This window comes from Cervus elaphus, chromosome 8, assembly GCF_910594005.1.
Source record: "Cervus elaphus chromosome 8, mCerEla1.1, whole genome shotgun sequence".
NCBI classification, from domain to species: Eukaryota; Metazoa; Chordata; class Mammalia; order Artiodactyla; family Cervidae; genus Cervus; species Cervus elaphus.
The window spans coordinates 14,967,944-15,026,506 of NC_057822.1; the positions used below are offsets into that span (position 1 = coordinate 14,967,944).

General features: G+C 46.2%; 1 protein-coding gene and 1 long non-coding RNA gene across 4 annotated transcripts; one reads left to right on the plus strand and one right to left on the minus strand.

Annotated features, from left to right (window-relative positions):
* The first annotated feature begins 1,981 nt into the window (after positions 1-1,981).
* On the plus strand, positions 1,982-39,158 carry AZIN2 (antizyme inhibitor 2). 3 transcript variants are annotated; one of them, XM_043909656.1, is made up of 11 exons: positions 1,982-2,114; positions 2,207-2,327; positions 2,936-3,113; positions 4,788-4,961; positions 15,774-15,946; positions 16,937-17,071; positions 17,864-18,029; positions 20,273-20,435; positions 21,880-21,992; positions 35,394-35,608; positions 38,674-39,158. In XM_043909656.1, exons 3-11 carry the CDS (start codon positions 3,009-3,011, stop codon positions 38,810-38,812), a joined length of 1,383 nt encoding a protein of 460 aa, XP_043765591.1. In that variant the 5' UTR covers positions 1,982-2,114; positions 2,207-2,327; positions 2,936-3,008; the 3' UTR covers positions 38,813-39,158. The 3 variants fall into 3 exon arrangements, with proteins under 3 accessions (XP_043765591.1, XP_043765592.1, XP_043765593.1); XM_043909657.1 differs by lacking the exon at positions 1,982-2,114 and having other exon boundaries at positions 2,127-2,327; positions 2,956-3,113; XM_043909658.1 differs by lacking the exons at positions 1,982-2,114; positions 2,207-2,327; positions 2,936-3,113 and having other exon boundaries at positions 4,836-4,961; positions 15,734-15,946.
* Positions 39,159-49,063: 9,905 nt separating this feature from the next.
* Positions 49,064-56,543, minus strand: LOC122698522. The gene is made up of 4 exons (XR_006342357.1): positions 56,163-56,543; positions 53,085-53,208; positions 51,560-51,708; positions 49,064-50,115 (listed from the first exon to the last, which is right to left on the minus strand). It is a non-coding gene; the product is annotated as an uncharacterized LOC122698522 (long non-coding RNA).
* Positions 56,544-58,563: the final 2,020 nt, after the last annotated feature.

Consider the following 58,563-nt stretch of genomic DNA (forward strand, 5'->3'; position numbering starts at 1 on the left):
TTGGGAGCAGAAAATGGTTCTTCCAGACTTCAAGGTTCTATACCATCTGTGTGCTAAGGATGCTTTGATTAGGTTGTGCAGGGTGCCCTAGGGAGATACTGATGTAGAACAAGAAGTGCCTCTGGATTTCAGACATGCAAGCAACCTAAAAATCCACTGATGGAGGAATAGATAAAGAAGATATATACAATAGAGTATTACTCAACCATTAAAAAGAATGAAACAATACCATTTGCAGCAACATGTATGGACTGAGAGATTGTTATAGTGAGTGAAGTAAATCAGAGAAGGAGAAATGTCAAATGACATTCCTTATATGTGGAATCTAAAAAGAAATGATATGTGCACTTAGTTATAAAACAGAAAGAGACTCACAGACTTCGAGTATGAACTTATGGTTGCCAGGGTAAAAAAAACGGGGAAGGGGTAGTTAGAGTGTTTGGGACAGACATGTACAAACTGCTATATTTAAAATGCATAACCATCAAGGACCTCCTGTGTAGCACATGGAACCCTTGCTCAATGCTATGTGGCAGCCTGGATGGGAAGGGAGTTTGGGGGAGAATGGATACATGTATAGGTAAGCCTGAGCCCCTGTACTGTTCACCTAAAATCATCACAACATTGTTTGTTAATTGAAAATATCCCAATACAAAAAAAAAGTTCATGTATATAAAAAAGGAAGTGCCTCTGACTTTCAAGAAGCCTATAGCCTAAAAACGGGATGTGAGCACATATGTTAGGCCAAAAGCTCTTTGGCCACACTGATTTGACATGCTGCCTTCACTGTGTACCAAATTCTCCAACATGCACAAGACTGTTCTAAACTCTATTCTGTTCCATCACTCCCTTTTCCTGCACCAGCACCACGCTGTTTTAAAGACCATAGCTTTATAAAATATTTCGCTATCTTGTAGAAGACATCCTCTTCTTTTTTCAAGAATGTCTTGGCTGTTCTAGTACAATTACAGCTTCAGATGAATGTTTCAGTTCGATTTTGAGCAGCACAGATATTGAATCTTCCTCAGCACTCTTGTTTATATGCCAGGTGCTGGGCACGCTAAGGAGGCAGGCACTCAGTTCCCGCCCTTGGGAGCTCTCAAACCAACAGGGAAGTGTAACCAAATAAGCAGTGTAAAACAACAGGAATCTCATGCTATGGATAACAAAAGCAGTAAAAGCAAGGAGTCCACCCAGATGTAAGTGCTGTGAGTTCCATTGCTTCTCCAAGCTAGGAAAGTCTTGGTAGGCTCAACGGGGGAGATGACATACTGGACTTTGATGGATGTGCAGGAGCAGGAGTTCATTAGATATAAAAGAAGAAACTCTTTTGAGAAAGTCAGAGAATGCTTCTTGGAGAGGGGGACACATTTTAGTTGAGAAGTGAGTAGGAGTTTGCCCGATTCAGAAGATGGGATGAAGGGAGGGATTGCCCTGAGCTGGGAAAATGACAAGAAGCATCACTGAAGACATTTTATCTGGGTTTTGAGTTGGAGGATGCTGGAAGAGACAAATGAAAACGACTTGATGAGAAAAGTAATACAAGGAGATGACATTTGACCTGGGCTTCCAGGGACGAGTGGGCAATTCACCAGATCAGAGAGGAGAGGCACAGTCAGAAAAGGCTTCTCAGAGGGAATAGTAAATCTCCTGGCTTTCTGCCCATTCTCTAAGACCCAAGATCCAGGAGTTAACGGTCCCACTGAGTAGACGCTCAGGATTCTGAGCTGGCGGTCCTGCAGTGCCGATTTACCAGCATAGGGGAGTCGCGGTGGGGTCTCCGCGGGACTGAGGCTCAGGTTTGCGGAGCTGGCTAGCCGAGTTGAAGGCTTTATGTCGGAATCGACCAATGGGATGGCGGCACCCAGTTGCCAGGGCTACGGAGGGGGCCGCCGAGTGGAGGCGGGGCTTGTGTGCCAGGGGCGGGGTCTGGGCGGGGCTTATATAAGTGGGTGGCGGGTGGAAGGCGGGGCGTGGGGGGTCGGTGGCTGCTAGGCGGGCGGGGCGCAGGCCGCGGGGCCCGAGCCGGGGGGAGCGAGCGAGCGGAGGCGCCGAGGATCCGATTCACTCGCTGGGGAGACCTATGGGCCGAAGCCGTGTAAATGCGTTTTAAGGCGAGTGCGGGGAGACCCTCGGGGAGCCTCGGGAGCTGGCGCTCTCGGCTCCGATGCTGACCTGCTCCCTGGCTACTCTTACCTCCTCTCAGCAGGGGCCTCGGCTCCGCAACTGCCACTCCTTCTCGGGGTGTTGCACAAGTTTCGAGGTCACCGGCGACCCCCCCTAGCAGCGCGCCTGGCTCTGGCCCCCGCGAAGGAGCACGGGGCTTGGTAAGGGGGTTTTGTGGGGGCGGGACCTCGGCTCTGCACTCAGGAAGGCTCACCAGGACAGAACCTCAGCCCGCGGCCCCCACCCACCATGTGGAGCTCCCATGCACGCTTAGAATCCTAGCACGTCAGGACCAGTCTGCCCCCCGATTTTACAAACGGTGAAACTAGGCTCTGAGAGGGGGTCGGGCGTATCCAGGGTCAGAGAACTGAGACTCCTTAGTGGGGCCACCTGCAGCCACTTTAAGTGGGCGTGGTCACGATGGGAGGAGGGGACGTCCCTGGAAACTTTTCCCCTCGGTTGCCCTGCCCTTTCCCTCTCATTCTTTTCCTTTTAACCAAAACCCTAATTTCAGAACTGGAAAGGATCGCCAAAGCAATTCATCCATTTTACAGATGGGGAAACCGAGGCTCGGAGAGGCAATGACATCTAGGCATATAATACCTTGTCCCAGGCCAGAAGTCCTGATCGTCCTCCCGTGCCCAGTGAGCCTAAGCTCTCCAGGCTTGTGCTGGGGGCAGGGTGTGACAGGACTGGGTGCCCTGGCTTGGGGAGGTGAGGGGCGCAGCTGAGGCCAGTCCCCCAGCCTCCCCTCACTCTCCTCCTGCAGTGTGTTGCATACTTTCTAAGGCGCCCGGAGGCAGCGGCAACTCCATCCAGCCCATCGGGTCCTCCTCCTCGGCATGGCTGGCTACCTGAGAGAAACGGACTTTGTGATGGTGGAGGAGGGTTTCAGCGCCGGAGACCTGCTGGAGGAGCTCACTCTGGGGGCCTCACAGGCCGCCACGGTGAGGGTCTGGGGGTGGGGGCGGGACCTCTATCTCACAGCTGCCCCCTAGGGCCCTCGTCTGGTTCTTTCACTCATTTGGTACTCAATCCTTGCTGTTTGCAAGAGAGGAGCTCATTTTATCTGCAAATTCCTGGTCCTTGCCCCAATCCTGCCCCTCGTATGTCTTCCACTTTCATGAACAACACTACCCAGCCCTCTAAGTCAGAAACCTGGGAATCCTCACTTCCTCTCTCACACCTGGGCACCACCAAGTTCTGTAAATTCAGCCTCCTTAAACTACCCTTCAGTGTGCAGGAGACATAAGAGAGGAGGGTTAAATCCCTGGGTCAGGAAGATCCCCTGGAGGAGGGCATGGCAACCCATTCCAGTATTCTTGCCTGGAGAATCCCCATGGACAGAGGAGTCTGGCAGGCTACAGTCCGTGGGGTCGCCGAGTCAGATACAACTGAAGGGACTTGGCACGCACACACGTGCTCTTCTGGAACCTCACTTTGTAGTTTAGCCCTCTTCTCTCCATAACCCCCCTAATCTTTTCCCTGCCTCGTCCCACCCTCTCCAACGTTATCACAGCCCTGCTCAAAATCTAAATTTTTTGGCAGTTTCCCACTGCCTACAGGATCCAAGTGAGAACCCCTCTGCCTTCATAGCCCCATTTCTGTTTTTTCCCAGGGTATGTATTGTGCTCCGTCTGAACTGAACTACTCTGCTCATATTCCCCGATGATTCCATGTGCTTCATTATCACTGTTGTCCAGGCTGTTCCTTCTGCCTGGAACACCCTTCTCCCAGCCTCTCTGCCTCTTACCCATTTCTGCTCTTTACTTATCACTCATCTGTATCACCTCTTCCTGATTGCCCCAGGCAGGTTTTGTACTTCTCCTTCTGCATTTTGGAGAAACTCCTGCTTAGCATTTCCTGAATGGGCTTGTAATTGCTTGCAGGGTTAGTTCTTGTCCAGACCCAAGCCCTTTCACAGCTGGAGCCCTGTCTGTTCATCTTTGTACCTTTTTAGCATATTTGCATAAATATGCTTGATCAGATGCCAAGTGGGCATCAGTAAAAAGGTGTTTCGTAAAAGGGAAACTGAGGCGCAGGAGAGGTTTAAATAATGTGGTCTCACCCATGGCCTCATACACATCCAGCCCTCAGCAGACAGTTATCCACAGGCTTGGGCTGCAGTGACAGTGGAACTACCTCAAGGCTTCACTGAATGCCTAAACGGGAAATCCAGTGGCTGGAGGCCATAGCTTTGGTCTTCAAGGAATTGATCTGGAGGAGACAGATGTATATATATACCTAGTTCTGATACTTTGGCAACATGTGCAAAATGCAGTGCTAGCGTCAAAGGCAGAGTTGCCTTATTGGTTTCGGGGCAGGTGGCATTTCAGCTGAAACTTGAAGGTAGATCAAGAATTTGCCAGACTCCTATGGGGGAAGGGTATTCTACCTGGAGGCGTGGTGACAATAAAGGCTGGGAGGTGGAAAACGATGGAAGACAGAGATGGAGTTTGAGCTGCTGTGAGGGGAGGGACTGGAGCTGGATCACAGAACCTCGAATATCCTGTAGGCTTGGGGAGACCCAGAAAATTTTAGAGCGGGGTACTTGGGGGGAACGTGGCATGCACTAGCAGGGAGCTGAGTGGGGTCTCATCTTCACCCCTCTTCTTGTACAGGAAGAGGTCGCTGCCTTCTTCGTGGCCGACCTGGGTGCCGTGGTGAGGAAGCACTTCTGCTTTCTGAAGTGCCTGCCTCGAGTCCGATCCTTTTACGCTGTCAAGTGCAACAGCAGCCCGGGCGTGCTGAAGGTCCTGGCCGAGCTGGGGCTGGGCTTCAGCTGTGCCAACAAGGTGAGCCTCCCATCCCTGACCTGCACACTGACTTACTGAATGTGCACACCTGGCCTGATTGCAGCTGATGCAGTCAGGTGGACCAGGGGAAGCAGGGGTACCTGTGATTGGCCCCTGTCCTCTGGATAGGGCCACCCACTTGGGAGGAGTTTAAGGGATGAGGGAAGAATTGCCAGCCTTGAAGTTCTGCATTGGAACTACATGTGTCCCTGGGCAGGTGGGTCACCTTTTTAATGGAGATTTTCAAACTTCTTGGCATAGAGCTGTATGTGATATTCTTCTAATTAAGACATAACAAAACAAAAACACTTTCTATCATTGGTTTTATTTTTTTCTTTTATAATATTAAGGTGTGACTGTATTTTTTTTTTTAACTAATCCTCTTAGAGTTTTGTTATTGTTGCCAGTTCTGCTGCCTTTCTGATTTGATTAATGCTATCCTTTTGCTCTCTTTAGATTTGTTTATTTACTGTTTTTTGTTTATTTACTGTTTATTTACTATTCATTTCACTCCTGCAATGCGCTAGACACTCTGCTAGGTAGGGCTGGCAATACAGTTCAGTTCAGTTCAGTCATTCAGTTGTGTCCGACTCTTTGCGACCCCATGGACTGCAGCATGCCAGGCCTCCCTGTCTATCACCAACTCCCGGAGTTTACTCAAATGCATGTTCATTGAGTCGGTGATGCCATTCAACCATCTCATCCTCTGTCATCCCCTTCTCCTCCTGCCCGCAATCTTTCCCAGCATCAGGGTCTTTTCAAATGAGTCAGCTCTTCCCATCAGGTGGCCAAAGTATTGGAGATTCAGCTTCAACATCAGTCCTTCCAATGAACACCCAGGAATGATCTCCTTTAGGATGGACTGGTTGGATCTTGTTACAGTCCAAGGGACTCTCAACAGTCTTCTCCAACACCACAGTTCAAAAGCATCAATTCTTCGGTGCTCAGCTTTCTTTATAGTCCAACTCTCACATCCATACATGACCACTGGAAAAACTGTAGCCTTGACTAGATGGATCTTTGTTGACAAAATAATTTTGTTTTTTAATATGCTGTCTAGGTTGGTCATAATTTTCCTTCCAAGGAGTAAGTGTCTTTTAATTTCATGGCTGCAATCACCATCTGCAGTGATTTTGGAGCCCCAAAAAATAAAGTCAGCCACTGTTTCCACTGTTTCCTCATCTATTTGCCATGAATTGATGGGACCAGATGCCATGATCTTAGTTTTTTGAATGTTGAGTTTTAAGCCAACTTTTCACTCTCCTCTTTCACTTTCATCAAGAGGCTCTTTAGTTCTTCACTTTCTGCCATAAGGGTGGTGGTATCTGCATATCTGAGGTTATTGATATTTCTCCTGGCAATCTTGATTCCAACTTGTGATTCATCCAGCTCAGTGTTTCTCCTGATGTACTCTGCATATAAGTTAAATAAATAGGGCGACAATATACAGCCTTGACGTACTCCTTTCCCTATTTAGAACCAGTCTGTTGTTCCCATGTCCAGTTCTATCTGTTGCTTCCTGACCTCATTACACGTTTCTTAAGAGGCAGGTCAGGTGGTCTGGTATTCCCATCTCTTGAAGAATTTTCCACAATTTGTTGTGATCCACACAGTCAAAGGCTTTGGCATAGTCAATAAAGCAGAAATAGATATTTTTCTGGAACTCTCTTGCTTTTTCGATGATCCAGTGGATGTTGGCAATTTGATATCTTGTTCCTCTGCCTTTTCTAAAACCAGCTTGAACACCTGGAAGTTCACGGTTCACGTATTGCTAAAGCATGGCTTAGAGAATTTTGAGCCTTACTTTACTAGTGTGTGAGATAAGTGCAATTGTGCAGTAGTTTGAGCATTCTTTGGCATTGCCTTTCTTTGGGATTGAAATGAAACTGACCTTTTCCAGTCCTGTGGCCACTGTTGACTTTTTCAAATTTGCTGACATATTGAGTGCAACACTTTCACAGCATCATCTTTTAGGATTTGAAATAGCTCAACTGGAGTTCCATCACCTCCACTGGCTTTGTTCATAGTGATGCTTCCTAAGACCCACTTGACTTCACATTCCAGGATGTCTGGCTCTAGGTGAGTGATCACACCATCATGATTATCTGGGTCGTGAAGATCTTTTTTGTATAGTTCTTCTGTGTATTCTTGCCACCTCTTCTTAACATCTTCTGCTTCTGTTAGGTCCATACCTTTTCTGTCCTTTATTGAGCATAGAAGCAAGGTCCGATAGAAGCAAGGTCTGATGCTGTAAAGAGCAATATTGCATAGGAACCTGGAATGTTAGGTCCATGAATCAAGGCAAATTGGAAGTGGTCAAACAGGAGATGGCAAGAGTGAATGTTGACATTCTAGGAATCGGTGAACTAAAACGGACTAGAATGGGTGAATTTAACTCAGATGACCATTTTATCTACTATTGTGGACAGGAATCCCTTAGAAGAAATGAAGTGGCCATCATAGTCAACAAAAGAGTCTGAAATTCACTACTTGGATGCAATCTCAAAAACGACCAGATCTCTGTTCATTTCCAAGGCAAACCATTCAATATCACGGTAATCCAAGTCTATGCCCCAAGCAGTAACGCTGAAGAAGTTGAAGTTGAACATTTCTATGAAGACCTACAAGACCTTCTAGAACTAACACCCAAAAAAGATGTCCTTTTCATTATAGGGGACTGGAATGCAAAAGTAGGAAGTCAAAGAAACACCTGGAGTAACAGGCAAATTTGGCCTTGGAGTACAGAATGAAGCAGGGCAAAGGCTAAGAGAGTTTTGCCAAGAGAACGCACTGATCATAGCAAACACCATCTTCCAACAACACAAGAGAAGACTGTACACATGGATATCACCAGATGGCCAGCACCGAAATCAGATTGATTATATTCTTTGCAGCTAAAGATGGAGAAGCTCTACACAGTCAGCAAAAACAAGACTGGGAGCTGACTGTGGCTCAGATCATGAATTCCTTATTGCCTAATTCAGACTTAAATTGAAGAAAGTGGGGAAAACCACTAGGCCATTCAGGTATGACCTAAATCAAATCCCTTAAGATTATACAGTGGAAGTGAGAAATAGATTTAAGGGACTAGATCTGATAGACAGAGTGCCTGATGAACTATGGACAGAGGTTCATGACATTGTACAGGAGACAGGGATCAAGGCCATCCCCAAGAAAAAGAAATGCAAAAAAGCAAAATGGCTGTCTGAGGAGGCCTTACAAATAGCTGTGAAAGGAAGAGAAGTGAAAAGCAAAGGAGAAAAGGAAAGATATACCAATTTGAATGTGGAGTTCCAAAGAATAGCAAGGAGAGATAAGAAAGCCTTCCTCAGCTGGCAATACAGTATTGAGTAAAACAGACTCTGTTGTCATTGAGTAGAATGCACAGCTTATCCATCTTCATTCTGTTCTCACTTGATAAAGTCTTTTAGCTATTGTTTCCTATGAGAAATAGTTTCCTCCGAGACATAGACAGTTTGACATAGTTATGCATTCAGCAAGTGTTTACTGAGCACCTACTGTGGGGTCAAGTACTTTTCTCAGTGGGACTTAGCAAGTGACCAAAACAAAAAAAGATTCTTCCTTCATGGGACTTGCTTTCTAAAGAACAAGCAAACAATGAAAATCTGTGGTACTTTAGGTAGTAAATGCTATGGAGAAAATTAAGGTGGAAAAGGGAAGTAGGGAAGAGACATGGTTGTTGGGAGACAGGGTTGTACGTTCAGAAACTTTGGCCAAGGAAGGCTTCACTGAGATCTGAACACTGTTCTGAAGAAAGCAAAGGGGCAATCCAGGTGAATAACTAGGGGAAGAGCATTCCAGGCAAAATGACCAGCAAGTGCAAAGGCCCTGAGGTGAGAGCAAGCCTGGTGGGCGTTGGTTTGTGATATTGTTATTACTGTTATTTTTTTTTTAATGGTTAGTAATGATTGTTTTGAGAGGGAACCCCTTTTAAATCCTGATCAGCAGTATGGCTGGGTGTTGTAAGGATTCTAGAAAGGAATCCTGGAGGAGACAGAGAGTTTGCCTGGGCGGTGTGCAGGGATTGAGGGATTCCAAGTGGAAGAAAGGTGCGCACCAATGGTGGGGGTTGGAATGAGCATGTCACCTTTATCAGAGATACACATTAGTGTCCTTAGTGGTCGATGAGTCTCTCTTTTGTCACCCATGAAGCCCCTTTGCATCAGCTCTTATTTTGCACACCTAGTTTCAGGCATGCCCTACATAAGACCCGGTGAGGTATCTGAGGGGGAGATTGACATTTTGCAGTTGAGGAAATTGGGGCCAGCTGCACCGAACTTGCTGATGGCAGAGCCAGGACTTGCCCTTTGCAGCTCTCGGAGTCTCTGCTCTGACCGAGGCGGAAGGGGACCCTTTTCCAGCCTGCTTGGTCTAGAGGTGAAGAACAAGACCAAACCTCACTGACTAGACTCCTCTGCTTCTGGAAACCTAGAGGTGGGCCCTGTGCTGGCCTTCAAAGAGCAGAACTGTGGGGTATTAGGGCTTAGAAGTCAATGGGGAACGTTAAAAGCATCTACTGTTTGCTGAGGGCATCTGTTGTGCCAGGCTCTTTGCCAAGCACTTTCTGTACATGATCTCATTTGATTCTCGAAACAACTCTGTAAAGTAATTATTATCACGGCGATTCTGACAACAGTCCCATGAGGAAGCAGTTAGCATATAAGGAAAGGAGGCCCAGAGGTTTGAGGGATGCACAGGGAAGGGCCACTTGAGAATGGCCAGGGACTCTCTGACTTTATGTCTGCTGTCTTCATGAAGGTTCTTGGGGAGGCGATGGCAGAGAGGGGACCCCTCCTGGGTAGGTGGGATCACCTAGCCCTTGGGTGCTTTTACTCGGAGATGGTACAGCTTTTCTTGGAAGGCTGAGGCTGCCCTCTTCTGGTAGGCTAGAGCTGGTGGCCACCCTCACAGCGTCATGCTTTGGTGCTTCACAAGTGGCTCAGTGGTAAGGAATCCACCTGCAAATGCAGGAGACGTAGGAGACATGAGTTCAGTCTCTGGGTTGGGAAGACTGTTTGGAGAAGGAAATGGCAACCTACTCCAGTATTCCTGTCTGGGAAATCCCACAGACACAGGAGCCTGGCGGGCTACAGTCCTTGGGGTCGCAAAGAATTGCATGTGACTAAGCACCCACGCACATGCATGGCCAAGGGACAGGCGTGTGCTGGGGCTTTGTGTACAGATATGCCCCAGACAGGCTCCAGGGTCAAGGGCACCAACCATTCCTTATGTGGGGCTTTGGTCCACCCACCCACCTTCCCAAGGACCTTATGTCATCTCTCCTGCCCCATTCCTTGCCCTCTCTTATTGTCTTCCTCAGCATCCTCCCATCTTAAAAAGCCTTCTCTGGACACCACATTTCCCCCCCAGTCCAACCCCTTGCTCTCTCCTAGAAACCAAACTGAGTTCTCTACACTCATCTGTACTCACTTTTCTCTTTCCCTTAGCACCCACTCCTTAAGCCACTGCTTTCTGACCTCCACTCATCTTTCCAAGGAATTTCCTCTTACCAATGTCCCCAGTGATCTGCAGGATCCAATGAGCCCTTTATACTAAACACTAACTTTGAATTATTCAAAGAATCTTGATTTATCTGCAAAAGAAAAGTAGAACATTGGCTTTATATCTCCGGAGATAATCAACATTCTGAGTTTGAGTTTGGTGGCTATATTCTAAAAATACTTACAAATATGATCCATAGAAAATATACAAAGTATGCTGTGATTTTGTAACAAAATATAAAATATTCATCTGGTAGGCACTGTGCCTCCGTGGCTTTAAAACTCAGCAGATTTTGGAGATCTGTGTTGATGCATTGAGACCTTGTAGGGGACATTCCTTGATCCTCCTGTTTTTGTTTTTTTTGCTCTCACCATGAAAAAAGGTTTTGTTTGTTTTGTATTGTTTTTTGGAGTGTGTGTATGTGTGTGTGTGAGGAGAAAACTTTTAACGTGAGATCTATCCTCACAAATCTTTACGTGTATAAGTAACTCAGATGGTGAAGGACAGGGAAACCTGGCGTGCTGCAGTCCATGGGATCGCAAAGAGGTGGACACAACTGAGCGACTGAACAACAGGAAATTGTTAACTGTAGTCACTCTGTTGTGCAGTGGATCTCTAGATCTTAGTCACCTTGCAGAACTGACACTATACCCATTGAATAGTAACTCCCCATTTGAAACACATTCTTTTTTTTTTTAGTTTTTAGAATTTATTTATAATTGAAGTATACTTAAATTGAAATATTGTATTAATTACTGCTATACAATAAAGTAACTCAGTTATACGTATATATATGTTCTTTTTCATATTTTTTCCCATTATGATTTATCACAGGATATTGAATATAGTTCCCTGTGCTGTACAGTAGGACTTTGTTGTTTATCTGTTTTCTATATACCAGTTTGCATCTGCTAATCCCAAACTCCCAATTCAACCCTCTCCCACACCCCATCCCCTTGGCAACCACCAGTTTCCTCTCTATGTCCCTGATTCTATTTCTGTTTCTTAGATAGGTTCATTTGTGTCATATTTTAGATTCCACATATAAGCGACATAGTATTTGTCTTTCTCTTTCTGACTTACTTCACTTAGTATAATTTCTAGTTGTGTCTATTGAAATATAGTCTTTTTAAAAACACAGGCCTAACTAGAGATATTGTGGGTTGGGTTCCAGACAACTACAGTAAAGATCACAATATAATGAGTCACATAAATATTTTGGTTTCCCAGTGCATATGAAAGCTATGGTTATAGAATATTGTAGTCTATTAAATGTGCAGTAGCATTATGTCTTAAAAAAACATACCTTAAGTAAAATGCACATACCTTAAGTCAAAAATATTTTATTTCTAAAAAATGCTAACTATCATCTAAACTTCAGTGAGTTGTAGCTCAAGCTCCCTTCTCTTATAAACTCTCCATCTTCCTAGGGGATTTCATCTCCTTCCATGGCTTCAAATATCCCCAAGATGCTACCACCTCCCCAGTTTTTTTTTTTTAAATTAACTTTTTGGCTGCCCTGGGTCTTCGTTGCTTTTGCAGGCTTCTTCTAGTTATGGGGAGCAGGGGCTACTCTTCGTTGTGGTGCTTCTCTGCGGTGACTTCTCGTTGTAGAGCATGGACTCAATAGCTGTGGCACATGGGCCCAGTTGCGCTGTAGTATGTGGGATCCTCCCGGACCAGGGATCAAACCCTTGTTCCCTGCCTTGGCAGGCGGACTCCTAGTTGATACTACAGGATGCCTGGAGCCCAGCGTGTTCGAAGATTGTGCACTCACAATCTTCCCTTCAAGAGGGGCCCCTAGGTCTGCTGGGTGCGAAGTCCCCCTCAGACATCTTACCCCACGTCCCCACGTGCCATCCATCAGCAAGCTTGCCAGCCCTGCCTCCAGACCACACCCTCCCCCCTTTTCTAGCGCAGCCTGTCATGTCTCCTGGGGAGGTCCTTCCAGGCCCTCCCTTGGTCTGTTTTCACATAGTGGCTAGAGTGACATGCACTTAGGCCTTGCCTTCAAGATGCACATCTGACCATGTCCTTTTCCCTCTTGAGACCCCCTCAAACTGTCTCCCACAACCCAACCTGCAGTGTCAAATATAAATCCACATCAGCCTTCTTGGTCTCCCCGTTGGCTCTGCCTGCCTCCCTCCAACCTCATCCTCCCGCACTGGTCACCCTGCCCAGACCACACCAACATTCTCTGTTCCTCCATCAGGCTGAGCACAGTCTTACCTCAGCCTCCGCACAGGCCGCTTCCTGTACCAGAAATATTCTTTCCTTCTCTTCCATCGTGGCCGACTCCTCCTGCAGGGCTCAGCTTAAATCTTTTTTTTACTTCATTGAAGTACAGTTAATTTACAATATTGTGTGTGTTTGGGGTGTACCGCAAAGTGGTTCAGTTATATATATATGTGTATATGTATATATATTTTAAAAATTCTTTTCCATTATAGTTTATTACAACATATTGAATATAGTTCCCTGTGCTCTATGGTAAATACTTGTTTACCTATTTTGTATATGGACGTGTGCATCTGTCAATCACATACTTCCAATTTATTCCTCCCCTACCTTCCCCTTTGATAGCCATGTGTTTATTTTCTATGTCTGAGTCTGTTTTGTAAATAAGTTCACTTGTGTCATATTTTAGATTCCACATATAAGTGATATCATATGGTATTTTTCTTTCTCTAACTTATTCACTTACTGTGATAATCTGTAGGTCCATCCACATTACTGCAAATGGCAGGATTTCATTTCTTATAGCTGAGTAATATTCCATTGTGTATATCTACCACATCTTCCTTATCTCTTCATCTGTTATGGGACACTTCGGTTGCTTCCATGCCTTGACTGTTATAAACAGGGCTGCAATGAACATTGTGGTGCACACATCTTTTTGAATTACCGCTTTCATCTTTTCTGGATGTATGCCCAGGAGTGGGGTTACTGGATCATATATATGGCAGCTCTATTTTTAGTCTTTTTAAGGAACCTCCATACTATTTTCCATAGTGACTATTACCAATTTACATTCCCACCAGCAGGGTAGGAGGGTTCCCTTTTCCCCACACTTTCTTCTCAGCTTAAATTTCTGACCCTCTGAAAGCGTCCTGTCACACCTCTCACCCAGGTCTCTGCATCCCACATTCTCTAGTACCCCATACTTTTTCTCCATGGCTCCTGTCTATTTGTAATCCTATCATTATTCAGTGTTCATTCGTTCCTCCCCTTCTCTCCCATCTGTCCGAAAGCTCCACAATCAGAGACCCTGTCTGCTTTACTCAGAGCTTTGCTTTTGTTAGCACCTGTCACAGAGCCTGGTGACTCGATGCTCAAGAATCACTTGAGGGCAGCATCGGGGTGTCTTCTCTGCTGAAGCGCTGTGGTTGAGAGCTGGTGTGCTAAAGTCACACAGTCCTGGGTTAGAATTCTACCTGTGCCACTTGCAAGCCGTGTGACTTTGAATAAGTCACTTGCGGCCTCTCAGAGCCTCTGTTCCCTGTCTCATAAGATTATTATGAGGATGCCATGAGAATGTCTATAAAATATTTAATGCAATGAATGGCATATGGTAATCCGTCAGTGAGTGACAATGGTTATTATTTAAATAACTATAATCAAAGCTCAACCACAGGTCCCCAAAAGTGCTACCCTTGCTGCTTCCTCTCACTTCATGGGTGGAGCCAGGAGCAGAACCACATTTTCATATCTGCGGAGATGCAAGGTCTTTGGAAGCAAGCTCTGATGATAGCAGTTTCAGCTCTGGAGGGGGACCTTTGTTTCTCCCTCTGCTACTCGCTGGCTGTGGCACCCAGACAAGTGGGCTCCTTTGAACTCAATTTCGTCCTCTGTAAGATGTGGCCATAAATATTTCATAGGATACTTACAGACATCACATGAGATAATGCACATAAATACCTCATGCTGAAAAGTTGCTACATTAAAATTACACACAGTCTTATTACAAACTCAGGATGGCTAAAGAGGGCCTTGTGTCTCTACCATGTTTCAAAACTGCTTCCTTGTTAATCATGGAGAGTCAGGTTTGAGTTTGAAAGTTGGTTCTGCCTCCTACTTGCTGTGTGGCCTCTCTGAGCATATTTTTTTCTCTGTAGAATGGCAGGGTATTGTAAGGAGGAAATAAGAGTGAATCTAAAACAAGTGTTGACAAATTATGGATGGTGGGTTTTACAGAGTTTACCTGGCCCACGGCCACGTTCATTCACTTATACTTTATCTGTGGCTGCTTGGTGTTACAAAGGCAGTTTAGCTTTACAGAAACTACTGGCTCAGAAAACATAAAATATTTACTCTCTGGCCTTTTATGGGAAAAGTTTGCCAAGGCCTACGTAAAGCCTGTCATTTGGTGCCTCCTTGTGGTGGGTGCTCCATACCCATGGTTACTTTCATCGCCAACACCGTCATCGTTGTCTGTATCATTAATGCAGCACTAATCAGCTGAAGCACTGTTCTGGAAAGGTGAGGAGGAAGAGGCCTTGCTGGAGCACCCAGCACAGTGCCACACACAGGGCCGGCCTTTGGATGTGGGATGACCTGTGCCAAGAAGACTCTTGAGCTGGGAGACTTTCTAATACATCAAATGATATTCTCTATCCATTTAAATCTGCCAGGAAAATATGTCAGAAGTCTGTTTTCAGGGCCACCACAAATCTGTACATTGCCTTTGTGGGAATTAAAAAATATTTCTTGAAGACACTTATAAATAAATATACTAATTTTGTCAGAGTAAGACGCTTCACCATTAGGAGTTGTAATAAACATACCAATATACTGTGCAGTCTCTGAATGGAGCTTCCTGGCTGGTGCAGTGGTTAAGAATCTGCCTACTAATGCAGGAGATTCAGGAGACATGGGTTCGATCCCTGGCTTGGGAAGATCCCCTGGAATAGGAAATGGCAACCCACTCCAGTATTCTTGCTGGGAAAATTCCATGGATAGCAGAGCCTGGTGAGACAGTCCATGGGGTTGCAAACAGTTGGATACAACAGAGCGACTGAATACGCATGCACGATTCTCTGAATGTTGGGCCCCACCCTCCCTAGGATTGTGCAGTTCATCCCCTGCACAGCTGTATGTGGCAGCCCTTCTTGTCAATGGGGAGTCAGTGTGAGTTTTGATTGTTGTATATCTGTTGTCTAAAAGTGAGGCCCACTTCTTATGGACCTCCTTAGGCATAGCTATGACTTTGCCCCTCATCTGTGCTTCCTTGGCCTCCATGGGCCCAGCAGGCTCTGGCGCTTCCTCACCACCACCTTTGGGACCCCACAGGCAGAGATGGAGTTGGTCCAGCATATTGGTGTCCCTGCCAGTAAGATCATCTATGCCAATCCCTGTAAGCAAATTGCACACATCAAGTATGCTGCCAAGCACGGGGTCCGGCTGCTGAGCTTTGACAACGAGATGGAGCTGGCAAAGGTGGTAAAAAGCCACCCCAGGGCCAGGTAAGCTGAAAACCACTCAGGTGGGAGGCTGGGCTGCAGGTGAGGGTGGGGGGAGTAGGCGAAATAGGGCTGGGGCTGAGGACCCTGCCCTGGAGCCGGCCATAGCCACAGGAGGTTGGGGCGGGCACTCCTGGGCTGGACCCAGGATGCCAGAGCCTGACTAGGGTGGAGGTAGAAATGATGGGTTACTGCAGTCCAGGCAAAGCCCCTGGTACGGGGGAGGTCAGAGCCCTGGCAGAGGGAGCAGTGGTCAGGAAAGTTACATGGAGGAGGCGGCATTTGAGGTGAGCCTTGAGGGGTGACTGGCATCTGGAGTGAGCCTAAACAGTGCATCAGAGGGAGCTGCAGGAGCAAGCACAAGGAGGCCGGAAGCAGCACAGGGCGTTCGCAGGATAAGCAGAAATTGACGTGGCAGGATCATACCATGTGCGGCCAGGGGTAAAGGAGAAGTCTGTGATGCTGGTCACAGGGCAGGGACCCCAGTGCATGTGGGCTTTGGAAGGGGTCAGGGCTGGACATCTTTTTCAGGTTGTGCCCCTCACCTGGTCACTGGACACACGGGGGGGGCAAGAGGGGTGCCACTCGGGTTCACCCAAAGCAGCTTCGTTTTGACTATTTCACATATTGAGGATGCAGGTGTTCTCAATAAGACTGTTTAAAAAAAAAATGATCCCCTCCACCCCACCATACAAGAGAAGTTGGAAAAGCCTGGCTGATTGGGAGGAAGTAGGGCTGCCCAGGGGGAAACTGGTGAGGTTGGGACCAGGGCAGGGGTCCCATGGAAGGGTCGGGGGACATTGAGGGAGTGGACTGGACAGGACTCAGAGGTTGACTGGCTGTGCAGGGGGAGGAAGGGGGCTGGGGGCCTATGGGATTGGATAGCTCTGAGCCATGAGGGTTCATCCCCCTTGACTAGAGAAGACATGGTTGGGGTGGGGGAAGCGGGCTCCCGCCCCCCGCCGAGGTGCCGCACCATATCTCCCTCCTCAGGATGGTTCTCTGCGTTGCCACTGAGGACTCCCACTCTCTGAGCCGCCTGAGCCTCAGGTTCGGAGCGTCGCTGAAGTCCTGCCGACATCTGCTTGAGAATGCCAAGAGGGACCATGTGGAGGTGGTAGGTGTGAGGTGAGTGCCGGAACCCCGCCATCCCCCACCATGCCCACTGCCTCCTGCTGCTTTCCCAGGACTTACTCAATTCTGTGTGAGGCCTCCCCCAGGGCCCCCAAGGCAGGCCTGTCCCTGGGTTCTGGAATTCTGCCATTTGAGAGTTTCCTCCCTTTGGAAAGAAGGTTTGGAGTGTCCCACCGCCCCAACCCCATAGTCTGCAGAAGGTCCTGTCCCAGCAGGTTCCAGGAGGGACCTGGCTTTGCAGGAAGTGTCCCCAGCCTGAAGCCAAAGGTCATCCTGGCACACCTTGGCTCTGCCGCTTTTCTGGTGGGGATGTGGAAGAAGCCAGAACTATGACCTGATGATATAGTTTTCCCAAGCTCTGGATTTAGGATGGCCAGGCGCTGTGCTAAATGCTCCATAGACATTGTCCCACAATTGTGGGACCTTATCCCCACTTTATAGATGGGGAAACTGAAGCATGGCCGGCCACATTGCTGAGTGAAATGTACATTAGTTCTGGCTGACTCTGGGGCCCTAGCCCTCCTCCCAGGAAGGCTCAGCCCCCAGAGGCAGCGTGGAGGGACGGAAGGGGCACCAAGTGCCAAAGGTCCTTGGATTTAGTCTCTTGTCCACTCTTCACTTGCCACATGGCCCTTGGCACCCACTCAACCTTTTAGGCCCACAGTCACTGCATCTGGAAAATGGGCACAGCATCCGGTATGCTTGGGCAAGGCTGCTGCTGGCTGAGGCTGAAGTGGTGGTACCTGGGGTCCTGTGTGTAAGCAGAGACTCTTCCTCCCTCCCCAGTTTTCACATTGGCAGCGGCTGTACTGACCCTCAGGCCTATGCTCAGTCCATTGCGGACGCCCGGCTTGTGTTCGAAATGGGCGCTGAGCTGGGCCACAGGATGCACATCCTGGACCTCGGTGGCGGCTTCCCTGGAGTGGAGGGCGCCAAAGTGAGATTCGAAGAGGTCAGTGGGGTCACAAGGGCTGCGCTGGGCTGGGTGGGGCTTGGGGGAGGGTTACAGTGGTCTTAGGAAGCCCACTGTGAGTGGGTCCCCTGTACTATGCGCTGTGTTTGGTGCTTTGCCTGGATTATCTCATTATTCACCCTGTGTTACAGCTGAGCAAACTGAGGCTCATAGAAGCTCCTTCTCTTCCTGAGTCCACGGCAGGGCCGGCTGCACACCCAGCTCTGCCCGGACTCTGAACATGCACATATTTGAGGCTTAACCAGGCCACGTCTGCATAAGTCATAAGGCTCTCTGAGGGTCTGGGTGTGCCCTATTTACCCTCCTATGGGATGATGAGAAATCAAGTCGGGCAAGGGAAGGAAAAGACAACATTCTGTCCACTTCTAGTCCATCTGTCTCCTTCCCATCTGCAAGATTCAGTTCAGTTCAGTCGCTCAGTCGTGTCCGACTCTTTGCAACCCCATGGACTGCAGCATGCCAGGCTTCCCTGTCCATCACCAACTCCCAGAGCTTAATCAAACTCAGGTCCATTGGGTCGGTGATGCCATCCAACCATCTCATCCTCTGTCATCCCCTTCTTCTGCCTTCAGTCTTTCCCAGCATCAGGGTCTTTTCAAATGAGTCAGTTCTTTGCATCAGGTGGCCAAAGTATTGGAGTTTCAGCTTCAGCATCAGTCCTTCCAATGAATATTCACGACTGATTTCGTTTAGGATGGACTGGTTGGATCTCCTTGCAGTCCAAGGGATTCTTACGAGTCTTCTCCAACACCACAGTTCAAAAGCATCAATTCTTCAGCGCTCAGCTTTCTTTATAGTCCAACTCTCACATCCATACATGGCTACTGGAAAAACCATAGCCTTGACTAAACAGACCTTTGTTGGCAAAGTAATGTCTCTGCTCTTTAACATGCTGTCTAGGTTGGTCATAACTTTCCTTCCAAGGAGTAAGCGTCTTTTAATTTCATGGCTGCAGTCATCGTCTGCAGTGATTTGGGGGCCCAAAAAAACAAAGTCTGTCACTGTTTCCACTGTTTCCCCATCTATTTGCCATGAAGTGATGGGACTGGATGCCAAGATTAAATCAGGAAAAATGTGTCATTGCAACCCCCACTGAAACCACTAGGGGTCGCTTTTCCTTAGTAAGTGCCTGGTTCTGGAATATTCACATCTCGGAACTGAATTTAAGAAAATAATCTGTGATGGACACTAAGAATTAGCTTCAAAGATGAGCATTGCAACATTCTTCATAACAGAAGTTCAGTGGACTTCCCCAGCCCAATGAACACTCAGGGATTGGCTAAATTACAGTACATTCTTTCTTTTTATGTAAAATATTTTTACTTTTATAAAGATATAATTTTTTATAAAAATGTTTCTATAAAAATATTTTATCATACGGCAGTGATACCAGTGTATTTTCTGTGTAAATGCAAATGAGATTTATTAAAATATTTTTATTTTTAAATCTTTCTCTTTAATTACTTAAAAAAAGTTATTTTATTGTTTTAACTGAAGGATAATTGCTTTATAGAAGTTTGTTTTCTGCCAAACATCAACATGAATCAGCCATAGGTATACATATGTTCCCTCCCTTTTGAACCTCCCACCTCTCTAGATTGTCACAGAGCCCCTGTTTGAGGTCCCTGAGTAAATTACAGTATATTCTTATGTGAAAAGAATTTACATAGATTTACATACATGGAGAGATCATTTAGTTTATTGAGTAAAGCAGGTTATAAAAACCTGTATACTTATAGCCCTATTATGTTTATAATAAAACATCAGGTTTTCAGGTTTGTATAAAAAGAAATTAAAGGAGTGATTTCAATAGGTTAGCACTGAATAGGTTAATCTGGGGTTAGAATTAGGGGTGACCTTGATCTTTTGTTTCCTTCTCCATCTTGTCTATAAAAATGAATCGTTTAGCATACTGGTTACTCAGGAAAGAAAGATCTGCATCATGGATTCTGTCATCTGAGTACCAACTGTTAGATTAAAAGTTTGTTTTTCCATTGTGGGGGGCATTGAAGAGTGATTTTCAAGGGTAAGGGTCTTGACCCTGCTCCGTCTCTGCTTGCCTGCCTTGGCCAGCTGTCTGTGGTTACCAACTGGGGTCTTAGCAGCTGCCAAGTTCTGCTTCCTGAAATCAAAGCTGCTTTCAAGAAGTAAGACTTGGAGCTGTAGCTAGTCTCCAGCATAAACCCCATATTTCAAACATATAATTGTCTCTCCACCCTCAGATTGCTTCTGTGATCAACTCAGCCTTGGACCTGTACTTCCCGGAGGGCTGCGGTGTGGACATCCTTGCCAAGCTGGGGCGCTACTACGTGACCTCGGCCTTCACCTTGGCAGTCAGCATCATCGCCAAGAAGGAGGTTCTTCTGGATCAGCCAGGCAGGGAGGGTAGGTGCCAGGTGTGCAGTGGAGGCTCGTTCTTCCCTAAAGCCAAGGATGCTGGTTGGCTGCGCTGGGTCTGATTTTAGGGGGTGGGGAAGTCTGGAGACTGGGTCCTTCTTTAGGGAAATTTACAGTCATGTCTCCTCACCCCCAAGACACTCTTTTAGCATCTTTTTTTTCCCCCATGCATATTTATATTTTATGAAGACTGAGATCAAAACAACCTTGGGGAGAATAGATACTTTATGAAACCTATTGTATATGGATTTCCTATGTGGCGCAGTGGTAAAGAACCTGCCTGCCAGTGCAGGAGACACAAGAGACACGGGTTCGATCCCTGGGTCAGGAAGATTCCCTGGAGAAGGAAATGGCAACCCACTGCAGTATTCTTGCCTGGAAAATTCCATGGAGCCAGGCGGGCTACAGTGCATGGGGTTGCAAAGAGTTGGACATGACTGAGCACACATTTTATAGTACAGATGAGGAAATTGAGAGCCAGAGAGAATACAAGTGAATTGCTTAAGAGCTAGTAAGTGGTAAAGCCTGCATTTAACCCCATGTTTGTCTTCTTTCCAGAGTCCAGGCTCTTACTCACCCTACTGCTTCTCACAACATAATGAAAATAATTGACAACAGCTTATATTGATCTAAGCCCATTTTGCAGATGACAGAATGTAGGCATGAAGAGGTTGAGTCACTCACCCAAGGTCACACAGCTGAGAAGGGGGCAGTGCCAGGGTTCAAGTCCAGGCTAGGCTGACTCATGGACAGAGGAGTTTGTCAGGCTACAGTCTGTGGGGTTGCAAAGAGCTGGACATGACTGAAGCGACTAACACTTTCAGGCTGACTCAAGGCTTCTCTGTCCACACTGCCAACATCAGTGCTCCTCCCTGACCTTCTGGATAGATCAGTCCTCCCAGCAGCCTCTTGAGTAAGAGGTCTGACTCTGATCTTAGAGCTTTTTTCTCTGTTACGGGACCCCCAGCCTGAAGGTCTGGGTGCTTTTCCCAGAGACGGTGGTGGGCTCCAGGTGGAAGGTCTTCTGTGTGTGTCTGTGTGCATAGGGATGGAATTCTTCTGGCCTCCTTTCCAGATCTGGGATTATACTCTCTAGTCCAGCCTGGAGACCTGACTTCTCATTCCAGCTCATGCATTACCCCATTGTGTGCTTCTGAGCTGGTGACTCAATCTCTTGGGGTCCTGAATTCTGCTGGGCTGCTCTTCAGCCTTTGCTGGGGCATCAAGGGGCTCAGATGCAAGCCTGGAGTGTGTCCTAGGCAGGGTTGCTCAGCTGCAAGGTGTTTCCAACCCAGCCATGAACACAGGAGGAGGCAGGAGCCGCCCCATAGCTGAGGAGGGGGAAGCCCTGCTGTCTTCTTGCTGAGCCCGCCCGTTGTCCCACCCCCTCACATGCTGCTTGTGCCCCCCCCCATCCCTCCCCTCCCTGCAGAGGAAACCGGTTCCGCCCCCAAGACCATCATGTACCATCTCAGTGAGGGCGTGTATGGAATCTTCAACTCAGTCCTGTTTGACAACACCTGCCCTGCCCCCATCCTGCAGAAGGTGAGCCTGCCTTGCTGGGCCTGTTTTCAATTGTGTGGGTGCATTTAAATAACATTTTTTTTTGGTGTGTGTTGTTATCTAATTTTGAAAAAAGTAAAACATATTTGTTGGAGAAAACAGACGCTAAGAATGAAGAAGCTTATTACCCCAATTCCACCACATAGAGATAGACCCCTTGAATATTTAGATTTCAGTCTTTTAAAAAATGTGTTATACTTTTCCCCATAAAGTTGGGATCATATTCATTTGTAACCTGATTTTTTTCCACTTCATATGGGGTGTGACTCTTTCCATGCCATTCACGAATCTTTAACAACGCGCTTCTTGATGACCATGTAATATTTTAGGCCATCTAACTCTAGCAGCTGTCTGTTTGGTTTCCTGTTTTTGAGCTTCCTGAGTCTATCTTGACATCCATCTCTGATCACTGCTCGTGGGCTGGGTCTTCATTGTGCTGCGTGGGTTTCGTTTCCCCATAGCATGTGGGATCTTAGTTCCCTGACCAGGGATCGAACATGCATCCCCTGCATTGCAAGGCAGATTCTTAACCACTGGATCACCAGGGAAGTCTCTCAAAATTCATTTTATTGAGTTTTTCCATGTTAACAAGGGAACAGGAATAGATAGAACGTTCCTCCTAGCCTGCCGAATCCAGCCCAGGGCCTTTGGCAGCTTTAGTGGGCTTCGTTACGAGGGGAAAGAAAATCAGACACACTTGTGTTTTCACAGGACTTTGTGTGGTCCTGCTTCAGGAAGGAAGCTTAAGTGCCTAACCAGCACCTAGACCACCGTGAGCTTTCAATATGTGCTGTTGTTTTTCTTTCCATCTTTTTTTTCCCCCCAGAGTCAACCAGATGTGGGCTTCTCTTTGTAGCACTTCCTGCCTATCCTCTACTGCAGGCAGAGGGAGCTTCCCTCCTCCAGGCGACCCCCCCCCCCCCCGCAACTGGATGAGTCCTCATTTCCATAGCTGCATCGTTGTCTGACTGAGCCTCCCCGATGATGAAGTGCTCAGGAATTCAGTTTTCTACGGTGATGCACTAGCGTTGCTTGCATTCCTGTGGTCTCCCACATCCTACCGCACAGGGGAAGGACCGGCCTAGGCCAGCCAAGCCCCAGGTTACACAGCAGGCAGCAGTCGCTTCCTAGTCCCCTTCCCAGTCCCAGCCCCTTCTTCCTCTTGCAGACCATCCCTGACCCACTCCCCATTCCCTTCATCAGCTCCTCCGAGGAGCAGGGCTGTGGTCCCAGCCCAGCACCACACCTGCCCCAGGAGCCTGGTGGATCAGTCTCCAGCTGGTATTCCTGGCATGGGCACCAGGATGTTCCTAACTCCTTCAGTGGTCTGTGCTGCTCCTCCTCTGGGGGGTGCCCAGGTTCCTTCTTCGGGCTGTCAGCCACTTAGGAGACTATACCTAGGGTGGGGCCCGCAGTGTGGCCGTGGAGACAGTGTGTAGACGACAGCACACAGTAAATGAGCTATCGTTGTGCTAGGAGTGTGTCGGCAGGGCCCAGCCTGGCCAGGGTATCTGCACTTTCCTCCCCAAGGAAGGTGCCCCTCACTAGCCAGGATAGCAGCTTTGTACCCTGTTCTTCGTGCCCATGGACTTTGATTTTGGACCTCAGGTAGAAAAAGTCATATTAAACATAATCCTTGCTTCAGAGTATTTTTCTCATCATTGGAATATGTATGGGCTTTTTTGTTTGTTTGTTTGTTTAATTCAACAAATATTTGAGCACCTTCCATGTGCACTGAGGTCTCCGGAAGGTAGTAGGTGAGGAAGGATTGCTTGTGCCTTGGAAATACAATCTTGCTAAGTAGAAACGTGTGTGTGATACACACACACACACACAGAGAAGTACACAGACTACAATGTTATGAGAAAAGTACAAAAAGTACAGAACAAATGTTACTGCATTTTTTCAGAAATATTTTAGTACTTAACGTCTAAAATATAAGGACTTAAGAAACACAGTATCATCATCAAACTAAAAACTAAGTAATTCCGTAGTATCGCTTGTCACCTCATGAGTGTTCAGATATTCCCTTATAAATGGTTTTTATAGTTGATTTTACAGGTGAGAAAACTGAGGCATAGGGAGGTGAAGGAACTTATTCAAAGTCACACAGTTAATAAATGGCAGCGTTTTAAACTGTAGACCCTTGGGGTAGGGTTCATGTCTTATTCATCTTTGATTATCTGTCTGTTGCTAAAGACCAAACTCTGAACTACTTTCCTATAAAATGATTGTCTCCTTGTAAAATCACTGCCTCCTTGTAAAATGTCTTCATTAGCATTTGGGCATTGCTAATTTTTTGTTATTCTTATTAATGTTTCTTTGAGTATCCTCTGTCAAAAAAATATTCTTTGTTAGTCTCTTTGTATAGCTGGCTCAACGTACCTGCTTAAAGTATATTCCCTTTTAAAAACCATTTTCTTATGGTGAGTCTCTGGAATAGGGTTACTGAGTAAGAAGGTTTAAGCATTTTTATTCCTCTTGATATATATTGTTAGATTGTTTTCCTCCACGCTTGGACTAATATGTATTATTACCAGTAGTGCTATTTCACAATAAGCTCACCAGCATTACATGCTGTGACCTTTTTCTTGTTGGCTAATTTACCTGAAATGGTATACCTCAGTCTTTCATTTTTGTTTCTTTGACAAGTATAAAGCCTTCTTTCATAGATATTTCAACCCGCTCTCATATGTCTTAACTAAGTGTTCTGCAATTAATAGTAAGGATATTTATCTCTTTCTACCTGCTCTGCGGGTTATAGATTTACCATATGTTTATGGTGTGTGTGTAAATATATATATATATATTTACATATATACATAGAATAAATACATAGAAAATTTACTGGAGAAAATTTAGCACAAAAAGTAATAATCCACTAATCCCACTATTCAGAGATGACTTGTTAAATTTTACTTTCATTTCTTTAAGTGTCATAGTGCACATTGTTTTAACTTAAAAAAAACATATTATGAGACATGGTTTTCTTTTTTATATTAATTCAAATTTCATTATTTGCTCAATATGGGAAATATCTAAATCATAGAACTGAGGAAAATCAACTTTGTTTTATGTAAACTATAAAAGGCCAACCAAAGCCAAATCATGTTTGCTAAAGTGAATACTTTTAAATTAGAAGCCAGTATATAACCTTTGTCTCCCAGAGAAGCCCTGGATGTATAATAACTTAGTAGCTTTTGTCCTTTATTAACAACTTAGTAACTTTGTCTTCTATAACAATGTTTGGGCCTATTAATTTTATCTTTTTAAAATGCTATTTTAAAAGCAACAATGGAGGTAAAAAAATATCCTTTACTTTTGAAAGTATTTTTAGCATGGTTTTGTTTAGTCACTAAGTTGTGTCTGACTCTTTTTCGACCCCACGGACATAGCCCACCAGGCTTCTCTGTCCAAGGGCTTCTCCAGGCAAGAATCCTGGAGTGGGTTGCCATTACCTTCTCCAGGACATGATTTTCTTTACTGATATGGTAGGTAGGCTTGTTAAACATTTTAAATATTCACTGAGTGGTCTAAAATGACATATGTAGGGTGTAAAGATTCAGTTCAATAAATGTGTGTTAATACTTCATAAATGCAAGGTATAGTTAGGTGTGGGGAGGGTTCCAGAGGGGGCAAGTACCATGGGAGTTTTATGAGAATCTTTGGAAGCAAAATTCAGGGTACAAACTCTCATCACCCCACTCTGTACAGAGACACCTTGTTGCCAAGATCAAGTTCTCTCACTTGTCATTGTATTTTATTCTAATTATTTATGGTTTAAAAAGTAGGATTCCCCCAGAGGAATTGGGTGGAGAGGGAGGTGGGAGGGGGGATCGGGATGGGGAATACGTGTAAATCTATTGCTGATTCATGTCAATGTATGACAAAACCCACTGAAAAAAAAAAAAAAAAAAGTAGGATTCCATCTGGAATACATTGCAGTAGTACTTTTCCAGGTCTGGATCTGGTTAGTTCTTGTCTTAAAAATTTTTAAGTAATGATTTCTAATCCTATTTTATTTCTGCTTTGCCATACTATCCATTACTTTTATTTTTCAATGATCTCTAGTTTTTATCCTGTTCTTTGGACAACAGCTTTGTGCTATGTTTAGAAACCTGGTAGGGGGTGCCTTCTATTTCCAGCAATGTGGTAGACTAGATACTCTGAACAGCTTCCCCACTGACAAAGAAGACTGTGTCCTGACATACAAGATAGCAGGGAATCTTCAGAGGTCAATACACAAGTGAAAGCAGGAATTTCCATTTCACTTAGTGTAAAAAAGTCAGTCAACCCACCAGTCCGAGGGATCCTTTTTAAGTGTAAGTCAAATCATGTCTCTTTTCTACCTGAAACTCTGCTTGGGCCCCTGTCTCACTCTGAATTAAAGCCAGAGCCCTTCCAGGATCTCCCAAGGCCCTTTGAGACCTGACCCTGTTACCTCTCACACCACCTCCCTCACCCACGTCCCCTTGCTCATCCTGCTCTAATCACTCCAGCTCCTTGCAGCTCCCTGAACTCACCAGGCATATTCCTGCCTCAGCACCTTTGCACCAGCTTTCCCCTCTGACCGGATCACTTCTCTTCTAGGTACAACCCTGGTTCTCTCCTCACCTCCTTTAGGTCTTTGCTGACAAGTCATCTCCTTACACCCTGACACCTTATACCTTATTTAATGTTATACCTGTACCCCTCACCTAATCTGTTTTTAAATTACATTATAACATAGTATATAATTTACCTCTTTGTTTTCCTCCCTCCTGCTAGACTATAAACCCTCCGAGGACAAGGATCTTTGTCTATTTTGTTCACTAGTGTGTCCCAAGCATGTACAATAGTGACTGTTCCAATATGTTAAGTGAATTAATCCAGAGAGAAAACCTAACTCTGAAACTGGCCTTCTCTCTGGGGGTGTATGTGGAATCCTTTTAGCACTCATCTTCAGTTTTGATAGCTATGAGTGTTCCTAGGGACTAGCCAAGATAGAGAATCTGATAAGATCCCTCATATAAAGCTGGGAACCCTAAAAAAGTACATCATCATTAGTATAAGAGAATACTAGGAAAAGCCCCCACAGAGGAGAACAAAGAAAATGTGTCTATTTTGATCTTGTTAGTGGTTGGAAGAAAGCAAAAAATTGAGAATTTGAAGGCACAGCCAGTCTTTTCTTGGGTTTGTTGCCCAAATTCGTATTAACTGTGTGATCTGGAAGCCAGAAGCCTAGAATTTATCTTGCAGAAGCAAACACAAACTCTCTCTTGAGGAATCTTCAAGTTAGGCTTTTAATAATTTTCACAGATAAAGTTTCAAGCACATGAGCTCACAATAAAAAAATCACAAAACACAAAGAAACAAGTCACCATGAGGGGGAGCCAGCGTAAGCCAATAGAGAGCAGATGTAAACCTGCAATTACTTCCTGTACTGGAATTATCAGATGCTAAAAATTGAAGAAAGTAGGGAAAACCACTAGACTATTCAGATATGGCCTAAATCAAATCCCTTACATTTATACAGTGGAAGTGACAAATAGATTCAAGGGATTAGATCTGACAGAGTTCCAGAAGAATTATGGACGTAGGTTTGTGACATTGTACAGGAGGCAGTGATTAAGACCATCCCCAAGAGAAAGAAATGCAAAAAGGCAAAATGTTTGTCTGAGGAGGCCTTACAAATAGCTGTGAAAAGAAGGGAAGGGAAAGGCAAAGGAGAAAAGGAAAGATATACCCATATGAATGCAGAGTTCCAAAGAATAGCAAGGAGAGGTAAGAAAGCCTTCCTCAGTGATCAATGCAAAGAAATAGAGGAAAACAATAGAATGGGAATGACTAGAGATCTCTTCAAGGAAATTAGAGTTACCAAGGGAACATTTCATGCAAAGACAGCAACAATAAAGGACAGAAATGGTATGGACCTAACAGAAGCAGAAGATATTAAGAAGAGGTGGCAAGAATACACAGAAGAACTGTACGAAAAAGATCTTCATGACCCAGATAATCATGATGGTGTGATCACTTACCTAGAGCCAGACATCCTGGAATGTGAAGTCAAGTGGGCCTTAGGAAGCATCACTACGAACAAAGCTAGTGGAGGTGATGGAATTCTAGTTGAGCTATTTCAAATCCTAAAAGATGATGTTGTGAATGTGCTGCACTCAATATACCAGCAAATTTGGAAAACTCAGCAGTGGCCACAGAAAAGGTCAGTTTTCATTCCAATCCCAAAGAAAGGCAATGCCAAAGAATGCTCAAACTACTGCACAATTGCACTCATCTCATACACTAGCAAAGTAATGCTCAAAATTCTCCACCCAGGCTTCAACAGTACATGAACTGTGAACTTCAGATATTCAAGCTGTAGTTAGAAAAGGCAGAGGAACCAGTGATCAAATTGCCAACATCCGTTGGATCATTGAAAAAGCAAGAGAGTTCCAGAAAAACATCTACTTCTGCTTTATTGACTATGCCAAAGCCTTTGACTGTGTGGATCACAATAAACTGTGGAAAATTCTTCAAGAGATGGGAATACCAGATCACCTGACCTGTTTCCTGAGAAATCTGTATGCAGGTCAGGAAGCAACAGTTAGAACTGGACATGGAACAACAGACTGGTTTCAAGTAGGGAATGGAGTACGTCAAGGCTATATATTGTCACCCTGCTTATTTAACTTATATGCAGAGTACATCATGAGAAATGCTGGACTGGTAAAGCAGAAGCTAGAATCAAGATTGCCGGGAGAAATATCGATAACCTTAGATATGCAGATGACACCACCCTTATGGCAGAAAGCAAAGAAGAACCTCTTGATGAAAGTGAAAGAAGAGAGTGAAAAAGTTGGCTTAAAGCTCAACATTCAGAAAACTAAGATCATGGCATCTGGTCCCATCAGTTCATGGCAAATAGATGGGGAAACAATGGGAACAGTGACAGACTTTATTTTGGGGGGCTCCAAAATCACTGCAGATAGTGAGCACAGCCATGAAATTAAAAGACACTTGCTCCTTGGAAGAAAAGTTATGACCAACCTAGGCAGCATATTAAAAAGCAGAGACATTGCTTTGCCAACAAAGGTCCATCTAGTCAATGCTATGGTTTTTCCAGTAGTCATGTATGGATGTGAGAGTTGGACTATAAAGAAAACTGAGCACCGAAGAATTGATGCTTTTGAACTATGGTGTTGCAGAAGACTCTTGAGAGTCTCTTGGACAGCATGGAGATCCAACCAGTCCATCCTAAAGAAAATCAACCCTGAATATTCATTGGAAGGACTGATGCTGAAGCTGAATCTCCAATACTTTGGCCACCTGGTGAGAAGAACTGACTCATTTGAAAAGACCCTGATGCTGGGAAAGATTGAAGGTGGGAGGAGAAGGGGAAGACAGAGGATGAGATGGTTGGATGGCATCACTGACTCGATGGACATGAGTTTGAGTAAGCTGCTGGAGCTGGTGATGGACAGGAAGCCTGGCATGCTGCAGTCCATGGGGTTGCAAGGAGTCGGACATGACTGAGCAACTGAGCTGAACTGAAAAATAAAACAAAAATATTTACCATGTTTAAAGAAATAAGAAATTGAAAATAGATAAATTGAAAATTACTTCTGCTTACCAAAAAGTAAGCATATATAAAAACATGATCTAACAGATTTTTAAAAGGACTAAATAGAATTTCTAGAAATTAAATATATGAACATTGAAATTATACACAGGGTAAGCAAGATATTGGGGCTTCCCAGGTGGCTCAGTGGTAAAGAATCCACCTGCCAATTCAAGAGATGTGGGTTTGATCCCTGGGTCAGGAAGATCCCCCGGAGAAGAAAATGCAACCTACTCCAGTATTCTTGCCTGGGACATTCCATGGACAGAAGAGCCTGGTGGGCTATAGTCCATGCAGAAGAGCCAGACACTACCTAACGACTAAACAACAACAAAGTAAGATATTAGAGATAGTTGAAGAGAGAAGATATGGGAAAATAAAGAAGGAATGGGAACAGAGCCGAAGGAACTTTGCAAATGTAGAAGAAAGAGACAAATAGAAAAGGAGAAAGGCAAAGAAAGTGGTAGATAGAGTGAGAGGGCATAATGTCTAATCATAGTTTCAGAAAGAGATTGTATCAGGATACAGAAACAAGACAGGTAGTTTGAACAGGGAAAATTCAATATAAAGAATTGCTAACTTTAAAGATGCCTAATTATTGAAAAGGATAAAAGCACTTACTACATCTGGTAAGGGAGAGTGAAAAATGAAGCACTTTAGAGGAGGGCTCCTCCCTGCAAGTCTGAGATTGAAACCTTTGAGGAAAGGCTATGATATGCAGCCTTCCAGTGGCAAGGAAACTTTCAGAGGGTTGCCACCACAAATAAATTGCAGAAGTAGTCTGCTGTGGAGTGGAGAGAAGCTTGTGGGATTGTGCAGGCCCAAGCTGAACTGAGGGCCACCGAGGTGAACGCAACCGCACCCTCATGCCCTGAACGAAAGGTGGCTACATGGAAAACAGCAGGCTAAAAGGGAGAGACTCCCTTCTTCCTGATCTGCCCTTGCAGTGTTTTTCCAGCAACTTATATTGACAAAGCCTAACAGAGCTATCTGGGCTTCCCTGGTTGCTCGGTGATGAAGAACCTGCCTGCCAATTCAGGAGACGTGGGTTTGATCCCTGGGTCAGGAAGATTCCCTGGAAAAGGAAATGGCAACCCATTCCAGTATTCTTGCCTGAGAAATTCCATGGACAGAGTGGCCTGGTGAATTACAGTCCATGGGGTTGCAAAAGAGTCAGACATGACTTAGCAATATCAACAACATAAAGCTGGCTGGTAAGGAAGAAATGTCTCACTCTAGTATACAAAGCAGGGTGAAGAAGGGTAGATTTGGAACTGAGGCAAAATAAATAAAATTTAAAATGAATAGCTGGCAGAGGGTTAATGAGAGGAACATTTATTCTCAGATTCAGGAAGTCCAACAAATTCCAAGTATGTTGCCTAAAAATAAATCCATACCTCAACAACGTATTAGTGAAACTGAATACCAAAGACAGAAGAAGATCATAAAACTAGTGAGAGAAATGAGACAGATAAAAGAATACCTGTAGAAGAATATTAATTAGACTTATAGCTTATTTTCCCCCCATAACAATGGAAGGCAGAAGATAGTGAAATAGTAGCTTTGATCTATCAACCTACACTGGATAGCAATAGAATTTAATTTGGGAGGTAGAGTGACCAAGTTCGTATTCTAAGGTTTTGAATTTCTTGTGTGTGTGTGCTGAGTCGCTTTAGTTATGTCCGACTCTGTGCGACGCTATGGACTGTAGCCCGCCAGGCTCCTCTGTCCATGGGGTTCTTCAGGCAGGAATACTGGAGTGGGTTGCCGTGCCGTCCTCCAAAGGATCTTCCTAACCCAGGGATCGAACCCACATCTCTTAAGTCTCCTGCCTTGGCAGGTGTGTTCTTTACCACTAGCACCACCTGAGAAGCCCTTCAGTTGCTTGAGCAGAAGGTAAAGATGTTGACTGATTTTAGACTACCTTAGGTATACATATTACAAAGTAAATATCTGGAATAACCACTAAAATAGTAGAAGTTTATTAAAACAGTTTGGTTTGGAGAGTGGCATAAAAACATAGGCCAGCAAATTTTAGAGCACACACAAAAAAACCCACCTATATCTGGAAACTTACTTTTGACAAGGCTTGCAAAGCACATCATTGGGAATTACTTAATATATGATGCTAGGTCATCTGGTTGTCCGTATGCAAAAAATGAAATTGGATCCCTATCTCTGCGGCTTTTAATTAGTAGTAGCTTATTTGTTTCTTAAATTGGAGGAAATTCTCTTTTTGGCTTTACTAAGTTTTTCCACCTAGGAGAAAGTAGAGTCCTTGTATTTATCTCTCCTTTCAAGGTTTATTATTTTCATGGGTTAAGTATTATTGTGCCAAGTACATCCCTGAGTTTAGTAACTTAATGCTTTCATTACTGTGTGAGTGGAGATGGTCCCCCATGTGTTTAAGCTGAGACATCGGCTTACATGTAAAAACTCACTAATCTCTAGTAACTACTCCTCTCCCCTCTGAATTTTCTAGGTGGGCAAGCTTTGTCTGCAGCATAATATTTTATTTCTTTATTTTTCTATAGTATACCTTTTTGTTTCTTTTTCTTCCAGATAATAGCTATTATCAGCATTTCTCATGCTATGTAACATAGAAATGACAGAAAGGTTCAGACTTGGAGTCAGAAGACATGGGTCTGGTTCTTGGCTCTGCCATCTAGTAGCTGAGTAACATTAGGCAAGTTACTTAACCTCTCTGGGCCCTGTTTCTATAGTTTCTTCATCTGGAAAATGAGGGGGCTTAATTTTAATAACTAAGGTTGCTTCTAGTTCTGAAATGAAGCCATTTTAGTATATCTCCATTAAGTTAGAGTTGGCTCCTTATTTTAAATAGTTTCTCTTTATTGTGGAGTTTAATTTTGTCTGTAGTTTCAATCAAGAAGGGGTGCTATAGGCTATTGAATGCCATGTTGACATATATTGGGAAAATTAAATTTCAATTGTAGATCTATATTTTCCATGTTATGATGAAGCCAGTGATCACCTTGTTCATTGTCCCTGCCTTCCATTTAAATCATCTGACCATTGAAAGTGATTTTTTGAATAAGAGTATGAATTTGATTAGCTAGGGTTTCATTTTGGATTTTTGCCTGTATGTTCACAAGTGAGATTTTGATCATAGGCTTTTGTTATGTTTCTTCTTTTTCCTTTTTGTGTGCTGCCCTTGTTCATCCTGTTTTTTTTTTTTTTTCTTTTAAAATATTTTTGTACACTTTATGCAGTATAGGAGCTAACTTATGTATGCTTTAAAAGTTGGGGAATTATTTAGGGATTCCATCAGAGCCATGTGCCACTTAAGTTTCATGTGTTTCTTCTGTGGATCTGCTCTCGTATCGGGTCTTTTTGAGGAAAGCTGCCATCCAGGTGCAGCTAGGAGGGCCCTTGTCTGGGACCACCAGGGCTGTGCCACTCATTCCCGGAGCAGGTCACTTCTGAGTTTTCTCATCTGTAAAATGGGAATTGCAACTGCCTCCCAGATGAAGTGTGAAGTAGTGGTGGGTGTGCTTTTAAAGTAGGACCCTCTGGCTGCTCTCTCAGAGGGGGACCCTAGTAGCTGATTGGGTTTCTTGTATTTTTACAGGTGCTTGTCCATTTCCGCTCAGTTTTCCGACTCAAAAACAGAACTGAGAGTTAAAAGCCCGTCCCCGCATGCTTTTCGAACATTTATTTTGCTGATTCATTTTTTGTTTCCTTTTTTTGAAAAAAAGGTTGTAAATGGTAATTGCGTTATTTCCTGTGAAACTTTAAAATCTTTCCTTTCTACCCATTTTAAATTTATACCACTAATAAGTGAGAGAAATCTGATTATAACTCAAGGGTGCCTTTTTTTTTTTTTTCATTTTATTGTGGAAGAAGCTTTGAAACCTATTTTCTTAAGGATTTCTTAAGGATCCTCATGGATACATTTATGTAGCTTTTCCCCTCACACGTCTTTAAAAGTCAGCTTATTGTTTTTTAACAATTGGAACTAAGGGAAATAATTCAGAGCAACTGAGATGAATTTTACTCATTAATAAGAAGCTTGTGAACAAGAGTGTTAAGTTGCATGAACAAGGATGTATTGATTTGTCTCCTTCCTCTAGCCTGTGAGGTTCCTGAGCACAGGAACTTTTTTAGTGTGTTCACTGTTGCATCCCAGGCTCTTAGATCAGAGCCTGGCACATAGTAGGTGCTTAATAAGTATCTGTTGAATGAATGAATGAATATAGGATAGTTCTCACGTTTGAGTTTAGTAACATGTGCGTGTCTTTATTAATGAAACCAATGGCTTATGCAGTAACTTCTTGTCACACACGAGTATTATTTCTGCTCATGGCATCTGTGGCTCTTCCTGCTCCTAGCTGAGGTACCGAAACACCTTTCCTCCTCCTTCTGTTGGTCTCCCCTTCTTGACTCCTCCTAGGCTCTTGGATAGCTTCTATTTGTACCTTCTTTTTCTTTTTTTTTTCTTTCCCATCACTCATGTATTCCCTGTTCATTTATTTATTCATTCATTCACTTAAGTTGTCTTCACAAAAGCACCTACTGTATGCCAGACTGCTAGGCTTGGAGGAGATGGGGGTAAACAAGACTCTCATGATCTCTGGACTCAACCGAATTTATGGTCTGATGGGAAGACGGGCCTGAGGAGATACACTTCTTAAATATCTAATTATAAATGATAGGAGATGCTATGAAGGCAAAGCTTGCAGAGCCTTAGTAAAGGCTTCCAGGAGGAAACTGAGATCTAAAGGAAAATTAGGAGTTGGTAGGTTTAGGACCTCCGGGAATAGCATGGGGATGGCTTGGGGAGCCAGGGGTGAGGGGAGGGAGGGGACAGAAGCGGGGTTTACCCGGGGAGTCACAGCTCCACAGCTCCAGTCACAGCCTGCAGCATCCCTACACTGTGACAAATGGCCCTGATATCTTGGTTGTCCTCAGATGGTCTGTGCTACACATTTTTCTGGATTTGGAAGTCACTTAAGAAAAAAGTAAAAATGTCATGTCATTGTTAGTTGTGTCTTTGGGTGAGTCACTTAACCTCTTAGAACCTCAGTTTCTCTGAAATGGGAGTAATTCTGTTGACTCTGTGAGGCCCTCTGTGACCTCTGCCAGGTCACCCTGTGACCGTCTGTGGGAGGCCGGTCCTCGTCACCATACTGAGTCTGCGGGAGCCTGAGGGAGGGCCTAACTCACTGGTGTCCTTCAGGCTCCTGTTACTGGGCCAGGCCTGGAAGCAGGGGATCATGGCGGCCTGCACAGAAGGAGCCGCAGGGCTGGGCCCAGAGGACAGTCTCGATTTGAGGGAGGGGAAAGGGCTGCAGAGGTGGGGAAACACCCAGGGTCTGCAAAGTGGCAGATACTCCAGTGAAGACTGAAGCCAGAAGCTGACGGCAACACCAACAATTAACAAAGATGGTGCTAACTTACTAGGCCCTCACCGTGTGGTCTACACATGTCTGGTCTACATACTCTTCCTATACTCATGTATCCTTTCACTGACCCTGGCAGGTAGGTAACTGCTATTATTCCCATTTTACAAATAAGCAAACTGATGGATTATATATCTTGCCCAAGGTCACACAGCTAGCAAGTGTTGGAGCCTGCATTTAAGACCAGGCACTGTGGCTTCTGAGTGTAGGAGGCAATGAATACAGAGAAGTGGGAGGGCCTTAAATGCAGGCTAGGAGGCCCAGCTGGTCTTGATCCTGTGTGCTCGGAGCCGTGCAGGCTTTGGAGGGAGGGAGCGCTCAGACTGTGCATGTTTGCCCGGGAAAGCTGACTGTCCCTCTCTCCTGCAGAAACCATCCACGGACCAGCCCCTGTACTGCAGCAGCCTGTGGGGCCCGGCGGCCAATGGATGTGACTGCATAGCTGAGGGCCTGTGGCTGCCGCAACTACACGTAGGGGACTGGCTGGTCTTTGAGAACATGGGCGCCTACACCGTGGGCATGGGTTCCCTCCTTAGGGGTGCCCAGACCTGCCGCATCACCTATGCCATGTCCCGGGTGGCCTGGTAAGGGGGCCCTGCTGGGAAATGGAATGGGGATTAGAGAAGGGGGCGGGCTGGACAGAAGCCACATGGGGAGCCCCAGGTTTGGGGCCCTGCCCCTGTGTAATCCAATGGGACAAGTAATCCTTGGCTACTGATTTCAAGTGAGGCCTGTGCTAGGCACCAGGCTGTTTTTCCTGGGGCCGAGTTTCCCTTGGGGAGCTCAGAGCCCTGGAGGGACACAGAAGCAGACAGGTGGGCCCGAGAATACAGTGCTCCGGGGAGGACCTGGGTTTTGGAAGCTTAGATCCCCACCCTCACCTCCCTGAGGCCCAGATCGACCTTCCTGAGGAAAGAAGGATGAACTCAAAGCCTGGTGGGAGTTAAGTGGCTGGAAGGGCAGGAAGGGGGTTCTGTTCCAAGGTCCCCCATGGAAGAAGGACCTTCCGCTGGGGGGACATGGTCCGATTTGGATTTTAGAAGGAATTGGGGGCGAACATGCCTTCAAGAAACATGAGGTTGGTCGGGGCTGGAGAGGGAGCAGGGCTGGACATGGGAGGGGCCATGAAGGCTAGCTAAGAGCTTCCAGAAGCAGCCAACGGGGACTGACTGGAAGCCTGGGGGTGACAGGGTCTGATTTGGATTTTAGAAAGATCACTGTAGCTACTGGGTGGATGAAGGGAATACAAGGGCAGGTGTAGAAAGAGCTGACCAGTCGGGTGGCTATTCACGGAGCATGCCCACGACAGACCAGCACTGGGATCCAGTGAGACAAGACTGAAAGAAAGTCCTGGGCCTTTCTGTCAGGCTCTACACTAGGCATCATATGATGATTTTCTTTTACTCAGACATAAAACACTATGGAATCAGTGCTGATACAAACAGAGGTCACTTGCTTGAGGTCACACAGCTGCTCAGCAGTGGAGATCCCCCCCCTTATGGGGCTGGGGAGACGGCTGCAGAGAGCAGGAGCCATTGGGAGGGGCTTTTATGCCGGGTCCTGGGGGATGAGTGAAGCCTGTGCCCCCAGGGACATGCTGGGGGCTTGAGCTCCCCCCACCCCAGGAGCAATGGTCCCAAATGGCAGGCCTGACTGGGCATGGAATCAGTCACCTGTAGTCCATCCAGTCAGTAAACCTGCCACTCCTACTCTCTGCACGGGATAGGCTGATGCTGCCATTTTGAAATCACGGGTGTTTTGACAAGGCCAAAAAAAAAAAAACCCCACAAAACACCAAATGTAAGAAAACAATAATCAAAACAGGCTTCCTTATTTATCCTGGCTCCATCGTCAGCAAACACAGGTGGATGAAGTTGCACGGAGTCAGGTGCACACATTACTAGGAACATAAAATTCTGATGTATTGAAATGGCCACATCAAAAAATTCCCCATATCAAAGGGGCCTCATGGGCATGTCCTTCTTTAGAATATGGCTCTGTGCTGGCTCCTGGAGAGTAAAACAGCATCTGAGAACATGGTAAGCCAGGGGTTGGACCTGCACACACACACACACACACACAGATACACACACACACACCAGCAGAGTACAGAGGTCACAAAGGAGGGAGGGTCGGCCAGTGAGCTGGGGCGGAGGCACTGCCTGATGGGTGAGGGGGAAGTTGGCCAGGCACCGGAGGGCCAGGCAAGCTGACCGGAGGGTGGCCTGGGCTGAGAGGGGCAGGGGCTTCAGAGTCCAGTTCATCCAGAATTTTAAGTGGTTTTGTCCAGCTGCAGTGGCATGAGGGGAAGATTTGGTCAAGAAGGACCTTGGAGGCCTAGGTTGGCCTTGATCTTGAAGGCAGTGGGGAGCCAGTAAGGGATTCTAAGAAACTTATCTTTCAAAACCCATTTAGATAAGGAAACAGAGGTTCAGACAGAGGGCACTTGGCCTAGAGTACCTCCCACCTGGAAGGGAATGGCCTGACTGGACTGACTACTGATTTGCTGCTGAATTGTACACATCAGCAAAGGGGGAGGTGGGGGACTGGAATAGGCTGGAAGTATGAAAGGAGGGGAGGGAAGATGTAGATGGAAGAGGGAGGGTCCTGGGAAGCAGATCCTGGCAGAAGTAAGCAACAGGCTGTCATGCTGCCCCAACCCTGGCCTCTTGATACTGAACCCAGTGCTCTTTCCCTGTCCTCCATCCAGCGTCCACCCCTCCCCACCAAGTGTGCGTTTACTTGCTCTCAGGGGCACTAGCCAATGAGTAATTCAGGTACATCCCCTGCCCCGCTGTAGCTGGAGGATTGTCAGGGAAGCAGATATTGAACGCTCATTGTTATCAAGGAGTACACTGCGTTGTGGGACTCAACTAAGGGTTGATGATGCAGGCAGAGACTGGATGTACACAGGATGTGCCTCGGATGGGATACGAGCCCAAAGACGGCTGCACCGTTGTGCATGGTGGGAGAGGCTGGCAGGGGCCAGATCCTGTGTGGTCTGAGAGTGGAGGGGAACTGCTGGCAACTCAGAAGGGATTTGCTTTTTGGAAAGATGAACCTGGGTCGGACTTGTCTGAAAGACTGTGCTTTCCTGGCTAGAGATGGTGGTGTCAGTGGGAATGGAGAGAAGTGGGTGCCTTTGGGGATGCTCAGGAATGGAGCTCAGCTGGGTGTGGGAACAAGATCCCCAACTTGTGGCCAGAACAGGAGCTGTTTATTAATGTGAGGATGTAGGAGAAATGGTTTGTAGGATTTCTGAGGGAAGGACAGATTTTTATTTTTTAAGTACTAAGCCTGGGATATGAAGAATGTGGGCTTTGAAGTGAGTGTTGGGTTGAGTCCTAGTTCTACCTCCTTCTGGAGATGTGACCTTGGGCAGGTAACTTCTAAGTTGGTTTGGTTGGAGTAAAATGGGGACGATAAAGTCATCCTTACAGGGTTTTGGGAGGATACAGTTAGACTGTAAGTGAAGTGCCTGGCACAATAATGGGCACATCAGTGAATGTGGGTTCCTTTCCCTTGTGGGTTAGGCTCTGGGGAGAAGACAGCAGTGGGGCAAGAGAGGGCCCCAGTGCAGGAGCCATTGGTAGTTCTTGGCCTATTGGCTCCATGCAAGCTGCCTCAAGAGACCCCCTTTCCCTTGCAGGGAAGCCCTGCAAGGGCAGCTGCTGCCTGCAGAACAGGACGAGGACGCCGAGGGCATGTGCAAGCCTCTGTCCTGTGGCTGGGAGATCACGGACACCTTGTGCATGGGCCCCGTCTTCACCCCGGCGAGCATCATGTGAGCAGGCCCCGTTCCCCCCCGGAGAACCCCAGCGGGGCCCCAGAGATGCCTCTGGGAGAGGTGGGGAAAGTGGCAGCAGAGGCACCCTCTGGCCAGGACTCTGGTGCTCGCTCTGCCACCCCCCACACTCCACCTGTAGTGTTTCTGCCCTGTAAATAGGACCAGTCTTACACTCGCTGTAGTTCAAGTATGCAACATAAATCCTGTCCCTTCCAGCTGTGTCTGCCTCCTCTGCAGCGCAAGGGGCCTGGTCAGCCAGGTGTGGGGGTGTTCTTGGGGGTCTCCCTTGGTCTCCTTCTCACCTTTGTAAATATGAAGCAAATAAAATATTTAGGTTTTTTAATACTCCAGTGCAATCGGCAGTTCAGTTCACAAAGCAGCCTGGGTTAGGCCAGGGCTGAGACGTCCCCATCCTACACTGATAACCTCATGCTGCACTGTGGGCCTCCCCTACTGGCGCCCAGCTTCTCTGATTCACCTCTCTTGTCTCCCCAAGTTCCACGCTGGCATCACGAGGAAGGCAGAGCGGTCAGGGGTTGGGGTGGGGGTCAGTGTTGCCTCCCTGTAGCACTGGAGCTGCAGCTCATGGCTGAGGAGGTGTCTCTGGGTGTCCCCAATACCTAGCTTAAGTCCTGGCCTAAAGTGGGGGCAATCGAATATTTGACACAGATTTTGGGAGTTCCTACCAAAGATGAAGAGCGAAGAGGTGGGTACTTGGGAGGTTCTAAGGAGATCCTCTACCCATCCTCTCCTTGCAGGTCAGCAAGGCAATCAGGGCAATACAAATACATGGCTGGTTTTGCTTATTCAGGCAGTGACTGTTAGCACGTGGTTGGCCATAGACTACTGCCACATCTGGTGTCAAGGGCCCTGAGGCCCGCGTCTCCTCAGCTTGGCAGTTCTCATCAGGACTTTACATTGTTAGGGTCATAAAGCTATGCACGTGGGGTGTGTGAGCTGCTTAGCAAAGGAGTTCAGCTTTTAGAGTTCCCCCAGCTCTTAATGGGTGATCCTAGAGATTTTTCTTTTGCAATTAAAAAAGATATAATTTATATTCCCTAAAACTCACCCTTTCAAAATGTAGAATTCAGTGGTTTTTAGTATATTCACAGAGTTTGTGCAACCATCACTACTATCTAATTCTAGAACATGTCCATTACCTCAAAAAGAAACTGCGTATTCACACTCACTCCCCATTCTCCCTTTCCCAGCCCCTGGTACCCACTTATCTATTTTCCACCTCTGTGGATTTGCCTGGTCTAGATTCTCTGAGTTGAAGTTATTTTTACATCCTCACTTGAGCTTCTTCCTGGGTAGGCCTGGTACAATGTGTGCGTTTTTCCCCCTACCCCACCAAACAATTCTCTGACAACAGCTGGGTGTCCTACAACTCCACTCAATTCTGACACTACCTACTTACAGTAGAGATAGAATCAGATCCCACAGGTTAAGGGCTCAGTCCTACAAATCTGAACAACAAAGCAAGGAGTCTGAACTTAATTCTGCAGGCAGTAGGGAGCCCTATATGCCTCTGGAGCAGAAGCATGGTAAGACCTTTGAGAGGATAAATGGAAGCTTATTCAAAAGGGGCAGAGGGAGACCTGGTGGGAGCATCCACTTCTTCACCCCCAGCCTGTTTAAGGCAGGTCCAGCCAGGGGGTGCAAAAGACACAAGTTGTCACCTCTGTCCACCCCTGCTCAGGAGGAAGATAGTGACTCTCTGGGTGTCACCCACCCCCTCCACCCCCCTCACCCCCCCACCCCGCCCCGTTTAGGAAACCCACCTGCCCAAGCCAGCTCATCAAAGGGACCATAGGGAAGGCAGCAGGATGGGAGTTTCCAATCAACCCTTTGTTCCATTTTAAACCCTCCTCCTGGCACCTAGCTGATGAGTAGCTAAGCCTGTGTAAACTTAACCTGCAAAATTATTCGATGTAGGCTTCTAACAGTCAGAGGGATCTTTTTGAAATATGAATCCAATCTTGTCAATCCGCTGCTGAAAACTCTCTGGTGGCTTCCCACTGTGATGCCCCAATAGAAGTTAAATTGCCTGAGATTTCCTACCACTTTCCAACCTTATCTCCTGCTGCTCTTTTCTCACCAAGCACTGGCCTGTTTGGCCTCTTTTCAGTTCCTCACGTTTATCGGAATTCTTTTCTGCTTCCAGGCCTTTGCCCTTGCTGTTCCCTCTGCCTAAACTGCATTTCTTCCAGCTCTCCGGGGCTGACTCATTCCCATCTTACCTTTCTGTACACCCTATTCAAAGTGCCCCTCCCATCTAATTATGTGGGGGGGTGTGTGTGTGTGTCACATTTTACAGAAAGTAGATTCTAAAGGTAACATTTAAGGCAAGAAACATAGTCAAAGTTGCTGCTGAAAATCCCTGAGAAAGCTATCCTATTGGAAGCAGTTCATTATTTCTCTGTCTTCCTCTAACATGCCAGGTGCATTTCCTTATAACCCCAAATAGCTCTATGATATCTCTCCCTCACACCTTCAGATCTTTGCTCAGATGCCACCTTCTCAGTGAGGCCTTCCTGAACATTGTTAAAACTGTAACACTCCCACTCCCACCCTACTGTCCCATGATCCCCTCCATAGCCTCACCTCCTCCCACCCCACATAGCTCATCATCTGACATACATTTAATTAGAAGCTCTTAATTCTAAAATTTCAAAAAGGCAGAGGAGCCAGAGATCAAATTGCCAACATCTTTTGGATCATCAAAAAAAGCAAGAGAGTGCCAGAAAAACATCTACTTCTGCTTTATTGACTATGCCAAAGCCTTTGACTGTGTGGATCACAACAAACTATGGAAAATTCTTCAAGAGATGGGAATACCAGATCACCTGACCTGCCTCCTGAGAAATCTGTATGCAGGTCAAGAAGCAACAGTTGGAACTGGACATGGAACAACAGACTGGTTCCAAATTGGGAACAGAGTATGTCAAGGCTGTATATTGTCAACCTGCTTATTTAACTTATATGCAAAGTACATCACGAGAAATGCTAGATGAAGCACAAGCTGGAAAATCAAGATTGCAGGGAGAAATAATCAATAACCTCAGATATGCAGATGACACCACACTTAGAGCAGAAAGCAAAGAATTAAAGAGCCTCTTGATGAAAGTGAAAGAGGAGAGTGAAAAAGTTGGCTTAAAGCTCAACATTCAGAAAACTAAGATCATGGCATCTGGTCCCATCACTTCATAGCAATTAGATGGGGGAAACAATGGAAACAGTAAGAGACTTTATTTTGGGGGACTCCAAAATCACTGCAGATGGTAACTGCAGTCATGAAATTAAAAGACGCTTGCTCCTTGGAGGAAAAGTTATGACCAACCTAGACAGCATATTCCTTTGACTGTGTGGATCACAATAAACTGTGGAAAATTCTGAAGGAGATGGGAATACCAGACCACTTGACCTGCCTCTTGAGAAACCTGTATGCAGTCAGGAAACAACAGTTAGAACTGGACATGGAATAACAGACTGGTTTCAAATAGGAAAAGGAGTACATCAAGGCTGTATATTGTCACCCTGCTTATTTAACTTATATGCAGAGTACATCATGAGAAACGCTGGGCTGGAAGAAGCACAAGCTGGAATCAAGATTGCTGGGAGAAATATCAATAACCTCAGATATGCAGATGACACCACCCTTATGGCAGAAAGTGAAGAGGAACTAAAAAGCCTCTTGATGAAAGTGAAAGAGGAGAGTGAAAATGTTGGCTTAAAGCTTAACATTCAGAAAACTTAAGATCATGGCATCTGGTCCCATCACTTCATGGGAAATAGATGGGGAGACAGTGGAAACAGTGTCAGACTATTTTTTTGGGCTCCAAAATCACTGCAGATGGTGACTGCAGCCATGAAATTAAAAGACGCTTACTCCTTGGAAGGAAGGTTATGACCAACCTAGATAACATATTAAAAAGCAGAGACATTACTTTGCCAACAAAGGTCCATCTGGTCAAGGCTATGGTTTTTCCAGTGGTCATGTATGGATGTGAGAGTTGGACTGTGAAGAAAGCTGAGCGCCAAAAAATTGATGCTTTTGAACTGTGGTGTTGGAGAAGACTCTTGAGAGTCCCTTGGACTGCAAGGAGATCCAACCAGTCCATCCTGAAGGAGATCAATCCTGGGTGTTCATTGGAAGGACTGACGCTGAAGCTGAAACTCCAATACTTTGGCCACCTCATGCAAGAGCTGACTCATTGGAAAAGACCCTGATGCTGGGAGGGATTGGGGCAGGAGGATAAGGGGACGACAGAGGATGAGATGGCTGGATGGCATCACTGACTCGATGGGCATGAGTTTGAGTAAACTCTGGGAGTTTGTGATGGACAGGGAGGCCTGGTGTGCTGCGATTCATGGGGTCTCAAAGAGTCGGACACGACTGAGCAACTGAACTGAACTGAGACAGCATATTAAAAAGCAGAGACATTACTTTGCCAATAAAGGTCCGTCTAGTCAAGGCTATGGTTTTTCCAATAGTCATGAATGGATGTGAGAGTTGGACTATAAAGAAAGCTGAGCACCGAAGAATTGATGCTTTTGAACTGTGGTGTTGGAGAAGACTCTTGAGAGTCCCTTGGACAGCATGGAGATCCAACCAGTCCATCCTAAAGAAAATCAACCCTGAATATTCATTGGAAGGACTGATGCTGAAGCGCCAATACTTTGGCCACCTGATGCAAAGAACCAATTCATTGGAAAAGACCCTGATGCTGGCAAGGATTGAAGACAGGAGGATAAGGGGATGACAGAGGATGAGATGGTTGGATGGCATCACCTACTGAATGGACATGAGTTTGAGCAAGTTCCAGGGGTTGGTGGACAGAGAAGCCTGGCGTGCTGCAGTCCATGGGGTCACAAAGAGTTGGACGCGACTGCGACTGAGCGACTGAACTGAAGCTATTAAGGGCAGAGATACGTTTATTTTTGTTGCCATTTTTCTAGCACCTAAAACACTACCCTACACACGAATGTCCAACATATAAGTTGAACAAATCTTTCAAGTCTCAGCTTGGATATATCTCTTTTCTTTTACTCTATACCTGTGAATTGCATCTCTGCACTTTCACTGCTCTGTATTCACCCATATAAAAGAACTGTTGATCACAGTGCATTGTAATTTTTCTTGTCTTCCTGCAAACCTGTTAATTCCACAAAGAGAGGGAATGTTTTTCCTACTTGCCAATGTCATCTGGCGCCTGAGTCTGTGTTGGACACCAAGTTAGTGCTTAGTGTCTTTTGAATAAACTAATCTTGGAGGATGGGGTGGCGAGGATTTATCCCTGAACCTCGAGGCAGGAATATCCAGGCCCTTCTCCTCAGCTCCTGAACAGCAGTCTAGATCCCGCTAAGGGCAGACCACTAACTGGAAAAGACTAGGGGCCCTGCAGGCTTCCAGGATTACTACCCAGGAGGAGCGCGGGGCCACATACCAGTGAATCTTGGGTGGAGAGGTATACAAGATATCTCAATAGCTCTTTCTGCTCTTCCACTCGACTGGGTGACCTTGGGGTAGGATTACCATGTAAAATATAGGACGCCCAGTTAAAGCTGAATTCAGAAAAACGACGGCTACTTTTTCAGTAAACGTATGACCCATGTACTAACACTGCTGTTTATCTGAACTTCACCTTTAACTGGGCGTCCTGCATTTTAGCTGCTCAATCCGGCAACCCGATCCTGCAAGTCACTGTCTCTGGGTTCGTTTTCCCCATCTGAGCAATGGGTGTATTCCAGAGGCACTTGCCTCAGGGGACTTCTCAGGTGGAGCAAACCACCCCGAGGACGTCCCTCCGCTCCGAGGAGTCGCGTGGGAAGCGCGCTGGTCCTGGGAGAGGTTCTCGCCGGAATATGAACAAATCCCTGCCTCTAGAAGCTCACTTTTCTCATCTGAGTCTCGGGAGTCTATCCGGAGCGGAAACGATGCCTTTAAACACCGCCTAAACTAGCCTTGCTCGCTCGGCTCCCAGCCACGGGACCTACCCGTCCCATCCCAAGTCCCCGCAGACGCGGATTTCCGGCGTCGTGACGTCACTTTCGTGTCAGAGAGCCTCTCAGGTTTCGCGCCCCCGCGCTCTGGCGCCCCCTGCCGGAGTGGAGGAGGACTCTACCAAACAGCGAGAAGACAGCCGAGTCCGTTGGTTGAAGGAAAAGACAGAGCTCGCAGCCTCCACGAATGGAAAATCGAACCTTTGCCGAGGGAGGGCCCCTACCGGTAAGGGGTCCTCCCGGGACACAGGAGGCAGGAAAGGGTGCGAGCGGGCCCCTGCTCGGCTAGAAAGGCCTGTAGTAACACCGGAAGTGGGCTTCTGCCCACCAGCTACTTCCACTTGGCCTTGCAAAATAGGAGTATCCATGAGTAACGGGACGTGAGAGCTTTATCGATCTTGGGAGGCTTGTCCTCAGTGTCCTCCCCACTCATCCATTTCTCTCCCTAGAGGAGACGCCTGATGAATTCACGCAGAAAATCACGGGCTTTGAATGAATTTCTGACTTGCAGGCCAATGTGTTTTACGTTTCAAAACGATACTGTGTGCCCTGCTCTGCCCTACCCCTTCACCCTCATCTTTTTCACTTAACCCGCGCAAGCCTGTGAAGTGGACATTATAACAGGAACTCCGATTCCTCAGTGCCTGTGTTGGAATCCTGGACTCCTGTGCATCTGTAAAATGAAATAATACACCTATCTCATACCCTAATTCTGAGGATTAAATAAGTTAGCATGTTTAAAATACTCAGAGCAGCAGCTGATCCGTGGTCACCATAGGAACCACTTAGGTGACCTCCATTTGTAAAATAGGATATGGAGACTTTGAAATGAAGTAACTTGTCTAGAATAGAGAGTGTTAATTACTAGTGGAGGTAGGTAGGGAAGCAGCTCTGCCCACTCTGGAGAAACTTCTCAATCATACTCACCCAACCCTCTTCCTGTGGAATCCTATGGGGACCATAATTGTCTTTAGAGAACCATAGGTATTTATTGAGTAAGACCCTATACCAAATGACTGCTCTCTGGGCATTTAAATAACACCAGTCAAGATGGTGAGGTTCTATAATTTGTTCTATACACCTCTATTGAAGATGGGCTTCCCTGGTAGTTCAGATGGCAAAGAATCTACCCACAATGCAGGAGACCCGGGTTTGATCCCCAAGTCGGGAAGATTCCTTGGAGACAGGAATGGCAACCCACTCCAGTATACTTGTCTGGAGAATTCCACGGACAGACCATGGGGTGGCAAAGAGTCGGACACGACTGAGCAACTAACACTTTTCACTGTTGTACATCTCCATTGAAGATGGCGAGGCTGCAAGATCCACTCCTGCTAAATCTCACTGATAGAAAAGTCAGCAGAAATGAACTTCTGAATGTGTTGAATCTGAGATCCTGTGAGAGATCCAAATGGAAATAATTATAACTTGGTGTGGTAAGTTGTGTGTTAGTGGAAAACAGAGGGTTGCAAGCGTGATCTGATTAGTGATAGATGAAACTGCCTGCTAGAGTTAGGGTGGACCTGGCAGAAGCAGTGGATGGAAGCAGAAACCTTGATGGAAAAGTAGGAGTTGACCAGGTAGAAAAGCCTGAGAAGGCTGAGGGAAGTTTTCCAAACCAGGGAAAATGGTGTGGAAAGGGATAGTGGTGCAATAATTCGGTGCACTTTCTTAGGAACTGGAGCACAGGATAGAAGATGAGAATGAAATAGAGATTGAGGCATATTATGAAGGGCAGTGCGGTAGTGTTGGCAAGTTAACAGAAGTTTCTGAGAAAGGGAGAGAAGAAATCAGCTTTGCAATTTAGGTGGCTCACTAGAGGCAGTGAAGAGGTTGTGGTATGCAGTCTCCAAGATGTCCCCAGTGATCTCAAACCTCAGTATTCACACCCTGATATGATTCTCTCTCCTTGAGTATGGACTGGGCTTGTTGATTCTGTTCTAATGAATAAACTATGTTAGAAGTGATGGGTTACCACTTCTGAGATTAAATTATAAAAAAAAAAAACTTGTAGCTTCTGTTTTTGGTACCCTCTTTTGCTCACTTGCTCTTGAGGAAGACATCTTCCATGTTACAAGCTGTCCTGTCCTATGGAGAGGTTTAGGTGTCCAGAAATGGATGTCTCTGTCCAATAACAAAGACTTGAGGGCTTCTAATAGTCATGAGTGGGCTTGAAGGTGGATGCTCCTCCAGGTGAGCATTGGCATGACTGTAGCCCTGGTCAACACTTGCTGGCAGTCATGTGAGAGACCCTGAGCCAGAGGCACCCCCTAAGCCATGCCCAGATTCCTGACCCACAGAAACTTCGAGATAATACATATTTGTGGCTTTAAGTTTTAACAAATATTTAAGGTAATTTTAATGCAGGAGTAGATAACTAGATAATAGACAGGGATTGGAAGCAAAGAGAAAGCAGGCTGATTAGGAGGGGACACTTGTTCTAGGCCAGGGAAGAGATAATGAGAATCTGGATTGGAGCATTGGCTGTAGGGGTGGATGGATTTGAGATAGGTCTCAAATAAACAAAAGATATTTGGCAATGAAGTTGGATGTGGGAATGAGGGAGAAGGTGGAGGAGAAAATAACACTGGTGTTTTGTAACAAGGGGGATGGTATTAGCTAGAGTTGCCAGCATGCAAGCCTCTGGGGAAAAGTTTAAAAAGTAGCTCCTTGAGATTTCTGGCAACAAGAAGATAGATCAACAAGCAGACTCCTGGACAAAGAGAACAGCCACTGTGGTCTGGGGGAAAGGTATTGTGGAAAAAAACAGAATCAAAAGATTAAGAACTGGAAAGAGCTCTTTTGCCTGAATTAGATTTATTTGTCAAAATGTGTGGTGTACTATTCTCCCCTTCTTCTGCTCATTCATTCAGCAAGTATATGTTAAGTGTCTTCTCTGTGGCAGGCATTGTCCCAGGCACTGGGGACATAAATGTGAGCACAAAAGTCTTTGCCTTCATGGCATTCATACCTTCCTTTCGGGAAGACAAACAATAAGAATTTTGGCTTCTGCCTCTTAACTCTCTTCGACGTTATTTCTGTCTTCATCTTTGACAATTTCAAAGATTGTCAAAGATTGTCCTTCTGACAATGTTCTCTCAGTTTCTTGCTTCAGCGATCTTGTCCTAGACCTTGCCATGAATTTAACTCTAAACAATACCTCATGTCTTTCCAGTTATTTTCCTCTCTCCTATTCTGACTCCATCAATCTTCAGTGCCAGGAACTGATATTAATCTTGTATTTTGCATTTTCTTCCTCCCTGTTAATGTCCTCTCTTCTGGTTATATCAGTCAGGCTCGGCTATGTGGTGCTGCAGTAACAAAACAATCCCGATGTTTCAGGTTTATATTTAAGGCTTACATTTTAAGCTTTTTTTTTTTTTAACATTTTAAGCTTTTTTTTTTTTTTTTTTACATTTTAAGCTTTAATACAGTGAAGAAAGATTTATTTCCTGCTCACACAGCTTGAACATTGTGGGTCAACAGAGGGCTCTGCTTTTCATAGTCAGAAACCCAGGCTGATGGAAAAGCCACCATTTCAAATAATGTTGGTCACTGTGTGACAGGGAAAAGAGAACTCTGGAGGGTCTTGTTGGCAATTAAATGCTCCATCTGGAGAAGGAAATGGAAACCCACTCCAGTGTTCTTGCCTGGAAAATCCCAGGGACGGGAGAGCCTGGTGGGCTGCCATCTATGGGGTCTCACAGAGTTGGACACGACTGAAGCGTCTTAGCAGCAGCAGGAGAATCTGTAATCTAATTGGCCAGAACTCGTCACATGGTCATACCTGCCTCAAATGGACAGAAAAATGCATTTCTTCCCAAAGTCCAGAAGCAAGGGATGGGGTTGGAGAACTGGAATTTTTATGAATATCTCTTAAAGATTCCCATGCCAGCTTAAATTCCATGGTTATTTTTATCATCATTCCCTTGCATTCACCCACTACTTCCTTGCCTCTTCTATTTGTTGTATGTATACTCTCTAAGCAAAACCACAACCCTGGTTAAATATAACCTTCCTCCTTCACCCATGCAGCAGAAAGCTCTTCTTAGGGTTTCTGGAAACTTCCTAGGACAGGACCTCCAGTTTATCTTAGATTGGGCCAATATTCCTGTCTTTCAAATTTCAGGATCAGTGGTTAGGTGTGGGCAAGAGCATTCAGAGGAGATTTCGTTGAGGGAGGAAAGACACATCTGTTGATTCATCTCCTGTTGTGGACCACTTTGCAGTCATAACTACTGGGGACTATGCCTTAAATATCATAGATTTGCCTCTTTGGTTGCCAGAGAGAATAGGGGAAGATATGTGAGATGAAGTGATGGGAAGGAGATACACAAAGTGTGCAGGTGGGAAATAGATGTCATGTGTAGGGTTAGCAGTGAAGATGAGGTGCATCACTTCTGCCTCCTTAGCCTCCCTTGAGGTGAACTGCATCTTAATATTTCAGCTGCTGCCACCAAAGTCTATCATCAACATCTTTACCTCTCATTCTCTCTTCAGCTCCTCCTAACTGATTTCCCTAACTTGAGCTTCAATTCCTTTCCTGTCCATTCTATAAGTGGAAGTCAGAGTGATCTTCCTAAAGTTACATATATATTTTATCATGTTACTTCTAGATTTGAATCTCTTCAGGGGATGCCCACTGCTTTCAGAATGAGGCCAGGACTTCTTAGCAGGTCCTTCATCACCTTGAATATCTTAATCTGTGCTATCCATTATGCAGGCGACCAGCCTCCTGTGGTTATGGAGCACTCAAAGTGTGGCCAGTCTTATTTGAGATATGCTATATGTGTAAAATACACCCCATATTTCAAAGACATGGTTCAAAGAGAAGAATGTAAAACATCTCATTAGCAATTTAAAAATATTGACTAGATACTGAAATGATAAATAATATTTATCTATATTGGGTGAAATGAAACACATTGTTAATATTCATTTCACTAACTTCTCTTCAATTTTTAAAATGTGGCTACTAGAAAATACAAAATTACATATGTGGGTCATATTATACCTACACTGGACCATGCTGACTGTATACCCCACTGTATAGCTTCATCTCTCTTCACTGTTAATTTTAGCTAAAGTTTTTTCTTTAAAAGTAACAAACTGATTCTGAAAGAAATGAAAATTAAAAGTTTGGGGAATTGATTGCAAGGACTTTCAGAATCAAAAGATTATTGATGAATGGATCTTTGAAAGGAGCAGGGTAGCTCCAGGGGCCTCAGCAGCAGAGGTTCACGGGCATGAATATCACTCAGCTCCATTTCTGGGTGTCACATTCCACAATTGAAATTCCTAGGAAGAGAGAATCTGATTAGGTCAGTGTAAATCAGGTGTGTCTACTTCTGGATCAATCCACAGTGACTAAGAGAAGAACTCGTTGTGAGATGCTTATTGTAGAGTTCTCACCCTCAACCCTACTGCCACTATGTTCCTAAGAGGCAGTATAAGCTCTCTAACTTCTAGGAGTCAGCAATATTTCTCTTTCAAGGACGAGATAGTAAATGTTTTAAGCTTTGTGAGCCAAAGAGTCTGTGACAACGATTCCACTCTGCTGTGTAAAGCGAAAGCAGTCAGAGACAATACGTAAATGAATGGATGTGACTATGTCTCAATAAAACTGAATTCATAAAACTAGTTTGCCAACACCTTACACTGTACTTTCTGTTCTCTCTGCCTCTACTATCCTTTCCCACCTTCCTTCCAGCAACTTCCCATCATCCTTCAGGTCTCAGTTTAGATGCCACTTCTTGGAAACTTTCCCTGACCCTCCCTCCTTCTCTAGCTGTTGTTGGTCTCTTCTTTACGCTCCGCTAGACTCCTGTACCCTATCCAAGCACTTCTCACACTCTGTTATCATTGTTCTGTAACAGCCACTAGATTCTAGTCTGGGTCTCATTTGTTGTTATAAACCCAGCACCTGGCATGCCTGGCACATGTTACACACCTGGGTACCACTGGATGAATGTAAGATGCTGTGAACCTGTGGCTGGCAGACAATCAGAACAGACATCCCGAGATCTTAGGGCAGTGGTGAGAATTCTGGGCTTTTGTATTAAGCTGCGTGAGACCCAATTTCCTCACTTTGTTGCTCCTCTGAATCCCAGGTCTCAGGTGGTAGACAAGGAGTCTCCTGGCAATTTCCGTGCCATCCAAGCCTTGCCTGCTAGAGGCCATAGGGCTATGTTCCCCTCTAAGAACCATAGAATAAGCTGAAACACCATGACCTCAGGAAAGCACTGGCAGTGCAAGTGTTTAGAGATATGAGAAGTGGAAAGATTGAAGGACTGCAAGCCTTGGATGCTGTGATAAGCCACGCCACAACTGGGGTGAAACCAGGAGCGTTCTCATTCAGTCCCGGGAGGAGGACTTTCTGCTCCTTGGTCAGGTTCCCTGTGAAGGCCCGACCAGGCCTCCCTGGGGCATCCCTGGGAGGTAGGGGGGCAGTGTGTGGCCAAGGGTAGCCTTGGTCTCATAGTCACCCAGAGCCACAGTTACAGGGGATGCAGAATGGGCTTCCTTGACCTGCAGGGTTGATGATTACACCCAACAGAACCTGGACAAACGTACAGGAGACTGTGAGCCCACACATGTGGCTGTGGCCTCTGCAAGGCTCTATCCAGCTCAGCACATCATCCCTTATGCCTCAAGACAATAAGGAGACTTTCTTCTCTTACGGGAGACAGAGAATAAAACTAATCTAGAACCCCCCCGTGCTGAAGGTGCTTAAGTGGCTTACCTGGGCCCCTCATGTGGATGGCAGGCGGGGGTGGGTGACTCGAGACAACCGGCGGCAAGTTTTCCATATGATGAAGCTGACGATTAGCAGAGTGGATGAGGAGAGCAGGGTTGGGATGATGATCACTGCAGCCTGCAGGCCACCCACGTCTGGGGACGAAGGGGCAGAGGCATCAGGGCAGGGGTCGTGGAGTGCTCCCCAAGGGCAGGCTGTGCCCTGGCCCTCAGTAGCTGGGGCCCACATAGTATTGGGGCCCAGGTCTGAAGGAGGACTGGTACAGAGCAATCACAGGCTTGGAGGCAGAGACTGAGTGACCTTGGACAAGCAGGCAGTAGTTCATTTCCCCCAGTGTTTGGCACTTTGTGCTAGGCACATGTTTGTGGACTAAAAGGGAGAGGAGTCGTGCTATAACACAAGGTGCTTTACATACCGTGTCTTAGCCCACTAGCAAGCTGCTGTCTCCATTTGCCAGATGAAGAAGCTGAGATGCAGAGGCTGCCTCTTGGGCTCACATTCAATGCTTTAACCATATGATCTCATTTCTGGCCTCCTATCCCTAGCACATGCTGTTCCCTCTGCCTGGAACACTGTCCCCAACTCTCACCCATGCTGGAGGTCTCAACTTCCATGGTACCTCCTCCAGTGGCCCCTCTGATTTTCTCCCCTCTTGTCCAAGCCCAGCCCTCTGCGCATGTGCTGTGACTGTCTGGTCACTATCACCTCTTTGATGGAGACCTGAGATAAACCTGTCCTTGCTCATCTCAGCCCCAGCACATAGTAGCCGCTCAATAAGGGTTTGTCAGGTAAGTGACTGAATGGCAGAGTGAGGGGGTGGAGAGCACAGTGGGGCTGTCTAAGAGGAGAGTGGGGAAGGGGCTCCTCTGGCCCAGCCCTCCCCCACCCACAGGTAATGTCACCTTTTCTCCTTTGGGACCTGCCCAAAGTCAACACTTCCTGGAACTGAGCCAGAGGAGGGTAGAACCAAGCTGGGCTGAACAAACATAACCTTTTCTACCTGACTGCCCCAATTAGTTCTGGGCATTTGACTCCAGTCCAAGGGCTGTTTCTGGCTCAGCAGCTTCCCTCTTTGAAAGCTAGCCAGGGAAACACAGGAGGTGAGGGTGGGCTGGGAGGCAGAAAGCCTGGCTTCACCTAGCTCTGCCATGAACGCACTGTATGACCTTGAGGAATTCATCTCCCTTCTCTGGCCTCAGTTTCCTCAACTCTAGCAAGGGAAGAATGATTTGGGAACCAGAGAACTTTCAAGTGGCTCAGCTCCTCCCCCGACTCTCCCCCCACCCTCATCTGCCCCTGTTACTCCCCCAGTCCCAGCAGTATGAGGAAAAGCTGGCTGAAGAGCTGGCTGAAGTACAAGGACAAGTGGCAGTCCGCCCCTCCCCTTCCACTTGATTCCAGCCTCCCTACTCCACCTCAAGGTTGAGATTGCCCAAGTCCCTCACCCTCCAGGACTCAAGGAGCCCAGGGTCCAAGACAGCAGCGGAGGAAGGGACAGCTGTCTACTTACTGCAGCGGTGGGCGGCGGTGGAGATGTTACAGGGGGGCCCTGAGCCCATCTGTGGGGTGTTGGGACCTTCTCCCAGGAGGGGTAGAGGCGGCAGGTGTTCAAGGCCTTCCCAGGCCTTCCCTTCCTGAAAGTAGGGGGCAGGCCAAGGTTAAACCCTGGTGCAACAGGCTCTGGCTCACTGCTGCAGCAGGCTCCCTACTCAGAAGGGGAGTCAGGAAAAAGGCTACTAGGGGGACCTCAAGGTCAAGCAACCTTATTGTATTAAACTGATGCTGTAGAAGACTATTCAACAATATGGAAAAATGCACACAATCTATTAAGTGGAGAAAAAAAATAAACTAGCGAACAACAGGAGAGTGTGTTCCAATTTTTGTAAACAAACTCATGTACTCACATGGGGAAAAACCTGTAAACCTAATCACCTAGACATGAGCCGTGGTTATCTCTGAAAAATGGCTAACAGGAAATATGTACTCTGTGTGTCTTGACTATTTCACAATTTTTCTACAATGAACATGTTATAAGAAAAAACATTTACTTAGGAAAGCAAGACATTTAAAATGAGCAAGGAACTTCCCTCATGGTCCAGCGGTGAACAATCTATCTGCCAATGAAGGGGCCATGGGTTTGATCCCTGGGCTGGGAAGATCTCACATGCCGCAGGGCAACTAAGTCTGCACCACAACGAGAAAATTCACCATAATGAGAAGCTGGTGCACGGCAACTAGGAGTAACCCTGCTCACCACAACTAGAGACAGCCTGAGCACAGCAATGAAGACCCAGTGCAGCCAGAGATAAATGAACAAATAAAATTTAAAAATAGAATAAAAAAAAAAGAATAAAATGAGGCAGGCTTTTGACCAACAAATTGCAGGAATTTGCAGAACTCAGGGTCGCAAAGAGTCAGACACGATGCATCCATGCACAGAACTCATAGGAAATAAAAAATGAACATATTTTTTATAAAGGAAAAAGCTATCTTTGTTTATGTATAAACAAGAATGCCTAGAAGGACCTGCAACAAACTGTAAACAGGTATTGACTCCTGGGAGCAGAATGAGGGGACTTTCTGTTTTAATAGGCTTATGTCTATTGTAATCTTTTTGCAAAAAGCAGAAGTTATTTTATAATGGGGAAAAAAAAGAAAAGACAATCAAGCAATGTTCCTAGTCTTTGCTGGCTCTTCCTGGTTCTCTCTGGGCAGAGCCTGGCTGGGGGTGTGTCAGTATGCTTGTCCTGGGCATCTTTAGGGAGGGTTAGGGTGGAACCATCCCTGGTCTCTATGCTCCCTCCCAACTTGGACATTAACCACGATTCCAGCTTGGACACTAACCAGCTCCAGCCAGCAAAGATTTTCTTTCTTTCTTTTTTTCATAAATTCTGTTTTTGGATGTGGATCATTTTTAAAGTCTTTATTGAATTTGTCACAATATTGCTTCTGTTTTATGTTGTTTCATTTTTTGACTTTGAGGCATATGGGATCTTAGCTCCCAGACCAGGGATTGAACCTGCACCCGCTGGATTGGAAGGCAAAGTCTTAACCCCTGGAGCACCAGGGAATTCCCCAGCAAACATTTTCTGTGACCCTATCTTCACCCATGACCCCAGGGAACATGATCCCTGCTTCACGATGCTCATGGTCTAGTGGTAGCGGGAGACCCAAAGTGCTTCAAGGGTGCAGAACATTGAGTTCCACTGGACCTGAATGATCAGGACAGCTTCACCTTGAATGGGATGTGAAGGATGAGTAAGATTTCAACAGGAAGAAAAAGAAGGGCAAGGATATTCTAGGAGGTAGACGGGCATTACAAAAGCGGAAGTGTTAAGGACCAAAATCTGCTCCACACTGTTCACTTGAGACCCCCCAATATTATTATTTTTTAAATATTTGTTTATTTATTTGGCTGCCCTGGGTTTTAGTTGTGGCTCATGGAATCTTCGATCTTCATTGCGGCATGTGGGATCTAGTTCCCTGATCAGGGCTTGAACCCAGGCTTCCTGCATTTGAGAACAGAGTCTTAGCCACTGAATCACAAGGGAAGTCCTGATCCTAATATTCTGTGTGCTCTGATGCTAATATTATACACATCATCATTTGTTTCCTCTACCAGGAGAGCCTCAAAACAGAAAGGCAATATTGTGTCACCATTAGCCTGTTGGGTGCAGGTGAGGGAGGGCTGAAGGCTGGGTCAAGAGTAGGACTTGGATTGGTTCAGTACATGAGAGCCATGGTCATTTCTGGCCAGATCTGTGCCCACACAGTAACTGCTGCTGTATTGCTGCCTATGTGGAGGACTCCTCTGCCTTCCTGTTCCCACTATTATCTTGGTGTGGTGTCTGGAATCCCACCACTAGCTGTTCTTTAAGAGGTTTCTTTATGCATGTGCATGGGTCAGGGAAGGAGGCATCGAAAACCACAAGTCAGTTACTCCAAGGAACACAGGAGGGTAAGTCTTGATGGAGGAATAAAAGGGGTGGAGGAGGGCATTCCAGAAGTATGACAGAGGGAGACCCCTAAAGAAGAGGGAAGGTGAAGCAGGTAGAGACTGTTGAACAAATTCCATGAGGCTGTCTCAAGCTAGAACCTTAGAACGGGAGGTTGCCCCATAGCCCAGGGCCACCCTTCTTTTCCACTGAACAAACGAAAAGTGGACATCAGTAAGGTGGCTATGCCGGGAGTTGTCCAGGGTCACTGGTGAGTCAGACTTCAGTAGGGGTCCACTCCAGATTTAGCAGGTTTGTCTAGATCTCAGCCCACAGCCCACACCTGTGAGATGCACACCCCTCCAGTTGGTCTCTGCTTTTTCCTGGGACTTCCTGGGGCCCTTTTCTGCTTCTCCTTCCTCCCAGGGGCAGGAGAAGAGCTGCTGAGCCTGGGACCCCATTCCTGATTTGTATATCTGGCAGCTTAGTCATCGAGGGACTTCACCTGGGGTTTGCAGTGAGCACAGGAAGGAGGCCCCGGGGCTCCGTCTACAGGGAGGGGGGGCAAAAGCCCCTTCTTTAGGAGAAAAATCCCAAATCCCCGTGGAATCAGGGGACCTCCTTGGGCCATCACTCCCAGTGCCCTCTCTTACCTGCGACTCCCAGTGTCTCCAGCAGTTGCCCAGGTGGCTTTGTCCCTGCTGTGGCTGTTACTAGCTCTGGACTCTGTTGCCAGTAAGGGAGGTACCAGGTGTGGGTAGGTACCGACTGACTCTGCCCTGGAGGAGGGGCCGCTGGGGTCCAGGCCAATTCTCTGTTCTCTTCCGGGAGGAGGATAGAGAAAGGTAACCAGCTCTTGGTGCCTGGAGCTGCAGGGGCCAAGGCCACTCCCCTTCTCCTTTGGCTCTGACTCCAAGTTCCCAGGGGGTAGGAGGAGGCATCAGAATCCACAGGGGGGAGATTAAAGGTTGCATGTGAGTCTGGAGACCTGGGTCTGGGCCTGCTCTGCCTCATGGACTGGTGACTTCCCATCCTGGTCTCAGTTTTCTTACCTGTGAAATGATGGAGTTGAGGCCAGTGGTCTCTTAGCAGCCATCCTGGAGTCTATGTTGCTGACTAGCATGCTCAACTGGGCTGTCTCCACCCAGAGAGGACTTCTGACTTTGCTTGTTCCTCTTCCTCGCCTGGGTTCCCCAGCTTGGCTCTGTCATGTGCTATATGACCTTGAACTAGAAACAAACCCTCTCTGGGCCTCCGGATTGGGCTGGAGGAGCCCCTAGGTGCCTTGAGCATTCAGATTTGATCATATTGCAGCCCACGGTTTGGGGGAGCTCACCAGGGCCTGGGCCTTGTGCCTCTGGCTCTAGCCTCCTGAAAGGCCCTCCCTTGACACGACATCAGAGTAGGAAGCCCCCTGGTCCTCGGGTCCAAAGTGGCCACTCTTCCCCTACTTCACTGAATTCCTAGAGTGAATGGGGAGCATTTTGTAACAGTCAGAAATATGATAGAACTGTCAACATTTTGAAAGAAGATGGAAGACTGTTCTATACTCTATCTAGGGTAAACAAAAATCCACATAATTTAAACCAGATAGAAAAGAAAAACAAAGGAAAATGAGCACATTTCAAAATAAAAGTCCCCATCTCTTGCTATTTTTTAGAGGCTACGCCTCCTAAATGCGTCTCTACTTGTCTCTCTCTCTCTCTCCTTCTCCCTCCCTCCCTCTCTCATTCCCTTTCCTTCTCATTTCTACTCTGCTTCCCAGCACTCCTTTTTCCCCAGAGGCACTGGCTAGAATTACAGATGTCCCAGAATAAGGAGAAATTACCATTCCCTGGGGGGAATGAAGATTCAGCACCTTGGTCAGCACATGGCCCCTCCCCCAACCTCATCCCACTCCTTTCCGTCTGCATTTAAGCCTGTGACAGGGTCCTTTGCAACTTACATTCTGGTGGAGCATGTGGGGAGAGTGAATAGAGCCAAGACTCAGGCAGGAGGGGATGAAGCCAGGAATGCTGCCCAGGTGTGAGCAGTCAGCCTCCTGGGATGGCCTCTTTGGCAGGAGGGAAGGCCCATCCCAGACTCCCTGAGCTGAGACTGTGCTGCCAGGAGACCTTATCTCTGTTGTTTTCTATTCCTGCTGCCACCCCAGAGAGAAAGACTCAGAGCTGATGGCCTTGTTAGGTGCTGAGTAGGCCAAGCCCTGGGACCAACCTAAGACTTGCAGGATCCTGGGCCATCAGAACCACTGCCTTGGCAATCAGTTAGCTAGAATCTGAACCCCTCCTTGATAGAAATTGGGAAACAGGGGTCTAGAAAGGGAGAGAGACCCGCTCCGGGTCACATAGTGCCTTCACGAGTCCACCTCTGATCTGGCAGGTACATAAGGTGGAGTCTATAGGTGAAACTTAACTCACAATTGCATAATTCAATGGTGTGGAGTCTGGGTTAAGTTCCCACCTTGAATCCCAGGGGGATCACAATTCTAGTGGCTGCTGCTTGTCACTGAAGCTGTTCTCAAAGTTGAGAAACATTTCCAGGGAGGCCAGTGAAGAGCTGGGCTTTAGCCTTGGACAGGCCTGAGTCTGATTTTCAGCTTTACTGAGTACTGGCTGTGGGTCCCCTGGGAAGTAGTGTTTCCCTGCTAAAATACTGAGATAATGATACTGACTTCTTGGCTTATTTCAATGTTAGATAAGGTGCAAAAAGTCCCACTGCTTCACTTGCTGACCATGAACATGGTTGTGAGTGGGGTTTTTGTCATTCTATCAATTCTTTCCTGCCCTGGGGAAGATGCTTGCTGATCCCTGCTTCCACCCCAAGGCTGGACTGCCTTTGTCTCCCCTCTTCACTTACCTGTATTAAATGTGGGGTTCCTGGTGTTATACTGACAACCGCAAATTCTTTCATTCAGGAAGTCTCTGGACACTTCATACCTCTTGGAGGTCCCCTGATTTCCCAGAGTCCCCAGTTGGGTGTTCAGATTAGATCCCTACACTCCCAGACACTCAGAAACCAGGCATGAAGATGGGGCAGCAAGCAGCCTTTCTGGGA

Bases quoted from the DNA above. Each gene is read 5' to 3' on its own strand.
- AZIN2 (XM_043909656.1), top strand. From the start codon at position 3,009: ATGGCTGGCTACCTGAGAGAAACGGACTTTGTGATGGTGGAGGAGGGT. The intron at 17,072-17,863 runs GTGAGTGCCGGA...CTCCCTCCCCAG, and splicing joins GTGGAGGTGGTAGGTGTGAG to TTTTCACATTGGCAGCGGCT. The intron at 18,030-20,272 runs GTCAGTGGGGTC...CTCCACCCTCAG, and splicing joins CCAAAGTGAGATTCGAAGAG to ATTGCTTCTGTGATCAACTC.